Below are 71,428 nucleotides of genomic sequence, written 5' to 3' on the forward strand. Positions count from 1 at the left end.
GGTGCACAGCAGCACAGACCATTTGAGGTCTGGTCGCTACAAAGTTGGTATCAGAGCACACGCTGACTGTAGGACACGACCACTAAGCTTAAGCCCTAGAAAGCTTCTCTCTTCTCATTTCTGACCCCTCTCCACTTTCTACTCTTTTAGGAATGGCGGATGCAAGGAGCAAGTTCATGCAACCAGATGAAGGCACGCCTTTTGGTCGACACTTGAAGGAAGTCACCAAGTACTTGAACATAGGAATACCAAGCATCACCGGAACCTACAACGCCACATTACCCGAAGAGGAGAGCTGGAAGATTCAAGTTCACATTCCAGGAAGGACGTTTGTGCCAGTTACTGAACCCATAAGATTGGTTTTTGAAGCACCAACCTGGAGTTTAGGGAAGAGCATGGCCGCACACATCGCCATGGGACGCATTGGAGAAGTCTACCACCAGGAGCTTAAGGATACAATTTATCAAATTTGTGGACGCCGAGACGCGCAATGGGAGATGATCAGAACCAAGAAGGATGGATCAATTGCAGCTTTCATCCAGGAGCAGAACCAACATATTCGTCGCCAGGAGAACCAGATGTGCACGGACAAGGAAGAACTGAAGAAGGCATTAACCAAGATCAAGGAGCTCAAAGAAGAACTCAAGGCTACACGCGAGGATTATTTGGAGGAAATCAACGCACTAGTAGGGAAGAATGACGACCTGGAGAAGAAGATTGGAGTACTCATGGGAAATCCAGTGCCAAAAGCAGAAGTCGACGAATGCACTTGCCCGGATAACTACATCATCATCGACGACACCGACTCGGAACCAAGTGAAGATGACTAGGTTGACGAAGCTGGAGCAGACATCATGGAGTCTTCAACGGATCAGAATTTCTAGTAGACCACCATATCAGTAGTAGTTTTCCCCCATTTAATAGTATAGTTCAAGCACTTTGTAACGCTAGTTAGATCGATTGTTTTGCCTTGTTTGAATTGATTGAGTGATATTGATTGTATTTGTCTCATGAGCATATGGGTAGTGTTTTCTCTCTAGAACTCATTCTATTCTTAACTCTCATCTTTTCTAAACCAATCAGATGCCTCCGAGACGCGACACCGGATTTGTTTTCCCACCAGAGATCACCCAGTTGATTCAGCAACAGAATGCCCTGATGCAAGTGTTAGTGCAGAACCAAGGCAACAACAACAACAACCCACCGCCACCACCACCTGTTGATCACTTAGCCCGTTTCTTAAGGCTAAACCCGCCGGTGTTTTCCAGTAGCACCGAGCCGATTGTTGCAGATGATTGGCTCCGCAAAGTTGGAAGGGAGTTGACCACTGCAGGATGCACAGATGCGGAAAGAGTGCGTTTTGCCGCACATCAGCTTGATGGACCCACAGCATCATGGTGGGAGAATTATACAGCCACGCACCCTATTGACACTGTCACATGGGACCAGTTTCAGCAAGCTTTCCGTACAGCTCATGTTTCAGCAGGAGCTATGGCTATGAAGAAGCGTGAGTTTCGTAACCTACGCCAAGGAGGACGCACCGTAGGCCAGTATGTGGAGGATTTCAGTAAGTTAGCACGTTATGCACCAGATGACGTTGCTACAGATGCTGCCAAGCAGGAGAAATTTTTGGAAGGGCTGAATGATGAACTGAGTATGCAGTTGATGGTAGCAACCTTCAACAACTACCAGGAGCTGGTAGACAGAGCTCTCATGATTGAAGGGAAGCAACAGCAGATTGAAAACCGCAAGAGGAAGTATGGACAAGGGAAGTACAATTCTGGAGCTCAGCAGAAGCCACGATTTACCCCGAAGCCGGGAGGACATTTTCAGCATACCCATGGAGGAGGTAGTTCGCACAACCATAATAGCTCCAAGAATGGTAATGGGAATGGAGGAGGCAACGGACAGAACCGCACCAACCCATCTACCCCAACCAAGAGGGATCTAAGTCACATTACTTGTTTCAAGTGCCAGAAGACTGGACATTATGCAACTGATTGTCCTGAAGCCCAAAATGGAAATGGCAATGGAAGCTCTGGGAAGAAGCCGAACCTGTTCAACAAAGGACATGTGAACCACGTGAACGTGGAGGAGGTTGAAGCTCATCCTGATGCACTAATAGGTAAGTTTTTGGTTAAGTCATTTACTGCAACCGTTCTTTTCGATACTGGTGCATCGCATTCATACATATCAAGGGGATTCGTGAATAAGTTTAAGATGTCCACCCAAGTTCTCAAAACCCCTATGTTAGTAACCTCACCAGGAGCAGAGTATATGGCAACCCAAGGATGTTTTCAGATACCATTGGCCATTGGTAGGCATGTTTTCCCCTCAGACCTCATTATTTTGGAATCGCAAGGTTTGGATGTGATTTTGGGAATGGATTGGCTATCGTTGTATGGAGGAAACATCGATTGTGCCAGCAAGACGGTTTTTCTTACCACCTCGGAAGGAAAAAGGATCAAGTATGTATCCCGGCATATGCCGAAGAGGACTCAAGTAAATTCCTTATCAGGAGTTGTACAGGAGGAAGTACCAGTGGTGAAGGATTATCCGGATGTATTTCCAGAAGAGTTGCCAGGCATGCCACCAGATAGAGACATTGAGTTCTTGATTGAACTTTTGCCAGGCACAGGGCCAATATCTAAGAGACCGTACAGGATGACAGCAAAGGATTTGGAGGAAATTAAGAAGCAGATCAAGGAGTTATTGGATAAAGGCTATATTCGCCCAAGTTCGTCACCTTGGGGATCACCAGTACTTCTAGTGGAGAAGAAAGATGGATCGCTGAGGATGGTTGTTGATTACCGAGGATTGAATGAAGTGACCATCAAAAACAAGTATCCACTACCGATGATCAATGATTTCTTTGACCGCCTACAAGGAGCTAAAGTATTTTCCAAGATCGATCTACGATCAGGATACCATCAGTTAAAGATTCGAGAGCAGGATATACTTAAGACGGCATTTACCACCAGATATGGATTGTATGAGTATACCGTTATGTCATTTGGTCTGACTAACGCACCTGCCTATTTCATGAACCTGATGAACAAAGTGTTTATGGAGTTTTTGGATAAGTTCGTCGTGGTGTTCATTGATGATATTTTAATCTTTTCCAAGAACGAGGAAGAGCATGAGGAGCATTTGCGATTGGTACTTGAGAAGCTCAGAGAACATCAGTTATATGCCAAGTTCAGCAAGTGTGAATTTTGGCTGAAGGAAGTTGGATTCCTTGGACATGTTATTTCTGGAGAAGGAATAGCAGTAGACCCTGCCAAGGTTGATACAGTGACAAGTTGGGAATCACCCACGACAGTTGGAGAAACCCGGAGTTTTCTTGGACTTGCAGGATACTACCGGAGATTCATCGAGAATTTCTCGAAGATTGCTAAGCCCATGACTGAGTTATTGAAGAAGGACACCAAATTCAGTTGGACTGAGGAATGTGAAGCTAGTTTCCAGGAGTTGAAGAAACGATTGGTTACCTCACCAGTGTTGATTCTGCCAGATCAACGCAAGGACTATGAAGTTTATTGCGACGCTTCTCGTCGAGGACTTGGAGCAGTACTTATGCAGGAAGGAAGAGTTGTGTCATATGCTTCACGACAACTTAAACCTCATGAGAAGAATTATGCCACGCATGATTTGGAATTAGCAGCCGTGGTGCATGCATTGAAGACATGGAGACATTTTCTCATCGGAAACCATTGTGAGGTGTACACAGATCACAAGAGTTTGAAGTATATTTTCACGCAAAAGGAGTTAAATCTCAGACAGAGGAGATGGTTGGAGCTCATTAAAGATTATGATATGAGATTGCATTATCACCCTGGAAAGGCTAACATAGTAGCAGACGCGTTGAGCCGCAAGAGTCATGTCAACACCCTCATGACAGGAGAGTTACCTCAGGAGTTAGCCGAGGACCTTCGCGAACTATGTTTGGAGATACTCCCAAGAGGCTATTTAGCGACATTGGAGCTTCAGTCTACCTTGATGGAAAGGATCAGAGAAGCCCAGAAGACAGACAAGGAGATTGAAGAGATAAAGGAGAAGACGAGCAAAGGAAAAGCCAAGGGATTTCGTGAGGATGAGCACGATACCTTATGGTTTGAGGACCGCGTATATGTGCCAAATGATCCGGAGATCAGGAAGTTGATTTTGCAAGAAGCCCATGATTCACCATACTCGATACACCCAGGGAATACCAAGATGTATTTGGATCTGAAGAATACTTTCTGGTGGACCGGAATGAAGAAGGATATTGCGGAATATGTAGCAGTTTGTGATGTATGTCAGAGAGTGAAGGCAGAGCATCAGAAGCCAGCAGGATTGCTACAACCATTGCCGATACCCGAATGGAAGTGGGATAAAATAGGCATGGATTTTATCACAGGATTACCCAGGACTCGTTCAGGCTATGACTCAATATGGGTTGTAGTCGACCGTTTGACGAAAGTGGCTCATTTTATTCCAGTGAAGACCACTTACACCAGTGCTAAGTTGGCAAAGATCTACATGACCAGGATCGTATGTTTGCATGGAGTTCCGAGGACCATTGTATCAGACAGAGGAACCCAATTTACCTCGAAGTTTTGGAAGCAGTTACATGAAACATTGGGAACCAGGCTGGAATTCAGTACAGCTTTTCACCCGCAGACAGATGGACAGACCGAGAGAGTCAACCAGATTTTGGAGGACATGTTGAGAGCATGTGCACTAGATTATGGATCTAGTTGGGACGACAATTTGCCATATGCGGAGTTTTCTTATAACAACAGTTATCAAACCAGTTTGAAGATGGCCCCTTTCGAAGCCTTGTACGGAAGGAGGTGTAGAACACCGTTGTTATGGGACGAAGTTGGAGACCGTCAGTTGTTTGGACCAGATTTGATTAAGGAGTCTGAACAAAAAGTGAGGTTGATTCGCGATAGGCTCAAGGTAGCCCAGTCCAGGCAGAAGAGTTATGCTGATTCTAAACGAAAAGAGACAGTTCACGAAGTTGGAGACCGAGTCTATCTTCGAGTATCACCACTTCGAGGAGTAGAGCGCTTTGGAGTTAAGGGAAAGTTAGCACCCCGTTTTATCGGACCATACAGAGTTGTGGAACGTATGGGAGAGGTTGCCTACAAGCTGGAATTGCCCGAAGGATTGTCTGGAGTTCATGATGTATTTCACGTTTCCGAGTTGAAGAAGTGCCACGCAGAGATGGCTGAGATACCACTGAGAGATACCGTGCCACTGGAAGCGATTCAGCTGGAAAGTGATTTGACCTATGAGGAGAAACCAGTTAAGATTCTTGAGTATGCCAGCCGAGTTACCCGCAGCAAGGTTATCAAGTTTTGCAAAGTTCAGTGGAGTCACCACACGGAAGATGAAGCCACCTGCGAGCGAGAGGAAGATCTACGGAAGGACCACTCCCACCTATTTTCTAGCCAACCCGAATCTCGAGGGCGAGATTCATCTTAAGGGGGGTAGGTTTGTAACATCCCAAATTTTCAATTTGGTATGTTATACATAGATCATCATTGCATATCATGTTTTATTGCATTTTGGCAAATCCTCGATAAATCCTAAGCAACTCAAGGACCCTCGGAGAGAGTTGGGGATTTTCTCGAATTATCATATTTGATTTTCATCAAATAATAAGACGAGGATTTTGGTTTTAATTATTTTTCTCTCCGGAAAAGTATTTCATTTCAAAAATAAACGATAGGAGAAAATATGACTTCTCCAAAACAATTGAAATACTGGAGGAAAAATGTTGAAATCAATTATTGGAATTTATTCGGATTTTATTTGCAATTTTATTGCATTAAAAATATTGCACGTTTTCAAAATATTTATTTTGTGTTAACAAAATGTTCACCCTATTCTAGATTTTCTAACTAGACGGGGAAAATTTATTTTATATTTTTCCGACTTTTATTTATTTTTCTATGAACTATTTTCCGCGGAACGTATTTAAAAAAAACTCGCGCGCCCGCCGGGCCGAGCCCAGCCGCGCCAGGCCGCCGGCCCACCCCGCGTCCCTCTCCTTCGCCAGCACGCGCCGGCGCCGCCGTGTCCATGGCGGACACGGGAGTCCGTGCCGCCGCCGCCGTTCGCCGCAGCCGCCCGCCTTGCTCGCTCGCCGCCGCCGGAGCCCGAGATCGAGCCGCCGCCGAGCCGCCGCCGTTCGCCGCCGCCGAGCCGCCCCTCGCACCCCCCCCCCCCCCGAGCCCGTACCCCGCGGCCCTCGCCGCCCCGAGCCCTGAGCCGCCGGAGCCCCGCCGGAGCCCCCGCCCCGACGAGGTACCTCGCTGCCTGCCCCGTTCGTTTCGCTGGTTTTTGTTTAAAAAAAACCACTCATTTAAAAAAAACCCTAGATCAGTTTTTTTCGGTTTTATTATTTTGCGAGCGTTCACCGAACCGTTCGTTTTAACGAACGCGTTCGTCGGTTTTTCTCTGTTAATGAACGTCCGTTCTTTAACCGTTCGTCCGTTTTTTCTTTTTCGTCGGATTTTTCTGCGATATCTCAGATTCGATTTCTGATCGAATCTTCGTTTCTGTTTAACTTCTCGCTCGTTTATCGGAATCAGGCGATTCAAGCGCCTAGAGTTTCGTCTCGAAATTCTCTTTCTGTTTAACCTACTCAAACAAGTTTTTGCTCCAGTAAAATTTGACCTAGATCCAGATTAGTAAACGAAGCATCTTTCTTTCGCCGTTCGACTTTCGTTGCTTCTTTCGAGTTGATTCTTTTTGCAAACCGGAGTTCTTAAGTTGAACTTTCTGGTTGGATCTTTCATTCGAGTTTTACCTGTGCATTAGATGAGTACTGATTGTGTGCTTGTTTGTTTGCGATAGAGTACCCGGAGTGTGCCGCTTGTTACTTCGACTCGTTAGGTTTTGCGGATCATCAGTAAGGCAAGTAACACTTTGATCATACTTTTCATACCCAGTTTTATTGCATTAGATCTATTCCTCAAACAATTGCATGAGTAGGATCTGATTAAATTGTGGGAACTGGGAAGTAGTTGAGGTAGTACCTATTGCCTGTTTTCTATTCAAACCCTTGGGAGTTACTTCTACGTTGCTATTATTATTGCCATGCTATGCTCGTAGACGTGGATTGGGTTTGAGAGATATTCATGACAGATGTGAGATTGTTAATAATGGTTTACCTAAGGTGGCAACTAAAACTCACATCTGGGTGGATTGAGGCACCTGGAGAACCCAGTGCTGTCTGTTTGCATAAGGACCGCCACCCAGGCTCAAAGGGATCATAAGATTGTTCATGCTAGAAACTTCCGTGTGCAGCCACAAGCTATTATGGGCTCTAGCATAGTTGAGTAGGTTACATGATCTCTTGAAGAGGTGGGCTAGCAGATGTAGGGGAAAGTAGGTGTACCGGTCCATCCAGAGTAAAGAGTGATTGTTTCTGAAAGACTGTGTCTCGGTCATCCGTTTCTCAAACATCATGTAGTGCGAGAATCAAGCGGAGGCGATCGAGTCTTGTGGGGAAAAGTGCGCAAACCTCTGCAGAGTGTACAAACTAATCATGGTTAGCCGTGTCCCCGGTTATGGACAACTTGAGTATCTAGTACCTGGATTATCATTTGAATCTCATCACCATGTTACTTTTAATTAATTTTGTTGGGTTAATGATGACACTTAATTGGGATTGAGTTGGAGGTACCTTCTCAATGTTTAACAACCACCATGATAGTTAAATAAAATTTATTCCTTTGTAGTAGGGAAAAATTGGCTTTTCGCAAAATTGTAACCATAGAGCTTTCCACCAGCCATATATGCATGTAGTATAGCATTATTATTGTTCATTACTCTTTATGTGTTACCTTGCCAGCATATTCTATGTGCTGACCCGTTTTCGGGCTGCAACGTTTCATGTTGCAGACTTTTCAGACGACGAGTAAGGTGCCTTAGGTCGTGGTCTTATACTCAGTGATGCCGCTGGAGTTGATGGACTCACTTATCTTCCAAGTCTTCCGCTGTTATCGTTTTAGATGGCCTTAAGCCATATTTATCATACTTAATCTCTTTGGAGATATTCGATGTAATAAGTGTGTGATTGCTACTCTGTTATAAATCCTCCATTTGTACTGTGCGTGTCAGCATTACTGATCCAGGGATGACACTGGTGCACAGCAGCACAGACCATTTGAGGTCTGGTCGCTACACCAGCTCCTATTCTTCATCGCGTGACACCGACGAGCATGAAGACTTGGACGACACTGCGGCAGGCCCTACTACAACAACGACCCCAACAACGCTGACGCTCCTTCGTCAACTTGATATTCTTCAGGGGCGTTAGTCCTCATTTTTGAACCTTTTGGTCATTCGATGACAAAGGGGGAGAAATTTGAGTTAGTCTTCAAGCGGGTCTATCTTATATGGGCGTTTTTTTTCTAAGTTAAAACTCTCGTTCTTCTGATGACTTTGTTGGATCGAGTTGTAAACTTAAACTCTATGGTGGCCTGATACTTTTGCTGTTTCTTCTGCATGCTTATTCCTCGTTAATGTTATTGCACGCATGCTGAATTACATCAGTCACCATATTTCATCATGCATTTCAAATTCTTCATATATTTGGTCAAATGCATGTATGAATTACAAGATATAGGGGGAGATCTCCATGATTTTACTCTTCAAGTGTGCATTGCTTCAAAAGCAAATTCCTCACTATGCACATCTTCAGGGGGAGTTCTTCTATATCTTGCAATCAAATTCCTCAATATCAGTATTTACACTTCATATGTTTATCCCCGTTGAAAACTTAACCTATATTGTCATCAATCACCAAAAAGGGGGAGATTGTAAGTGCATCTAGTGCCCCTTAGTGATTTTGGTGTATTGAAGACTTATAGGTTAAGGGACTAATGTGTTTATGAGTGTACACAGGTCTATAAGTCTATGAGGAGTTTGATATTTACAGAGAAAGTCGACCCCTAAAAATGAAGTTCTTCGACTGAAGACTTTGGATTACTGAAGACTTTCTGAAGACTTTGAAAGTGAAGAAATTGGTGTGACCTTGAAGACTTCGTATTCATTTGAGGAACATGAAGCGTGAAGACTTTTGTTTTCGTAGTTTCATTTTCTCTTTCTTGAGTCATAGGAAACACCGTACTGTTAAAGGGGGTCGAGGAAATACTAAGGAAAAATTTCCATGTGATGCTCAACTCAAAATCCTACACCTACCAATCCCTTCGAGTGAAGCCATTGGAAATCTCATATAGTTCAGTCATATTCTTCAGTGACAGAGACGAAGCTCTTCTGGTCTCTGAGGACTTTGTTCTGATTGAGGAGTTAGGAATTCGCCAGTGCGGATTGCCTACACAGTGAGGAACATGATAGCCCTAAGGAATTTGATACTCAAATTTCCGACCGTTGTTGTGCTATGCGCCAGCTGTCCCAAAATATCTACCCACCTAACGGTCATATCATTGAAGGGCATTTATGTCTTATCATGGCGGGCTGCTCCCTAGGCTATAAATAGCCGCCCCCTACAACCACTAGCTAGTTGGCTACTCTGAGAGAAGCTGACACTTGTCATTTGAGAGCATCCCATCCTCCGAGGACTTTGAGCGAAAATCATCAAGTGAGGAAAACCCAAACCCAAACACCTACAAACCCAAAGTGATTGAGCATCACTGAAGAGATTGATCCTGCGTGGATCCGACGCTTTTTACCTTTGAAGACTGTGCTTCTTCCAGATGGTTAGGCGTCATGGTCTAGAGCATCCAAGAGGAAATTGTGGATCGCCGAGTGACCGAGTTTGTGAAGGTTCGGAAGTCACCTGAAGACTTACCACGAGTGATTGGGCGAGGTCTGTGTGACCTTAGCTCAAGGAGAATACGGTGAGGACTGTGTGTCCGGGACTGTGTGTCCTCAGGTTTAAATACCTAGCCGCTCCAACCAGATGTACAACCGGACAGCAGTTGGAACTGGTCTACCAAATCATTGTCTTCACCAAGCCTACTGGTTCTATTTCCTCAACTCTTTCATTTCCTCATTACTGTGTTGTGTGCTTGTCATATCTGTGTTTGAAGACTTTGACTGAAGACTTTCTCAATTTCCTCAGTTCATTTTCTTCAGTCTGTTTGTCTTCATCCTGTGTTATCCTGTGTTTACGCTTTCTGTACTCTGTGTTTGTCTTCATTTCATCATGATGACCATGCCTATGTTCTACTTTGCTTACTCTTGAGTACTTATTCCGCTGCAAGTAGTTCTTCGCTAAGGAATTTCCTCACTGGCAAATTCCTCAGTGAAGAATTCATAAAAATCGCCTATTCACCCCCCCTGTAGTCGATATAACGCACTTCATGCCTTCTCCTGAAACATTGAGTAAGAGTTAGCCGCTAAACATAAACGCATGGATCCATTGTTTTCCATCTAATGAGGTTTTCATATTTCATACACTATGATTAATTATGTAATGCATATATGTGTGGATAAATCATTGAAATTTAACTACCATATGTTCAATTGCAATTATTGCGAAATCTGTTGCATGTTCTTCCTGTGGACACTATTTGTTCAATTGAATATTGTGGCGAATTTGCTTTTTGCGTGCCAATTCAAAATGGGATATTTTTGTTTATTTGTTCAATTGAATATTGTGGCGAATTTGCTTTTTGCGTGCCGATTCAAAATGTGATATTTTTGTTTATTTGTTCAATTGGATATTGTGGCGAGTCTGCTTTTTGCATGCCGATTCAAAATGTGATATTTTTGTTTTAACCTGGCAATTGCTCCACCCATGGTTCAACTAAATGAGTGTGTGCGATCCACATCGGAAAGCATACGTCAATCGTAGCAGAACCATTGGTGATACACAGCAGATCGCAAACGATTTGCAGCGCTACTACGTGTGCGTAGGGTCTCCGGAACCGTTTGTGAGATCGCGTTATCACACACGAGAACTCGGAGTAAACCGTGCCCAATGTAAAATACAATCCCAGTCATAATTGTTTCAGGAAACGTGTGGGGTCCCAAACAAAAAGCACACATCACTCTTGCGGCAACTGTCGGTGATACCCAACAAATCACAAACGGTCTGCAGCACTTGTATGTGTGTGAAGGGGCTCCTGAACCGTTTGTGATAGAACATTATCGCAGACGGTAATTGTTGGGAAACGTGTGCGATGGAGTCTTGCATGGCAGACGGGTTACGCGGAAAACTCGTGTGCGATGGGGCACAAATCGCACACAGTTCATATGTTGGCCCGTGTGCCTTACATACTGTTTCCCAAATGGTTCATTACGACAGACCGTATGGTTTCACTCCGTCATTAGAAACGGTTAATCACTGATACCTCACGTGCGAAAGAATTTAGTGTATGCTGCATCGCACATGATTACATTTTGGAAGGCCTCTAGATCATTGCTCCATATCCCCGACGGTTGCTGGGTCGTGTGGGAAGGACACCCTATAGCCCACACTCACTTGGCGACGGTCCCAAATGCCATCGCGGAAAGGGGTTAAAAACCGTTTGTATAGCACCGACGTGTACCAGTGGTTGCTTGATGAGTGCGGCCAATAATCTTCAAAATTGGTTGTTTAGGGTACTTAAATCACCATAATATATTATTAGCGATGACGAAAGTGGTCGTTGATACTACAATTGTGATCGTTATTGCATCGGCATTGACGATGACGATGACAGATCATCCCATCCTTACAAAATAACGACCACAATATGTGGTCGTTATACTTTTAACGACAGAGCCTATCACGACAACATATTGTGGTCATTAATGACCTTTAACGACCGCAATCTGACTTTTAATGACCAAATATACCTTTGTTAAAAACTATTTTCCTAGTAGTGTATCATTGAGTTTCATGATGTCTCTTCACCAGAAAGATCCACACAGAATAGTTGCATGAGGTACCACACCATCATAATAGGTGGACCAGATTAAGGAGACCCATTGGATATCAGCCTTATTATAAAACTTTGACAAATGTTTTGTGAGGAGCCTTATTTTGTATAACAAGATTTATAATGCCCATTCCACCATTTTCTTTTGGTCTGCAAACTAGAGGCCAGACTGCCAAGACTGTTTGGGTGTATCTGAATTACCTCTCCACAAACATTGTCTCAAAATCCTCTTTAACCGTTTTATAATTCCAACAGGAAGACTCAGGCTGCATAGGAAATAGATTGGCATGGAAGACAGAGCAGAGAGAACAAGCTGGAGCCTTGATCCCTGAGACAACAAACATGATGTGGCTGTCAAACTCCATTCCATTCTGTCTACAAGTGGGATCAACTCTTGAATTCATGGTTTGGTTGTACCTATTGGGAGTCCAAGGTATGTGAAAGGTAAAGACCCTACCTGGCAGCCAAACAGAGCAGCTAATCTGGCAGTTTCCATAGAGTCAACATTTATAGGTAGGACACATGACTTGTGGAAATTGACCTTGAGCCCAGTTAAGGCTTGAAAGCATGGAGAATTTCCTTGAGGGCAAGTAATTGGGAATCCACATCACGTATGATTAATAGAGTGTCATCTGCATACTGTACTATAGGGAATTCAGAATCATTGGTCTTGATTGGCAGTGTTAGTCCACCTCTCCTGAGCATATCATTTGTGACAGTCTGCAAAAGATCAACAACAATAACAAAGAGCATAGGTGACAAGGGATCACCCAGTCTTACCCTTTTCTTACACAAACTGTTTTCTAGGAACACTATTTAGCAGGACAAAGGATGTACCAGAGGCCAACAACTCCTTTATCCAGAAAATCCATTTATTGTCAAAGCCTTTATTTCACAACATCTGTAGAATTAATTCATGCTCCACTGTATCAAAGGCTGCAAAATCCAGTTTCAAAATTAGAATTGGTTTCTTGGAGGCATGACATTTATGTATGTATTCTAGAGTCCAAGCAATACAATCCTGAATGGATCTGCATTTTTTTCGTCTTTACTTTTTTTGCAACATGGGTTGTTGCGGAAGAATGTTTTGCAACACGGACGATGTTGCACAAAAAAGGAGAATTTTTTGTGTTCATTTTTTCGCAACATGGATGTTGTGGAATAAAATTGGGAACACATATGGTGTTGCGGTAAAAATTTACAGATTTTTTTTGTCTTCACCTTTTTGCAACATGGGTGTTATTGTAGAAGGAAAATTTGCAACACAGATGATGTTGCAGAAAAAATGCAGAAGCAAGCATGCAAAGATACGCGTTGCACGGAGGGGACGGTGGATGCTCGTGTGCGATCCGCCGGCAGAATCGATGCGTTTCCCATCAGAAAACTACTCTTGAATTTGAAAAATGTTCATAAAATTTTATAAAATTTATAAATTTGACAAATGTTGGAAAATCTTAAATTAAACAAAAAAGTTCACAATAAATAAATAAAAGAAAAAAGTCCATTTTACTAACGTGAATAAAGTTGGTGGTTCACTTTAACCCCTGATCTATTTTTCTGCTCCTTTTAGCCCCCAAACAAAATCATACCGGACGAAATACCCCCCTGGCTGGTTTGTCTCCCCCTACTGCTGACGTGGCTCAAGTCAACGGTGGTTTTGACCTAGGTGGGGCCCACTTGTCAGGCACGGCTGAGATAGAGCTGCCGCTTCATTGGCCTCGCCGCTGCCCCCGCTCCGTCCCGACGCCGGCCGGCCGCCGGAGCGTCGCCGCCCGAGCCTAGGCCAGCCCTGCGCCGCCCTGCCCTTCTCCCTCCTCTTCCTCCCTGACTCTCCTGTCTCTCTCTAATTCCTCTCTCGCACAGGAGCTTCTTCCGTCGGTCATGGCGCCGCCGCCGTCGATTTGCTCTGTCCGGCGACCTCCGAGCGACGCCACTGCCCGGGTCCGAACCCCCATGTCCGGATCCATCCATTCCCGTTGTCCGCCGGCCTCCCCTGCCCGCCGACCGCAGTCGCCGTCGCCGTTAACAGCGCCATGGAGCCCTTCGCGCCGACGCTCGAACGCCAGGGCCGACCGCCTCGCAGCCACACGACGCCGGTCGTCCTTGCGGTGTCCTGCTACCTCCCCGCGTCCGGATCCGTGCCCCTGCGCCGCCCCTCGCCCGGATCCGGCGGGATCCGGCGAGTCCCGCCGCCGACGTCCCGCATCGCGCCCAGCCCCATCCAGCTCCAGCACATGGCCACCTAACGAGGGGGGCCCACCTCCAGGTCAAATACCACCTTTGACCGTGCCCACATTAGCTTCCGGTCTGGGCAAACCACTCAGGTGTTTTTTTGTCCGGTATGGAATTGTTTAGGGGGGTAAAGGAACAAAAAAAAGGTCAGGGGGTAAAGTGAACAACCAACTTTATTCAGGGTAGTAAAATGGACTTTTTTCTAAATAAAATAAAAAAAGAGAAGAAAAAGCAGAAAAGAAAAATAAACAGAAAATGATAAAAACAAAAGGAAACCGGAAAAAAACCCTAAGAGGAAATACAGTTAAAAGAAAGAAAAAACTATGCGGAACCTTCCCAAATCCGGGTGGAAGGTTCGAGATGTTTGAATAAATCAGCTTTTGTTCTTGTTCGGTAACTCCAATAAATGGGTCGGTCCAATACCCTAGCTCCGCTAGTGAGCACAGAGCGACACATAGCATTCATGGTGTTGGAAAACGCAGTAGAAAACCAAACATATCCGCCTAAAGAATCAAGTTCCCAGGAACATTACACAGATTAGATATAATCGTTACCAACTCACATTAGAAGAAGAGTTCATGAAGATCCATTGATGCAGATTCCCGTGGTTAGGATTTACAACCTCCAAACCACTGAGTATTTTGTCACTTGGATAATCCTTCGAACAAAGATCGAAAACACCATCTGTCTACGGGTTTTAGACATACGAGATCAGTGAGGAGGAGCACTTCGCCGTCTAGAACTAGACGCCACCGGAGAACTAGAAGGGGATAGAGCAGCCTTACTACATGGAGAAACCTTTCCGTTGGAGAGACTAAAGAGAGGGGGGCATAGCTCAAGGCACCAAAAATTTGTGTGCACTTTGGGGATACGATCCCTTCTATTTGTAATATGCCGGAGAGGAGGCTAGCTTGGAGGAGGGGCTTCTCCCTATGCGGTGTGCCCCATCTAGGATTGGCAGCCCCAAGGGGCGACACCCAAGAAACCCTAGCAGTCAAGGGGCTTGGCCCCACACCACCCCAAGCCCAAGAGGGGGGTTGCCCCACTTGGCCTAAGCCAAGTGGCTGCCCCATGTGGCGCCATATAAATCTAAGGGGCTTCGGGAGAGCCATCCTACATAAATGTTTCTCTTCCCGGACCTTTCCGCTCATCCGATTTTATCCGGTTTTCTGTGAACTTTCGGAACTCCGAAACACTTTCGGTTTTCTCTTGAATCTAGTTCCGCTGTCTCCAAAACTCTTCCGGCGACTTTCTCCCAAGATCCTCACCATCTAGTACTCAACAGATTGATAATCCTTAAGTGTGACCCTGAAGGTTCGGTGAAATATAGACATTACCTAAAAACTCCTTCCGATCAATGATCAATAACATGGGTGAATTCAACACAAGTGTTGACCCGCGAAGTTGCCAACATCATCATTTCATCGTTACACTTAAGTTATAACCATGATCAGAAAAATAGAACCATCATGCAGTACTTGAGTTAGTCGTAGATGCAAGACTAGGTATCTACATACTCGAGCTTATGTCGGGTTCATATAAGTGACGAAATGGCACATGGCGATAATAAACTATTTCTTTGGATATCCGAGGATGCACCACTGCTGCTAGCATACACACTGTCGGTGTCGTTGTTGGAGGTGCATGTTGGCTAGCGACAGGCTGGAATGATGCCAGAACTGGATACAAATCTTCTTTAGTACCTTTGTTCTTCTTGTGCGTTCCGTCTGCATGGTAAGTGTGTGTCGTTGTGTCATGCCGAAACCACTCCTTTGCGAGAGCCGAGCCATGTGCAAGAAACTAATTTTTTATCTATATCTCTTCACACCTCATAATTTTTGGAATATGCTCTCATGACCTTTTAAAGAGGGTTTCATTTGGTTACTTTGTGATTTTTACATCCCCGGCTTAATACAGGGCCTAAATATCTTCACAAACAAGATGATACCCCACGTGTTGCTGCGAGAATTGGTTGCACTATATTCTAATGAGATTTTGTTGTATGGTATATGAATATTTAAGTTAATAACATGAGAACCGAAATATAAAATGCATATGATTTAGAGCATTTGATTGTTGTATAGTTGTAAAATATTTGCTGCATGAATAGTTTGCAATATTTTAATAAAATTTTGTTGTATGGAATATGAATATTTGAGTTAACAAAATGAGAACAAAAACTAAAAGTACATATATGATTTATTGCATTCGATTATTGTATAATTTTAAATTATTTATTGAATATAAGTTGTATAATAAAGTGGAAAACACTTTTGCATGCATGGTTGTGGTAGACTATTTTTCATTCAAGGTTGCATGTTTAGGTGGGCCTTTTCCCATGCATATGCATGATTGTATGGTGAGGTGGCATGCTTGCATGCTGAGAAAAATAAGTTATTGGGGATCAACTATTTTGATATTATAGATTATAGATATGCTGCAGGGATATGGTCACTAGTAGAAAAAGGGCCTTTAGTCCCGGTTCTGGAACTGGGACTCAAGGGTCGTTACTAAAGCCTCCCCCTTTAGTCCCGGTTCTTACACAAACCGGGAATAAAGGCCCTTCACGTGGCCGCTGCCTGTAGGTCCACCTTTAGTCCCGATTGGTAATACCAACCGGTACTAAAGGAAATTTTATGATTTTTTTTGAATTATTTTAACCTCTGATCTCTAATCACCCCTCATCACTGCTCAATTTAACCTCTAATCTCTAATCACCCCTCATCATTCCAAATCATCTAACTTCCCGTACGGTCACCCATCCTCTCACTACTCCAGCCTGAGCACGCTTAACTTCCGGGTTCTATTCTTCCTCGTTTCCAAGTCTGCACTTGTTGTTTTCCTGATAATACTAAGATGTCAATCCTATTAACCCTCAGGAATTTAGCTTGAGCATGAAGTCACACATTTCACTGTTTGAGTTTGAAACTATTGTTCTAAAAAACAATAATTATTTAGTAACACTAATATTTCTTAAATAAGTAGTTTGACCACAGTTTGACCAGATTTGACCAAAATTCAAAAAAACTGAAATAATTATTTACTAACACTAATATTTCTTGAATAATTAGTTTGACCATTGTTTGACCACAGTTTGACCAGATTTGACCAAAATTCAAAAAAACTGAAATAATTATTTAGTAACACTAATATTCTTGAATAATTATTTAGTAACACTAATACTTCTTGAATAAGTAGTTTGACCATAGTTTGACCAGATTTAACAAAAATTCAAAAAAAAAACAGAAATTTGAGCATAACTTTTTTCCCTTTTAGAATTTGAGGATTCTAAAAATTTGCAAACAGGCCATAGGCAATCAAAATCGGATGCGGATTTTCGTGCTGAACATTTTGATATATTATACGTTTTTTTCTGACATCGTATGCAAAAGTTATAGCCGTTTTACATTTTCCCTACACTTTTTGCAAAACATGTCGAAATTTAACTTTTTAAATTTTCCTAACTAGTACATGTAGTAACATAACTATATCTGGAAGGATTATAATTTTTTAAGTTTTTATCATTTTCTTTTGCTTTTTACAAAACTGAAAAGGCGATCCACAGGGAGGGTAGAGTTTGAAAATGGGACCTTTAGTACCGGTTCGTGCCATGAACCGGTACTAGTGCCTCAAACTCCATTAGTACCGGTTGGTGGCTCGAATCGGGACTAAAGGTCTAACCTTTAGTACCGGTTGGTGCCACGAACTGGTACTAATGGGCATCGCACCCTTTAGTCTCGGTTGGTGGCACCAACCGGGACTAAAGGTCCCATTTGAACCGAGACTAATGCCTGTACGGTGCCCTAGCCGCTCGAACCGGGACTAATGCTCATATTAGTCCTGGTTTGTAATGCAACCGGGATTAATGCTTTTTTCTGGCCGAACCAAAGCCCTGTTTTCTACTAGTGGGTCTATATAATTATAAGCTCTTAGGATAATGAGTATCCTGCATGACTTGGTAGTTCCTACTCCATCCGTTTTTAAATATATGTCTTTTTAGAGATTCTAATATAAACTACATACGGATGTATATAGATGTATTTTAGAGTGTAGATTCACTCGTTTTGCTCTGTATACAGTTCATAGTGGAAAATCTAAAAAGACTTATATTTAGTAACAGAGGGAGTATAATAATTCTCTGTGTCCATGTAACAGCAAGATTCAACCGCCTGCATCTTCTCACTCCTCATGTCCTCGTTCTGTGCGTGAGCTTATTCTTTGCTTTGCTTTGCTTGATAATCCCTGCTCTCTGTAGACAGATGCAGTGACAATCTGTAATATGTGTCGTAGAGGCATTCTACCTTCTAATAAAAAAGATAGTGATATATCATCTACATCACTATATATACGTGCAAGTTTGGTGGTAATATGACATATAAAATAAATCATATGGCTAACGAAAACTGAAGCAGTTGGTTGTCTCTGTTCTTGTGTACACTAACAAATTATTTTAAAATCGATAATAATAATTTTCCTAGTATTTAATTAATGCACATTATTAGACCCCACAACACATAGGAGCACAAATTGACACGATTTCCACATGAACTGGCCCTTTTTTTAACACAGTTTAGACGCGAGCGCTTATATAAACGCGCATACACTAACCCCTATAAACGCACAGACCCACACCCTATCTCTATGAGCACCCCCGAGAGACTGAGCCCGTATATCATTTTAAGATTTTACGAAGGTAGCATCAGACATTTTAACAACATTTTACCCAAAAAAAATTGCTTGTACCAAGACTGAAAATTAGTGAACATTAAGGCAACAAAGCGATACTTTTGTTCCCTGCAATGTATGTTAGCCCTCAAGAGCAAAAAGGCATCAATAGCGTTGTTAGTCGAGCGTAATAGTAAGAGGAAGTTCAGCAGCTCGCCCAAACCCTCCCTCATCGTTAAGTCGAGCGTAGATGGTAAGAGGTAAAAGGCGTCAATAAGCTAGGATTCGAAATACTGAGGTCAACTTTTGATAAGGATGTAAACCAGGAACACCAGCACTATTTCTTCTCAGGGAAAAATAGCTATCATGTACCTCTATAGCACTAGCTATGCCCAGAAAAAGAGGATGGTGCATTCTATACGTGTGAAGAAAAACTTAAATGACACATGATGAGCGACTACTATGGTGAAAATGAAACAGATGCACCAGTTTCATACCTATTGCGAAACATCCTTGCCTTGAAGGTACAATATTGTGCAAAATAGTTCTTGTGGAGGCTTTGAAAGCGTTCCGCAAAATCGTGCTGAAGAGATTGACGTCCCGGTTGTGAACCTCCATGTCGTGGAGCATCCACCCGGGCTTGTTCTTCCTCTGCTACCATCACGAGTTCCTCATCTTCGGAGGAGGAATCTTCGCAAAATTGCCGGGCCAAGCTTCGATGGCGACTCATTTCGTTGTGGAGAGATGGCGAAAGAGAAGTAGAAGAGGAGGTAGGATCAGGATTGTGAGAGATATGAGGCTGATGTATTTATAGAGCTGAAAACTAGCCGTTGGTAGTTATGAAATATTCTTAAAATATAGAATAAAGGAGATGTTTAGGGGAACTGCTGGAGTTGAGCAACTTTTAGGGGAGTACCTTTATATGGGAGTTCCTTGTTTTGAGGTATAGGGGAGAAATTTTAGGGGAGCTGCTGGAGTTGCTCTAAGAGCAGCAACATATAAGGGCTTGTGTTATTCATTGCTATATTTGTAGACAGAGTCGCTAGAGGAAGATGAGCAGCACCTACGGAATTTTGTGGATATAGAGACGAACTCGAATCAAGCGACATTCTTGATGGCTGTACAACATGAAAAAGCTAAATATACCAAGACTGAAAATTAGTCAAGTTTCAAGAAGCCACAAAGAGATATTTTAATTCCTGCAATGTTTCTTAGCACTCAAAAGTTAAAAGGCATCACTAACATTGTTAGTCCAGTCCAGATAGTAAGAGCAGCAACACACAGGATAGTAAGAGGCGGTATATACTTGAACTGAGCGACGTTCTTGACAACTAGGCTAATGACGAACTAAACATGTAGATAATATCTATATATTGAAGCAAAATATATTTACATGAGGTTTCAGAACCATGTACACATTCTCGTCCTCTAAGACCACATACAATCCTTCCCACGACGGATTTCCTGGCGCCGCCAACAAACTTCATCAGGATCCAAATCTGGCGAAGAAACCACAGGACCAGCAAATAGCAAGAACAAACAATTAAAAAAAGACGACTACAAAAAGAATAAAAACACATCAACCAGAATTTAAATCAAGGAAAACCAAAACGCTTGTGCCTAAAGAAGCGGAATCGGCAGATGAAGAACCAATCACAGAGCGACGACCAGCCGACACGAACGAAGCATGACGGCCATCTGGGACCGGGAGACAGTGAGGAGATAGACCAAAAGACCCGCGAGACGGCGACACAGAGGCCAGGACGCCGAGCACCACGCAGAGCATCTGAGCATGGCCCGCCACAAAGACATGAAACAAAGAGCAAATCCAACCCGCCCCTCCCGTTGCCGCCTCTACTCCCACCGCCACGGAATCCACCAGGTCCACCGCCTTAGCCCATGCCTCCACCGTAACCTCCGCAACCCTGGCCAAAGTGCGAGAAGTCGCCGCCGACAGGGGCGGTCATGGGCGTGTACGGGGCTGCGTTGGGGTTGCAACGGTGACCATGGGGGGGGGGCTAAATTTGGTGTTTTGATCCTTTGGACAAAATTTAGCCGGCTCTGACCCTTATCCAAAAATATTTCGAGATCTGACCCTTTTTCCTACCGCCGTAGTCGTTGGCGGTAGGGTTACACAACATACCGCCAAGATCTGTGGCGGTAGGACTTAACTCTGTCGTTATAGCCATTTAACGTGAAAAATAGCCTACCGCTATAGTCTTTGGCGGTAGGTTGTATAACCCTACTGCCAATGGCTACGACGGTAGGATATTCGCAGTACAAAATGCATGTGACCGCATGGCACCGGTTTGTGTGAGTGCATGCCAACATCCGGTATCCATCTTTTCTCCCACATACATCATTAGTAGTACCAAATCCTACTCCCTTCGTCCCATAATATAAGAACTTTTTTAACATTAATATAGTGTTAAAAACGTTTTTATATTTTAAGACAAAGGAAGTAGCTCATACTACCACAAAATTAAACAATGGATGTACTGCACAGCTAGCGAGCTAGCTAGACAGGCAGCAGGCTAGCCGCTAGCTAGTTTCACAAAGCTAGGCAGGCAGCAGGCAACCACATAATGGCAAAACGCCAGTGCCCAGCCGGCATGCACTACGACCACATTTTAAATGGAAGATAGTGGCAGACTTTACCGCCAAAGACCCTGGTGATAGGACATAGGTCTACCGTGAAGGATTTTGACGATAGAATATTTTCATGTTAGAACGATATTATAACGCAGTTAAATTTTCTATCGCCGAAGACCATGGCGGTAGGCAATGTTACCCTACCGCCAGAACTACGACGATAGGAAAAGTATCAGATCCCAAAATATTTTGGGATAAGGATCAGATCCGGCTGAACTTTGTTAAAAGGGTCAAAACACCAAATTTGCCCCATGGAGGCTAACGTCGTGAGTATATTAGCCGTGCCTAAGTTGTTGCATGGAACCGCGCCGCATCGTGGCCTCAACACGCAAATCCCATGGCTCCTGCGTGTGCCCCGATTTGGTTTTTTTTTTCTTGAGTCCACCCCGATTTGGTTGTGGGGAGAGGAGATAGAGAAGGTGCCGGGAAGGAGATGGGTCGCCCGTGGTGGTCCACAGCAAGGCAGTGGCCGACATGAAGTTGGGTGTGGGCGCTGCTGGAATTGAGAGCAGGAGACGCTGGTGCGAGAGGCCGGGGGAAGGAAGCGAACCCATTTATAGCTGCATACGGCGGCGAAGCGGTGGGCTGTGGGAGGGAAGCCTTGCAGAGAAAACCGGACACGCGGAGAAGAAACGAGAAGATAGGAACAAACCGTATTGAGTATATAGCAAAAAAAAAATTTAACATTACAGGCTATGTCTATAAAAAACTACCCATTTTTTTAACCTTTCAAAAAGCTACCACAAATTTGGTTTGCTGTTACAAAAAACCCAAATTATCATGTGGTTTAGAATTAATTCAAAGTATGGCAGGTCAACCCCGCTCCAAAGCAAACCATTTGTTGACTGTCTGTTTGACTGTTATCTTACAAGTGAGGCCCACATGTAAGCCATCTCTTCTTCCTCTCCTCTCCTCTCTTCTCCTCTTTCTCTCCTTACCTTCTTCTTTCTCTCCCGAGCCAGTCGGCGCCGCCACGGCCGAGCAGAACCAAGACCGGAGCAGCCATGCCCGGCACCACCTCCCCCGAGGGGAACTTCTCCACCGCGCTGCGAGCCACCGCGTGGCCGCCACCTTCCGCCACTGACGCCGATGAGGCCGCGTGCGGCCGGTGGTGCACCGGCTGCCGCCACTGCATGAAACTCTGTGACGCCGAGCTAGATGAAAACGGCCCGTCGCCGTTGCTGCCATTAGCATTACCCCCGTGCAACACCTGCTTCTGACGATGCCGTTGCATCGGCAACGGCGGCAGCGCTGGCAAAGCGGACGCGTCGTCGCAGGGTGTGGTTGACCCACCACCGCCTCCCTTCACTCCACCATTCCCCGCCGTGCCATTGTCACCTGCTGTGGTCAGCCATGAACAATGGAAGAGCGGGAGGAGCGGGAGCCACCGCATGTAGCAGCAGGAGCAGCGGCTCCGCCGTGTGCAGCAGCCGGAACACCCTCGAGCTCCGCCTCCAGAGAGCAAGGCCGGACGACGTGCACAGGGTACCTTCGTCGGCTCCGGCGATGAGCTCGCCAGCGGGGACCCGATTGCTCTTTATACTTTTTTGTAGGGACCCGATTGCTTTTTTAATAAAATTACAGGTGTTGGGAAACATATGCAATTTCAAAAAAATTCTACGCTCGCGCAAGATCTATCTAGGAGATGCTTAGCAACGAGAGGGGGAAAGTGTGTCCACGTACCCTCGTAGACCGAAAGCGGAAGCCTTTGACAACGCGGTTGATGTAGTCAAACTTCTTCTCGTTCCGACCGATCAAGCACCGAACGTACGACACCTTCGAGTTCTGCACACGTTCAGCTCGATGACGTCCCTCGAACTCTTGATCCAGCAAAGTGTCGAGGGAGAGTTCCGTCAGCATGACGGCGTGATGACGGTGATGGTGAAGTGATCTACGCAGGGCTTCGCCTAAGCACTACGTGAATATGACCGGAGGCGTAAACCGTGGGGGGTGCCGCACATGGCTAGGAATCTATGTTGTGTGTTCTAGCGGTGCCCCCCACATATATATAGGTGGGAGAGGGAGAGGGGCAGCAAGCCCCCCCCCCCCAAGTAGGAGTAATCCTACTTGGGCGCTTCCCACAAGTCGGCCTCCTCCCCTTCCATAAGTGTCAGAGAGGGAAGGAAAGAGAGGGGGGGAGAGAAGGAAAGCGGGAGGCCGAATCCTCCCCTTTCCTTTCTCCCTTCCCCTCCTTCCTTCTCCTATTCGGCCTATATGGGGGCGCACCAGCCCACTAGGGGCTGGTCCGTCCCGCCCTTGGCCCAATAAGGCCCATATCTTTGCCGGTTGGGGGGGGGGTGCCCGGAACACTTCTGGTGTCCGAAGACTATTGCACTATATATGAGTATTTACCTCTTGACCATTTAGAGACTCGTCGTCATGTCCGTGATCTCATCCGAGACTCCAAACAAAATTCGGTCAACAAATCACATAACTCATATAATACAAAATCGCTATCGAACGTTAAGCGTGCGGACCCTACGGGTTCGAGAACTATGTAGACATGACCGAGACACTTCTCCGGTCAATAACCAACAACGGAACCTGGATGCTGATATTGGTTCCCACATATTCTATGAAGATCTTTATCGGTCGTACCGTAATGGGAACATACAGTATTTCCTTTGTCATCGGTATGTTACTTGCCCGAGATTCGATCGTCGGTATCTTCATACCTAGTTCAATTTCGTTATCGGCAAGTCTCTTTAATCGTTCCGTAATGCATCATCCCGCAACTAACTCATTAGTCATATTGCTTGCAAGGCTTATTATGATGTGCATTACCGAGAGGGCCCAGAGATACCTCTTCGATACTCGGAGTGACAAAATCCTAATCTCGATCTATGCCAACCCAACAAACACCTTCGGAGATACCTGTAGAGCATCTTTATAATCACCCAGTTACGTTGTGGCGTTTGATAGCACATAAGGCATTCCTCCGGTATCCGGGAGTTGCATAATCTCATAGTCAAAGGAATATGTATATGACATGAAGAAAGCTATAGCAATAAAACTGAACGATCATTATGCTAAGCTAACGGATGGGTCTTGTCCATCACATCATTCTCCTAATGATGTGATCCCGTTCATCAAATGACAACACATGTCTATGGTTAGGAAACTTAACATCTTTGATTAACGAGCTAGTCTAGTAGAGGCTTACTAGGGACACGGAGTTTTGTCTATGTATCCACACATGTATCAAGTTTCCGGTTAATACAATTCTAGCATGAATAATAAACATTTATCATGATATAAGGAAATATAAAATAACAACTTTATTATTGCCTCTAGGGCATATTTCCTTCAACAGGGACCTGATTGCTTTTATTTTTTCTATAGGGACCTGAATGCACTTCAAAAATATGTGGGGCCCACCTGTCATAACCTATTAATGGTCAACCTAATGGTCAAGGATAACAGTCAACCTGACGAGTGGACCCGAGCTGTCATAATTTCACTTAAAACTTAATGGTTCAATCACTTGGGTTTTTTGGAACAGCCGACCAAATTTGTGGTAGTTTTCTGAAAAATAACAAAATGGTAGTTTTCTGTAGACATAGCCTGTAATGCGGTAGTTTTTTGTTATATACTCAACCGTATTGCCACATAAATTGCAATGTCCACCCAAGCATCGTACACTCTCTGCTCCTCAGAATTACACGCGTCAAAACCTTGTAAATCGTCAGGCACCTGGGGAAACATGAAAAAAAGGAGAAAACTTGATTCCTACCTGGTCTTAGAGCATCTTTAGCAGACCCCGTAAAAGGGCCGAACCCGTATAATTCCGACGAGTATACGGGTTCGGCCCATTTTTCTAACCAAAATAGAAACCGCATCCATGGCCCGGCCCGTAAATAATTTGCCGCGGCCCGCAAAAACTCTCACCGCACCGGTATATATGCGGTTTCACTGCATGGATACGGGTCAAACCCTATCCGCCTCCGCCGCGATTCCCCTCCTCCTCCGCCCGATTTCTCGCCGCCAGCGAGCCGCAAAAAGCCATGGATGGTTATGGTAGCTCCGGGGATGAGGCGGAGCGCCACCGTCGCGCCAGATCTGACGCTGCGCGCAAGCGGGGCACGCGGAGGTGGCTCAACCGCTGTAGCAAGCCCGTCGGCGTTCGACCGCCACCAGCTGGAGGAGTTGGAGCACGAGCAAGCCCGCCGCCACCACGCCTCCTCTGGCTCCTCTGCCGCGGGGTGCTCGTCCGTGGGCGCCTCGAGCTCGCGGCTCACTCTGGTGAAGAGAGAGCCGGAGGAGCTCGAGCCGCTCGCCGTCAAGTTCGAGGAGGACGCGCCACCGCCGCCGCGTCAAGGCGTGATCGGCCCCGAGGACTACCCCCCCCCCCCCCTCGGGGAAGGAGGAGCTCCTCGGGCGCGTCATCCTGGAACGGTCGGCGAGGGAGCAGGAGGAGGCTGAAGAGCGCCGCCGCCGCGAGCTCGAGTACGAGCACATGTTCCTCCAGACAGGCGTCGCAGACGCACGCGTCCAAGGAGGCTGACCTGCGGTTCATGAAGGCGGAGCAGGTGAATTTCTTCATCGACCTCGACTCCTCCGACTCCAATTGAGCGCCGCCGCTGGTCAGCTACCGCACAAGCTCCGATGAGCTCCATTTTGTCTAGTGCTGTGGTAGTGTAGGTCCGGCGTAGCTCCGGCGAGCTTTTATATAATATATCTATGTTGTGTACGAACGACCTGCCTCTATGTGAAGAAGAACGATCTATGCTCCGGTGATCTGTTGCTTAAATTTCTCGCGCAAAACATGTTTTTTAAATTTTATGGTTTTGGATACGATTTCTGATCTGCCACGGCAATTTTAAGCCTGTATAGACGTCCTCGCGCGAACTATAAACACAGTTTACAGTTTCGCAGAATAGGGGGTCTGCTAGAGATGCTCTTGTAAGGGATTGGTTAGGTGCAGTTTAGAAGAGAAAAACATTTTTTTTTTACAGTTCTAAAGCATTATATGGGTTCGGTTCGATGCTTTTAGGAATCAAAAGCAAGGCTTCGACTAACTGATATTCTAACGAGTTTCTCTGTAAAAGTGGACAGGATTTGTATCATAGATATGAAAACACAGACATGATACAGTAACAGCAAGCAAATTGCTGAGTTAGATCAGAGATAGGAAATACTGCTGCTGCAAGTCGACAATACTTTCATTGTTGCGGTTTGTACAAATCCTGATGCATGAATTCCACAAACTCTGTATCCTGATGTACATAAAATTATTACTCAACCTAAACCCGGACATCAACGCGCGCATAGACGACCGATCGGTTGCATCTTGCGCAATCTCTGGCGTTAGCTCTATTGCTGAAGCCCATCCTCGACGATGATGAGTTCCCACCGGACGGTGAAGCAATCGTCCTTGAGATGCTCAGACCTTTCGAAGGCCTCCCTCGCAATGTACCTGGGGCAGCCCATGCAGACTCTGCTAGGCACATGAGTTATCGGATTTGTACGAACAACTCTAGGATCATGATATGCAACCTGGTCGACGAAAGTGAACAGGGCGTGCACTTTCAGAGGGCGCGTGACATCCTGGATGAGAGTGAAAGAGAGAGCCATGAAATCGGCGTCCTCCGGGACTCTACCATTGGGGAAGATCTCGATAACCCAACGATAACCGCCCAGCATGAATGGGGAAGACTCTATTGCCATGCCAGTTGGTAAATCTTTGGCGCGGGAGTAGCCGACGACCTCGAACAGGTGGAACTCGCTGGGCGCTTCGGCTCCGGCAGCGGCTGTTGCCCATGCCGGCGACGGCATGGCGATCTACTTTGTGCCTGACGGATATATACGGTGACTAATGGATGTTTGCTAGAGTTTCTTTTCTCTCTCATCCAACTGATTCTATATAGAGTAGCAGCGTCAACCCTGATTTGCGGATTGGTTTGTTTTGCCTTTTATTTAGCTGATTTGTTAAGATACGGTCCTCATAAACTTAGAACAGACATCTCTCGCAAAAAAAAGAAAAAAAAACTTAAAACAGTCGCCCACCTCCCCGTCGAGGGCGCCATGCGACCATTCCAAGACTGAGCCAGTAAGTTCTTCCACTCAAGGGCTCAAGCACGGCCCATACCCGAACGAGAATGGTATGAGATTTCTTCTACTCCCTCTGTCCACTTTTGTAAGTCGCTTAATACTAGGTGATGTCTTAAATATTTTGTGTTAATGTTTTTTGAGAATGATATCTTAAATATTTAAAACGTCTTACAAAAGTAAACGGAAGGAGTACTTTTTTTATTTTTTGAGGAAGTTCTATAATCTGCACTCAACCCTAATAGAACGACACGATAGCGTGGGACCAAATAGAACAATATGATAACAACGCCTTTGGTTAGCATCTCTAGAATATCCGGCAATATGCCCGGGCCGCTATAATAACCACCGTTTTTAGGTATCGGGGCGAAAAATGTCGCGTGCAGGTCTTAAAAAATAGCCCGTCCCAAAAAAACAGGAGTAGTGGTATATTTTGGCCCGAGCGCCGCATGTCTAGTTTTTGGCCCCTCTTTAGCCGTTTCCAAATAGCTAGAAAAATTTTGCGGGGTGAAAGTTTCAGCTCACGCCCTCCATTTCGTTGCCGCGTCTTGCCTTCGGTTCCTCCTCCCCCGACCACCCTGCAACGTCGAGTAGCTCCCCCGTTGTCCGACACATCTTTTCCATCAATTCGGGACCACACGGGTGGCCATTCCATCCCCACGCGCATGGCCGCCGCGGCCATGGACCAGTTGTGGGCTCCACGCGAGGTACCGTTGTAGCTGGAAGAGGGTGCTCCAGGCATGCTGACCACGGATTTGTGCTCGCTGCCGCCGGACCCGTCGGCGCCGCGGGTTTGGTGCCGCGCATCCGTGGGGAAGTAAGGGTTTTTAAGACCTAGTTTATAAAATTTGATTCTACAATGCAAAGACTCATATATTGAACATATAAAGCCTCCTAGAGTACCCGCTTAACCAGCGCCATTGCGGTTTGAAATTGATCCTGCACGTTCGATTGGCCTCGCTGGCTGCGGTAACAGTAGTTCTCGTCGGGCTGGTAAAGATCCCGCCGCCCGTTTTCCTGTACGTCCGGTGATAGGCCCAGGAGCAGCTGACGAGTGGGCGACCCTTGCGCGTGGGGCATCGTTGCAGCGACACGCTCGGTGCGTGTTTCGGTCGATGAAAAGCAGGGGTGGGTCGGTGGTGGGTTGTGCCCGGTGGATCGTGGGCTGTCAGGATTTTTTTTACCGTCAACCTACGCACCCGCCAGCGGCGTCTCCGCTTTAGCCGCGCCTGGCCCCATATGCCGGTCTCTTGTGTGCACCCTGCTCTGGTCATTGTTGTTCCTGTGGGTGGCTCCGCTCGGCCCGCTAGGTAAAGGAGGGTTTTCAGCTGCTGCGTGCTGCTACGCGGGCTTGCCTGCCCTTCTCTCACTGGAGGTGGTCCCTTCTTATCCTTGGTCCCACACGTCGGGAGGTTTGGGTTTCTTCTTAGGTATATGTAAAAGTAACAGCGCGTGGGAGAAGCATTCTTGACCGGGTTCGTGGTTTCCTTCTGCTCTCCCTGCCTCTCTGCCTCCTGTCTCGTCCCACTTCCCCCCGCCTGCGCCTCTTCGCCTTACTCTCGTCCGCCATCCAGCCACCATTGTCGCTCGTTCTCGTTGTTCATCGGTCATCAACGGCTCGCTCGTTGTCTGCTTACCCCGTCGTCGGCTTGTTTCGGCATGGCTCCTCGCGCTGCTGCTGTTGTGTTTGGTTAGGGTGGGTTTCTTGTTCAATTTGGTCGATTTCTGCTGCTCTCATCGTAGATTAATGTGTTCTGACTTGTTCTTGTGTGTTCCTTCCCTGTTCTTTTATTTACAGGGATGCTGCATCTGCTTGTGCGTGTTCCTCTTCATTCTTTCCGAGGTGAGGTTCTCCCCTGCTTTACAAGTGTTTGATGAAATGCGTGGCTGGGTTTTCCCCGGTTTGAGATCAATCTTTTGTTTTCCGAGCCATGGATGAGTGTTTGTCAGGTTAGATCTGTTCTGTGATGCATCGGTTGTTTTGTTTCCTAGCCCTAGGGATTGGCTCTGTTAATTTACATGGATGAGTGCCTGCCATGTTTGATCTGACGTGTGATGCTTTCGTTGTTGCCGTTCCTAGACCAACGGATTAGCCCTATTAGTTTAGGTATGTTTTGGTTGCGCTCTTGTCTTCGTCTCCGTTATGGTTATGTCTAGGTTGGCATGGGGTCTATTGCAGGTGATTTCTAATTTTGTTTCTTCCTCGGTTGTCTAGGCTTTAATTCTCCTGACCGTCTGGCCTGTGCATGTGGTTTAATGCTTGTGCCTTTCTGAATGGAGCTTGTTTCTGTTCATTAATTATTTGTCTGCTGCTGGTAGGCATGTGTGTGCTCAGGTTGCCATTGTTCTTTGTCTGCTGCTGGTAGGCATGTGCGTGCTCAGGTTGCCATTGTTCTTTGTCTTTCTTCTTCCATCCTATTTAGTCTAGACCCTACTTTGTTTGCTGGAGAGTAAAGATATTGCAAAGGGCTGCTCGGTGGGAGGCGAGCCCATGGCCTTGTGCGCATTCGCTTATGTTCGTTCCTTTTTTTGGTGTGCTGCAGGTCTTCCTCTGTGACGTTTGGCTGCTTGGTCGCCTGGTTTTCACGCCCCCGGTTCGCCAGATTTGTGCTGTGGGTCAGCTCACATGACGCCTCTCGCTCCGTCTTCCGGCTTGGCAAGGTTTTGCCTCCTTCCCTGGCTTTTGCTTTACTGCATTCCTTTAGAATTTAGTCTTTTAATTGATTCTAATCATGTGTGTTACGTGCGTTGTGCTGTTCTGTGCTTCTATTTACTATTGTTTATTGTTCATTGTTCCTTGTGGCTCTCTTCCTTGTTTGCTCTCGGGTGCTGTTTCTTGCTTATAATTCGGTCATTCTTTTTCATGTCCAGGATGCCTGCTATGGTATCCTTTGTTTTGCCGATCCTAGAAACTGTCATGGCTCATTATGAACTTCCTCCTCCTAGCTATCTGTGTGAGGTCGATGGGAATGCCGATGTCCTTGCTGGGGTAGAGGTTGAGGTTCCTGGGGATGGTGTGTTCGAGATGCCACAGAGAGTTTTCTTTTGGAGTCCTGCGTGTCTGGGTTCTGCAGAGGCGTATGAACGGGCTGCTCTTCAGGCAATTAGTTTTTTGCAGGGACTGTATGGATTTGTAGTTAGAGATTACAACTATGACTGTGTTGTTGTCTATAGGAATTATGGAAAGGACGCGGTCGCTGTTGCTGCATCAGCTGTTCGCTATGCAGCTTATTTGGAGAGGATTCTTGCTTGCACGCGCTCGTCCGCCGCAGACCCATCTAGAAGAGTGTTCCATGCCCCGGCCCGGCCACCTGCAAATCTAGTGTTGCTGTACTCAAGCCTCCTAGCATATGTTTCCTTTATTTAGTCAGTCTGGGATGTTGTTATTGTTCCATTGTCTTGTTTAATTGATGGTAATATTGTCCTCACCGTCCTTGGGTTTGGTTCATAAATTTGAATTCTGTTGCCATGTCGATATCGCTGCCTTTTATGTTTTATAAACTGGGCTTGTCTTGTTTAATTTCCATCAACCCAACTTCAAGATTTTCTGGGTGTTTGTTTTCTTTTTTGTTGCAGCACTATGTTGTGTATTTTCTCGTGCTCTTAGTCCCTTTGCTCGTGGTATGGCTCTGCGTCGGGCTGTGTCCTCACGTTCTGCTGCTCCTTTGGGGAGGCCTCCTGCTTCGGGGCGTGTGGTTGCCCCGCGCAGGGCTACTCGTGCTGCTGCTGCATTGCCTGCTGTCCCGGCCAGCTCTGCCATTCCCCTTGTTCGGAAGAGGAAGCGTATGTTCTGTTCCGCTTGTCCACCTCTGAATTCAATTGCATGAGTTTTAGTAGCCAGCATTTGGTTCCTTAGCATTCTCTCTCTTTTCTATATCCATAGGAGATGGCTTCTTTCCTTTCCTATCTTCTATTGAGAGTGCACGGAATCGTAAGAGGTGCAAGTTCTTGTTGAAAATACTACGCGCTCATAACAAGGGTGGTCAGTTCGTATTTCCTTTAGTTGTTCATAGGTTTCTTCTTTTTTGTTATCTGGCATGTTAGTGTCTTCTTATGGTTTGCACAGAGCATACCCTTGCGTCGCCTCTGCATCCTGATTGGGTTGGGTTTTCTCCTGACGAAGTGGGAATACTTAAAGGTATGCCTGTGTGCTGTTATCAGCCATATTGCTTTCTGCCTTCCCGGTGTCATTTGTCCTTACTAGATACGGTTCTCCTACAGCTTTTTATCCAAAAAGGTCGTACTATGGAGGTCCAGACTACCGATGCAACCGCTGCCAGGCTAGCTTTTGGTGGCGCGGGAGGGTTAAGTCACAGTCTGCTATCACCAAAAGACGAGTGGCCTACAACAACTGTTGTAAGGCTGGGAAGGTCTTCGTTAAACCCTTTGAAAAACCACCTCCGTTCTTAGCAGATCTGCTTGATTATAAAGGCCCATCCCGCAGCTTAAAGTTTATTAAGCAAATACGCCAGTACAATTGCCTGTTTGCTTTTACATCTATGGGGGCAAAAATTGACCGATCTGTAAACGATGGTGGAGGTCCAAAGATTTTTAAAATTAATGGTCAGGTCTGTCATCGTATAGGCTCGCTGCTTCCAAATGAGGGTGATTCTCCCAAATATGTAGAGTTATACATACATGACAGAGAAAATGAGGTTAGCAATAGGATCGAGGCCTTAAGTCAGCAGAATGAAACTGGCGCTGGGTTAGATAAGGAGATTGTGAAGGGTCTTATGCAGATGCCTGATGCAAATAATTCTTTGGTCAAAAAATTCCGTATGGCCAGCGAGATATTGAAAAATAATAAACATGAGGTGATTTCAATAAGGCTTATAGCTCTTGGAGAAAATGATAGCGCACAGTTTAATTTGCCTGCAACTGATGAGCTAGCAGCTTTGGTTTATGGTGAGTTTACGTTGGAGGCGCCATGTAGAGACCAGATAATACGCACTAAAGCAGATCGTCTTCGTCGTATTTCCTCTTTAGATACTACTTACATGCCTTTGCAATATCCTTTGTTGTTCCCGTACGGTGAACGTGGCTTTCAGCTCGTTGTGCACTATATTGATTCTGATAGTGATGACCCGAACAAGAGGGTTAAAATGACCATGCAAGACTTCTATTGCTTCTGCTCGCATTATAAACCAGAACAACATAATCCATATCTATGCTGTGGCCTGTTTTCATCACAGGCTGCTGTTGATTTCTGAGCCTGCATCGATGAATGCCGGCTCAATTTTATTCTTAAGTGTAACAATGATATGCGGGCTGAGAATCTTCAGGGTGTTGTCGATGCGGTAGGACAGGGTATGGTTGGTGGGTCCGAGGTTGGGAAGAAGAATATTATGTCGTTGGCTTACACTGGTGGTCGCCGGTATATGTATGAAAATTTTCAAGATGCTATTGCTGTCTCACGGGTTCATGGGTCGCCGGATGTCTTCACAACTTTCACATGTAACCCAAAATGGGAAGAAATCCTTGACTCCGTTGAGCCTGGCCAAACAGCAACGGATAGGGCTGACATTGCTGTTAGGGTGTACCACATGAAACTTTTGCAGTACCTTCATCGAATTAAAAAAGGGAATGCCTTTGGTCCCGTAGTTGCTGGTACTGCCCCTTGCAATCCTCTTTCAATTCCCTTCTCCTCCTTTTATTTACTTACTGTTTCTTCCGCCTTTTCCTCCTATTTTCAGTCTTGCACACTATTGAGTTTCAGAAGAGGGGGTTGCCGCATGCACACATACTTGTTTGGCAAAAGAAGGACGACGATAGGGTCGTCACACCAGCCCTTATAAATTCTTATATCTCAGCTGAGATCCCTGATCCTGTACAGGATCCTTTGGGATATGCTCTTGTCGCTGAGTTCATGATGCACGGCCCCTGTGGCGTTGATGGTCCAAAATGCCCTTGCATGAAAAAGGGCTTTTGCTATAAAAAAATTCCAAAACCATTTCAGGATGAAACTTCCATTGATGAAAGTGGGTTCCCCTTATATAGGCGGCCTGACAATGGACGATTCGTAATGAAGAACAATGTCAGGCTTGATAATAGACATGTGGTCCCCTATAACATGCTTATATTAAAAAAATGGCAAGCACATATTAATGTTGAATAGTGTAACAAAACGTATGTTATCAAATATCTATATAAATATGTTACCGAAGGACCAGATAAGTCAAAAACCCTGTTTGAGAACCTTAGACGTGATGGGAACCAGGATGTTGATGAGATTAAAGAGTACAGAGAGTGTCGTTATATAGTTGATTATGATTCTTTTTGGAGGGTTTACAGCTATGATATACACGACAAAACACCATCTGTTGAGAGATTGCCTATCCATCTCCTGAACATGCACATCGTGCGCTTTCGCACACATGCTACTCTGAGTTCGGTGATTAGTGATGCCTGGCTCCAAAAAACAATGCTAACTGAATGGTTTGTGGCGAACAGGGTTCACCCTGCTGCTAGGTCCTTAACTTACTGTGATGTCCCAACTAGGTGGTCTTGGGTAGTTGAGGATAAGAGATGGAAAACTAGGACAAGGAGCGATAGAATTGGTAGAATATACTCTGTGCATCCAGCGACCGGAGAGCTTTTCTATTTTAGAATGCTCCTTATGATTGTCAAAGGTGCGACGTGCTATGAGGATGTTAGGACTTACAATGGCATCGTATACTCAACGTTCAAAGAAGCATGTGGAGCAAGAGGGTTGCTTGGCGATGACATGGAGTGGTATACTGCTTTGACGAAGCTATTAAATGGGGTATGGGAAACCAATTGCGTCAGCTGTTCGTTACTATGATCCTTCACTGTGATGTCAATGATGAAGCTGTTTTCTTTGAAAAATACGAGATTTACTTAGCTGATGATATTAGGTACAGAATTCAGAAGTCGAAGAATAATTTCACATATGTTGTTCCTCCTGTTGAGTTAAGAGACATTCTACTTGATGAATTAGCTGTTATATTTGCTGAGAATAGTGCATGCATCCTAGATCACAAACTACCCTTAAAATCTGCATACCATGATGCTTCTGTGCAAAATGATATGCTTTCTGATGCGCTAGATGTTGATGTTGTTAGTCTTTTAAAAAAGGCAGAGGTGATGTATAATAGAGACCAGTTGCATGCTTACTGTGCTCTAATTGATTGTGTCAAATCTAGAAAACCTGGTTTTTTCTTTGTCTCTAGATATGGTGGTACTGGAAAAACATTCCTTTGGAATGCACTTGATGCTTATCTTAGAGGTAGTAAGAGGGTGGTGCTGTCGGTTGCATCCTCAGGGGTTGCTGCCTTGCTTTTGCCTGCGGGCAGAACAGCGCATTCTAGGTTCAAAATCCCTATTGATTTGCCTGATTATGGCAATTGTGAAATTAAGAGGTCTTCCATGCTCTCCACTCTAATTGAAGCGTCTGATCTTATTATATGGGATGAGGCGTTGATGTCCCATCGGAAATGCTTTGAGGCCCTGGACCGGTCATTCCGTGATGTCCTGTCGGCTAACAATCCTGCCTTAGCTAAAGTTCCTTTCGGTGGCAAGATTGTTGTGTAAAGTGGAGACCTTAGGCAAATATTACCAGTCATTGAGGGTGGATCTCGAGCACAGATTCTTGATGCTGCAATCACTAACTCTCCTATTTGGAATATTGTTGAAGTTCTGCACCTAAACATTAACATGCGTTTGACTGCGCACACACATGATCCGGTGCTCCAGTCTGAAGTGGCTGACTTTGCTGAGTGGGTTCTCAGTTTAGGTGATGGCACAGCACCTGCTGTCGCCCGTGAGGGGGAATCAGATCCATCATGGATAACTATCCCTGATGAACTTCTAGTTCATGCCGATGGTGATAAAATTGATGCTATTGTTCAGGCCGTATACAAAGAAATTCCTACTAGGTACTCTAATGTTGATTATCTAAAAGAAAGAGCAATCCTAACACCAACGAACGAAACTGCTGAAAAAATCAATGAGCATGTTCTGTCTTTAGTGCCTACCAGTGAGAGAGAGTACCTGAGTTGTGATACTATAGGGAATTCATCTGATGCGGTTCGCAATCAAGATGCTTTCTACCCTGTCGAGTACTTGAATGGGATTAAGGTCAATAACTTTCCGTACCATAGGTTAGTACTAAAGGTAGGCGTTCCCATCATGCTCTTGAGAAATCTGAACCAATCAACAGGGTTATGTAATGGCACAAGGCTTATAATCACAAAGCGTGCTGATAAGGTTATTGAGGCGATTGTCATGACTGGTTCAAACATAGGCGACGTTGTCTTAATTCCAACGATAGGGTTGACCTCCAAAGATCCTAAATGGCCTTTCACTTTGCATCGTCGACAGTTCCCTGTTAGGGTGTCCTATGCAATGACTATTAACAAAAGTCAAGGGCAGACTCTTTCAAATGTTGGTTTGTACTTGGATACACCCGTGTTCATGCATGGGCAGCTCTATGTCGCGGTGTCTCGTGTTACTTCAAGAAATCACTAAAGATCTTGATCAAAGGAGAGGATGATGAGCCTGTTTCTCAGACAAGGAACATCGTGTTCCCTGAGATATTCGTTTCCATTCGCTAGGCGGGATTAGTAACACCCTGTAATATATAACCAATGAATTTGCTTAGGTATGTTTTTGTGGTTTCTATATTCTTCCTGCAATAGAACCGTGGTTTTTTTGCATATTTGCCGCTTCTTTTGCCCTATCTGCCATGTCCTCCAATTTCATGCATCAAAAAAACTTTTGCGCGCGTGTGTGATGCTTTCTTTACCTGCTTGCTCACATCGATTTGATTCCCCTCTACCTTCCAGCTGATCAAGTGAGTTCATGTGAATAGTATCTTTAAACTTGCTCTTTCTTTCTCTGTCTATGCTCGTTTTCTCACCTCTGCTTGTATATTGCAGATGTCGGGCCAGAGGATGAGCCTTCTCTCCCAGATCAATGACAGAGAGATGTTCTGGAATGCTAAGGTTCTGGTGTCCCGCATGTGGCACTACCGAGGTGGGACCGATGAAGGTGCCATTATGCATACTGACATTGTGGTGCTTGACAAAGAGGTTTGTTTGGTACTGCAAAATCTATGCTCATGTTGCTAATTCTAGCTTGTGCCCCTAAATTCTAATGTAAATGTGTAGGGAACCCACATGTATGGCCGGATCCCTACTGAGCCAGCTATCAGCCTGCAAGATGTCTTGCAGGAAGGCAGTGTTTATATAATGAAGAGATTCATGTGCAAACCATCAAAGCCCACTTACAGGGTTGTTGACAGCCCATTTATGATGCAGTTCACTCGCTTTACTACTGTTGATCCTGTGGTGGATGATGAAGAAGATTTCCCATACTGCACTTACAGCCTTATGTCCTTCTCGGATATCCCAATACCAGGCCCGCACACTCCTCACTTTATCGATTAGTCATTCGATGTTGTCCTCATGTATGCCCTGCTTACTCTTGCTCTTCCATTAAATTATCTTACATTTGCTTTGCTATTTACAGATGTGATTGGCCGGATTATTGCTGTCACAGACATTGTTGTTGTACACTCACAACATCAAGCTGGTCCTTCAGATACCAGGACTGTGGTTCTCCAGGATCAAATGTGAGCCCCTTGTTTGTTTTTTGTTTGTTTTGCTTTTCTTCTGCCCTTTCCTTCTATTTACTCGCTCCTGCTGGCTTGTAGCGGAAATGAAATCAGCCTTGTTCTCTGGGGTGCTCGAGCCCATGAGTTCGAGGTAGAAGAGGTCCGTGCTGCAAGTGAATCCACAGTTGTCATTGCTATCTTTGTAGGAACACTGCCAAAAGCATACCGAGGTGATTGTTTGATCTATAACTCACTTTGTCGTGTGGTTGGTGCGACACATGCCAAGGGATGGCTTATCATTGTGAGAGCCAATAAAACGTCGCCGGTGCCCAGAAACGGGATGAGGCGAAGACATGCACGCCGGCGGATCTTACCCAAGTTCGGGGCTCTCCGAGGAGATAACACCCCTAGTCCTGCTCTGCGGGGTCTCCGCATGATCACTAGATCGAGAAAGGGTAGCTACAATCGCTCCTAGAGCTGTTTGGGGTCAAGGGAGAAGAAGAACAAGGCTAGCTCTCATTTCCCTCTATCTATGGTGTGTGTGCTATGTTTGGAAGCCAACTATGCTCAGAGGCCAACCTTTTGCATGGGTGCTCCGAGGGGTTTATATAGGCCTACCCCCCGGGATACAATGGTAATCCGGATGGGCTCTGGTCCCAGCCGTCAGTGTCTACGCTCGCCGGCTTCTCCGCCGGCTGCTGGGTCCCGCCGGCTGGTAGATCCCGCCGGCTGCCGGCTACTTGGTCGACAGGCCGACCCCACTGCCTGGGGTCTTGTCGGCGGCTGCTTACTGTAGCCGCGCCTCTGATGACGAGGGCTTTGTCGAGGTAAGCGTGGCTACAGTGGGCCACCTCGGGGGCTCTCACTGTAGCCTTACCTCGTCTTGTCTCCTTAATGGGGCTCCTGCTTCGAGGAAGGGAGTAGCCGGCTTCTGGAGGCCGGCTACGCTCTTGGCCGACTGGGAAAGGCCGGGCCGCCTTCACGCCTCTCTCTGGCTGAAGGGGCCCGCCGCCCGCGGGCCGTACGGGAGTCGGTCGTGGGTGACGTCAGGGCCAGCAAGGCTAGAGTGCCGAGCCGCACGGGAGACGGCCGTCCCGTACGGCCTCCTGTAGCCATGCCCGCCTCGGGCTTTGGGGGTAGTGGGCCGCACTGTGGCCACACCCCGTCGTGTCGCCGTTATGTGGGAACAGCTTGGAGTGGTTGTGGTCTCGGCCGGCTCTTTGGAGTCGGCGTCCTTCTTGGCCGGCTTCTTGGAGTCGGCCACCCTGTAATCGTCCTGGGGAGGGGTTGCTGAGGTAGGGTCGCCTTCCGGGAGTCGGCTTGAGAGGTAGCCGGCCAGGGAAGGCGGCCCGAATGCCTGGAGTGCTTGAAGGCCCAAAGGCCTGATAATTTTTCTGAAGAACCAGGGGTAGTCGGTTGGGCTACCCGTGGCCATTTACTCCGACAGTAGTCCCCGAAGCTGATTGGGCTTCGAGGTGGAGTAGGGGTTGAGAAGCTCGATCAGCTTCCTATCTTTACAAGCCGGCAGTTAGGAGCCGGCCTTGGTCAGGCGTGCCGCCTGAGTCGAAATCTTCTGGAGTCAGAGGGTGGGAGCCCGCTAGCGCGCGCACCGGGCCGCGGGCCGGCCGCTGGCCGTCTGCGAACCACGGGGCCGGAAGGCCAGCCAGCCCACGCGCGTGACGGTACGTCGCCGCAGGGAGGGGGCTCGCCACGTCCGCGCCCCGGCCCAGGCGCGGATCCTTTGTACCCCGAAACCGCCCGCACGTTCCGTGCGGCAGTTTCGGCTCGCATTTATGCGCAATAATCGCGAGACATGGGGGGAGTGGGCGTAGTTAATCCCACGCCCCCCACGTCCGGCCTCTTTGGCCTCGTGAGGCTATAAGTAGGGGGAGGTGGAGGGCGGCAGGCCCTCGCACGCTCCTCCTACTTCCACCGTCTTCTTCCTCTTGCCAGTTCTTGCGACAGCGCCTCGCCGCCGCGCTCTTCCACCGCACGCTCCTCCGCCACCGTGCTAGCTTTCGCCATGCCTCCCACCGTAGAGCAGCTTGGCGGGGATTGGGACGGCTCCAACGTCCATGACGACCACGCCGACTTCCTCCGCGACACGCGGCGGCTGCCCAGCGCGGACAAAGTGGAGGTCCGCCTCGCGCCGGCGAAGGAAATCTCGCCGAGGCCGCAGGAGGGCGAGCGGGTGGTCTTCCGCTTGCACTTCTTGCGCGGCTTCGGCCTGCCAGTGAGCGCCTTATTCCGCTCCTGGCTCGACTTCTATCAGCTTCAGCCACACCATCTCACCCCCAACGCGGTGGTACTGCTGTCCGCCTTCGTCACCCTGTGCGAGGGCTATCTCGGCGTCCTCCCCACCCTTGAGCTCTGGGGGGAGTTCTTCCAGTCGAAGCTGGGCACGCGCATTAAGGGCGTGCCGGCTCATACTGGCGCCTTCATCGCGTCGCGGAGATCGGCTGCCGACAACCCCTTCCCCGTCATCACGCTGATCCAATCGGTGAAGAAGTGGCAGAAGTCATACTTCTACGTGCAGAACATCGCTCCACGGGGCGACTACATCAACCTGCCGGCTTACGTAGCCGGCCCACCGGCGGGCAGGCTGCCCCAGTGGTCCTTCCGGGCTATGACGCTGTCGCCGGCGGGAAACGCCGCCATCGCCCGACTGCGGGTGATGGTCCAGTCGGAGGGCCTGACGGGGCCCGATCTTCTGGCCGCGTTCGTCACGCGCCGGGTTCTTCCGCTCCAGAGCCGGCCTCATCTGATCTGTCAGATGAGCGGCCAGCTCGATCCGAGCCGAATGTGCACCAAGGAGATGCCGCGCGAGGAGGTCGCCTACATGGTGAACTACCTTGCGAACTGCAAACTCGCCGAAGCGTGGCAGTTCGGCAAGGAGCCGTATAGCCGAGCCAATCCGCCGCCTACGGTATGCTCTCCCTGTGTCTTTTTCTCTCTCTCTCAGCCTTGTTGCCGAGCATCTCTTGGCCGACTCTGACTAAGTCGGCTTGTTCTTCGACAGAGCCTTCTGCTTCGGCCGGCCGGCGGGTCAGACGCGGAGCGCCGCTTCGTGCCCGACCGGACCGAACATGACCTGGAGGACCCCGACCTGGGGGCGGTCCATATGGACGATGACGTCGAGCCGGGCGGAGGCCAAGCCGGCGGCGAAACAGGTGGCTCCGGGTTCACTGCCACCTTTGACGACTGGCCGGACGACGATGAAGTCGAAGCCGTCCCGCGCCGCCAGCCGGCATCGGGACGCGGCGCGGGCTCCTCCGCCGCGCAGCCTGCTCGGGGTGGAGGTCAGAAGCGTCGCGCCGCCCAGGGCTTGTTCGGCAGCCGAACGAAGAAACCCAGAGGCGGGGCCGCAGCCACCAGGCGGGAGGAGGCGGCCGCGAAGGCGGCTCGTTTCTGCAAGGTGGTGAAGCAACCGCAGACCGTGTCGGCGTAAGTCCGAATCTTTCTTTGTGTACTCTCTTTCTTTCTTTTCTTTGGTGGTTCTTGAACTCTCGTCTTTTTCTTCAACGATCAGAGCTCCGTTGTCACTTGAGCGGGCGGCTGCCGGCTCCGTCGTCGAGTCGCCAAGGGGCTCTGGGAGCACCACCCGCCGCGTGGACCCCCGCACCGACCTCCAGGAGGCGACGGAAAGGAACGCGCGGGAGGCGCGGGAGGAGCAGGAGGCACGGGAGGCGGAGGCACGGAAGGCGGCCGCCGCCCAGGCGGTACGGGAGGAGGAGGCGGCGAAGGCACTCCCCGAGGCTGCAGCCAGGGCCCAGGCAGAGGCTGAGGCCGCGGCGGCGGCGGGGGAGGTTTTGATGGTCACCCCGCTGCGCGTCATGGCGCCTGGGGACATGGAACCCTCGCCAGGGGGAGCCAGCAGCGACCAGCCGGGGCTGGGGGGGAAGCGGCGACGATGTCATCATCTTGGAGAAGGCGCCGGAGCCGACCCCACCAACTGGTGCGGCCCAAGGCGGCCAGCCTGATCCGCCGCCTGCACAGTCGGTGGAGGGTGAGCCGGCCGCGGGGGCTGAGGTGGCGGTCCGGATGCCGCCGAGCCGGCGCGTGGGGAAGGCCGCGTCGGAGCCACAGAAGGCCGCGTCGGAGCCACGGCCGGCCGTGGGCTTCAGCTCGTCGGCCCGAGACGCGGAGGCGGCCAGCGCTACCTCGGGGTGGACGCCAGGCGGAGGGACAGCCGTAGTGAACGTGGCTGCACAAGACGTCCGGACCCGGCTCCAAAGCCAAGCCGCGGCGCTGAGGCAGTTCACCGACGAGTTCCTCGCAACGCGGGCGGCCATCCGGGTTAGTACTCCCATCTTGTTTCTTCTTGATCTTGATTTCTTCCGTGGGGGCGCGTCAGCGCACCCACTGGGTGTAGTCCCCGAGTTCCGAGTCGGCTGCTGAGCAGGCGGCTTGGAACTTCTTGGTGGATTTGCCTTTGCTATTTTTATTCTCACTTTGGTCTTCTGTCCATCTTGCAGGACTACCACAACCTTCGAGCGGCCGCCTTCAACTTCCAGGCTCGGGAGCTGACTCAGAAGACCGCCGACCTTACTGAGAGCCGAGGTACGTGACTTGATCTTTATCTCATGTGGGGGCGCGTCAGCGCACCCACTGGGTGTAGTCCCCGAGATTCGGGCCGACTGCTGAGCAGTCGGGTCGGATCTTCCTTGACGATTTCTTACTATTCTTCTTCTTCTTCTTCTTCCGACTTTGCAGCGGCCAACGCCAGTCTGAGGGCACAGCTGTGGGAGTCCCAGACTGCTCTTCGTGCCAAGGATGCCGAGCTCGCCGCCTTGGTGCAGGAGCGCGACCGCCTGGTCAAGAAGCTGGCCGACCAGGAGGAAGGCCACAAGGCGGCGCTGAAGGCTGTGCAGGATCGTGAAGCCACTCTCCAGGCTGAGTTCGAGACGGAGGCGGCTGGCTGGGCTGAGGCCAGGCAGACTCTGGTCTCTGGCTACGGCCAGATCGAAGATCTGGTTGACGGTAAGCCGCCTACCTCTCCGTCCTTTCTTGCCATCTGCCACATTGGCTTGTTTTCTGATTTTGGTGTTCTTTTCTTCCTTTCTTCTTCTTCGCGCAGAGTATTTCCCTGGCTATTCGACTGCCGCCAACCAGGCCATCGAGGCCCGTCGCCAAGCGCGAAGGCAGGCCGGTTTTAAGATCTCGCCAACCGCCGGCCGCTCGCTGGAGGAACAGCTCCTGGCGATCCAGGCTTGCATCCAGCCGGCTCACCGGCTGCTCCGCCGGCTTCAGCGTGCCGGGGCGCAGGTCTTGGCCGCCCTCTGGCCCGGCCAAGTGGTCCCTCGCACCCCCAGTCGGACCGCCGACTGGCTGGAGGTGGCAGTCGGCCGCTTCGAGGCTTGGAAGGTGTCGGCGGCTCGCTCCGGTGCCAGGCGGGCGCTGGAGTTCGTCGAGGCCTGGTATCCCGGCCTGAGCCTGGACCAGCTGGCTACCTGGCGGCAGCAAGTCGACACGGAGCTGGAGCCAGCGCGTCCGGCCATCATTCGGCGGGCTTCGGCGATCGCCGACTACACCGACACCAGCGTCTTCGCCCCCGAGGTGGACAACAATGGAGTCGCCCAGCCGGAAGAGTGGTTCGGGCTGGACCCGGCGTACGGTGAGGACTCGGCGGAGGAGATCGACTCCAGCGACGAGGGCGAAGAGGAGGAGGAGGAGGGTGAAGACGCCGAGCCGGCTGGTGGAGTAGCCGGCCAGCCTCAGTCTGACCGCGCCTCCAGCACTACATCGCGCGCCTCCACGCCTCCCGCCGCAGGTGGTGGTCAAGCCGGGGCCCGTTAGTCGGCCACTCCTTCAGCCGGCGAGGCTGCCTTCACCGACCAGCTCGGCCTCCATGTCGCGCCCTAGTCTGCCGTCTTTTGCTTTTCCTGTCTTGTTACTCTTTAGAACAATGTTTGGTTAAATTCGCACAATTCCACCCACTGGGTGTATTCGAACTTATGTCTGTTGCCGGCCTGTTGACGGCTTTATGTATATATATGACTTATGCATTTGGCCTTTCCTTGTACTTTTTGCTTTTTGTCCTTCTGCTTTTTCCTTTGCCGCCCTCCCTTGGTTGCCGCCTCCCCAGTCAAACAGTTGCTCTGCAATCTGTAGCCGGGGGAGTGCCTGGCCGATTGGGGAGGGGGAAGTACTTTAGCTCTGCTGGACTAAAGCTAAGTTTTTTAGGAAGCCGGCCAGCCGGCTGCTCTGGTAGCCAGCAGGCATGTTTGGAGGTTGTCTCTTTGCTATATAGGTTCGTTGTTCCTTAGCCGTTTTTTGTGTGGGCGTCCTTTCTGTCTTTCCTCTTGCTAGTCGGACAGTCAGTTCTTTGAGCTGTGACTTTCAACAAGAGAGGACTCGGGAGCCGGCGCACTACTTTTTTGACTTTAGGAAAAACTTTCGATATAGCTCAAGGCGGCCAGTCCCCGGGCCGACTAGTCGAACCCGGTGCCGGACAAAAAATCAAAATGTAATAATACATTCATGGATATGACACTCGTCATTCATAGATAAATAAAAGGCAGTCCCCGAGTACTGTTCGGGGGGCCTGTTGGTTTTTACTTAATGTAAAAGGGGAGCGTGATACATACTGCTTTTCAGCTGTAAAATCGTCTTAGGAGGTTTGCGTTCCATGGTCGCTCCGACTCCTTGCCGGAGTCATCTCTCTTGCGTGCTCTTGGTTTTTGCGCGTCGATCAAGTAGTAGGAGTCGTTGCCGAGTGCCTTGCTGACGACGAAGGGGCCTTCCCAAGGGGCCGAGAGCTTGTGCTGGCCGGCTGTTCGCTAGATCAGCCGGAGCACAAGGTCGCCCTCTTGGAAGGATCTTGGCTTGACCTTGCGGTTGTAGTAGCGGCGCAACCCTTGCTGGTAGATGGCGGACCGGCTGAGGGCTAACAGCCGGCCTTCTTCCAGTAGGTCGACGCCGTCTTCTCTTGCTTCTTTGGCTTCCTCCTCCGTGTACATGGTGATCCGAGGCGAGTCGAACTCGATGTCTGTTGGGATGACAGCCTCGGCACCGTACACGAGGAAGAATGGAATGAAGCCGGTTGACTTATTGGGTGTAGTGCGCAGACTCCAGAGGACAGCCGGCAGCTCTTCGAGCCAGCAGCCGGCCGATCGCTCCAGTGGTACAACCAGTTGGGGCTTGATGCCGGAGAGGATGAGTCTATTTGCTCGCTCGACCTGGCCGTTTGACTGCGGGTGGGCAACGGACGCTAAGTCCAGTCGGATGCCCTGCGTCGCGCAGAAACGTGCCAGTGCTCCTTTGGCGAAGTTCGTGCCGTTGTCGGTGATGATGCTGTGCGGCACGCCGTACCGAGTAGTGATGTCGGTGATGAATGTCACGACAGTCGGCCCGTTCAGTTTCTTAGTCGGTTTAGCTTCGATCCACTTTGTGAACTTGTCCACGGCGACCAGTAGATGTGTCAGGCCGCCGCGGGCTGTCTTGAAAGGGCCCACCATGTCCAGTCCCCAGACGGCAAAAGGCCAAGTAAGGGGAATGGTCTTGAGGGCAGAAGCCGGCAGGTGTTGCTTGGAACTAAAAACTTGACATCCTCTGCAGCTCTTGACTATTTCTTTAGCATCCTCCAAGGCAGTCGGCCAGAAGAAACCATGGCGAAAAGCCTTGGCCACAAGGGATCTTGAGGCTGCGTGGTGGCCGCATTCGCCTTGGTGGATGTCTTTGAGGATTGCCACTCCTTTTTCTGGCTCGACACAACGCTGGAAGACTCCAGTGACGCTGCGCTTCACAAGCTCTCTGTTGATTATTGTGTATGCTGCGGCTCGTCGTTGCACTAGTCTTGCTGAGATCTCGTCAGCCGGCAGCTCTCTGCTGACTAGGAACTTGAGGATGGGCTGGGCCCATGAGGGAGCTGTGACTTCTTCTTCTGTTAATGTGGCCACCATGACTCGGGTGGGTGGGTTGGGTGTTGCATTGGAGTCGGCCACCGCTTCTTGTGCCGCTGCAGTCCCCAGGCCGACTGCTGCAGTCCCCGGGCCGGGTTTTGAAGTCCCCGGGCCGGGTGCGACTACGGTAGTCCCCGGGCCGGTTGTCGAAGTCCCCGTGCCGCCTGCGGGATTTCTCCAGTCGGATCCGACTATATCTGGCTCAGGCGGTACGAAAATGGAATCCGACTCTGGAGACGGCTTGATGGACGGCTTGAGGAGGCGCTGGAGGGAGACGCCAGTCGGTATGGCTTGTCGGGTGGAGCCGATCCGTGCTTGGGCATCTGCTTGGTCGTTGTCGGCCCTTGGCACGTGAAGGAACTCGCACCCTTCGAAGTATCCGCTTATCTGCTGGACGAGGAAACGATAGCTCACCATGTTCGCGTCCTTGGCGTCCCAGTCGCCAGATGATTGCTGGACCACCAAGTCTGAGTCGCCGTAGCACAGGATCCGGCGTATACCAAGCTCTTTGGCTAGCCGGAGCCCGTGTACGAGCGCCTCGTACTCAGCGACGTTGTTGGAGGCGGCGAAGTGGATCTGCAGCGTGTACTTGAGCTTGTCGCCTTTGGGAGAGGTGAGGACGATGCCGGCTCCCAAGCCGGTGCGCATCTTGGACCCGTCAAAGTGCATCCGCCAATGGGTAGAGTCGGGAGCCGGCGGTAAGTACTGGGTCTCGGCCCAGTCGACGAGTAAGTCGGCCAATGCTTGCGACTTGATGGCGGTGCGGGGTTGATAGAAGATCGTGTAGGGCACCAAGGCAATGGCCCATTTGGCCACCCGGCCGGATGCATCCCGGCTGCCTATGATCTCGGCGAGCGGGGCAGTGCACACGACCGTGTTGGGGTGCTCTTGGAAGTAGGGCTTCAATTTCTTGGCAGTGAAGTACACCCCATAGCACATCTTTTGGTAGTGCGAGTAGTTTTGCTTTGAGCTGGAAAGTACTTCGCTGAGATAGTACACCGGCCTCTGGACCAGCTGGGCTCGGCCTTCCTCCGGGCGCTGGACCACAACAACAGTGCTGACGACTCGGCTAGTCACGGCAATGTAGAGGAGCATGGGCTCCTTCTCAGACGGGGCTGCCAGGACAGGCGGAGTGGTCAACATTTTCTTCAACTCATGGAAGGCTTGGTCGGCTTGATCATTCTACTCAAAGTGAGTGGACTTCTTCATGAGTCGGTACAGGGGGAGAGCCTTTTCTCCTAGTCGGCTGATAAAACGATTCAGGGAGGCTAAGCAGCCAGTGAACTTCTGCACATCTCGCAGCTTGGTGGGAATCTCCATCCTCTCGATGGCCTTGATCTTGACGGGGTTGCACTCAATGCCGCGTTCGGAGACCAGGAAGCCTAGCAGCTGGCCGGCTGGCACTCCGAACACGCACTTCTCGGGGTTGAGCTTGATTTGGAATCGGCGCAAGTTGGCAAATGTTTCTCTCAGGTCTTCCAGCAAGGTACCGCGCTTCTCTGTCTTCACCACAATGTCGTCTACGTAGACGTGGGCATTTCTGCCGAGTTGTTTCAAGAGACATTTCTGCATGCAACGCTGAAAAGTGGCACCGGCATTTCTCAAGCCGAATGTCATTGTCAGGTAGCAGAAAGCTCCAAAGGGTGTGATGAAGGCAGTCTTCAGGCGGTCAGCTGGGTCCAACTTGATCTGATGATACCTTGAGTATGCATCCAAAAAACTTAACAGCTCGCATCCGGCTGTGGAGTCTATCACTTGGTCAATCCGTGGCAGGGCAAACGGATCCTTTGGGCAGGCCTTGTTCAGACTAGTGTAGTCTATACACATACGCCACTTGTTATTCTTCTTCAGAACCAGAACTGGGTTGGCAAGCCACTCTGGAAAGAACACTTCCATGATAAAGCCGGCTGCAAGGAGCCGGGCTATCTCTTCTCCCACAATTCTTCGCTTCTCTTCTGACAGTCGGCGGAGGGGCTGCTTGACCGGCTTCGCATCATCTCGGACATGTAATTTGTGCTCGGCGAAATCCTTCGGGACACCCGGCATGTCCTTTGGGGACCATGCAAAGATGTCTCGATTCTCACGGAGGAAGTCGACGAGCTCGCCTTCCTATTTACTGTCCAAGCTCGCCCCAATGACAGCGAACCTCTCCGGGTGCTCCGGGTCCAGAGGTATCTTCTTCGTCTCTTTTGCAGGCTGGAAGGAGCCCTGCGCATCACAATCCTTGGGGTTGGGGGACAAGGCCGGCTGCTTGCCGGCCATGGCCACAACCCGTTCCAACATCTTCTTCTCTTCTGCCACCACGAGGGACTCGGCCAGCCGGCTACTGCCCATGGCGCACTCAATGGACTTCTTGTAGTCGCCGGCTACCGTGATGATCCCATTCGAGCTCGGCATCTTCATCTTCAGGTAGGCGTAGTGGGGCACAACCATGAACTTGGCCAAAGCAGGTCGGCCAAGCAATGCATGATAGGGGCTCTCCAAATCCACTACCTCGAACCATATTGCTTCCCGGCGAAAATGATCTTTGTCTCCGAAGAGAACATCCATTTTGATCTTGCCGATTGGGGAGCAAGACAGGCCGGGTACGATACCATGGAAGACGGTGCGGCTCGGCATGAGCTGCTTCGCTTTGATGTTCAGCTTCTCCATGGTATCGCGGTACAGTATGTTGATACTGCTTCCGCCGTCTATCAGGACGCGGGAAAATTTGGCAGCTCGCCTCTCCGTCGCGAGGGTGACGTCCAAGACCATTGCATAGGAGCCAGGCGAAGGCATCACCTCTGGGTGGTCGGCCTGGCTCCAGCTGATTGGCTTTTCTGACCAGTGCATGAACTCGGGGGCGCTGGTGGCGACTGCATTCACTTCTTGGTGCTGTCGGCGTCGGCTGCGCTTGTCGTCGGCTTGACTAGTGAAGACGACGTAGGCGGCGTGCTCTTCGGGGAATTCGTCTTGGATGGCGCCGACTGCTGGCCGAGCTGCCGGCTGCTGGGGGGGCTGGAGGCGGCGGGCCGGGAGGCGGAGGCGGCAGCATTCCCTCGCCCTTGGTGATGCGGGTGAGCCAGTGGCATTTCCGGGTTGTGTGGTTGGACGGCTTCGCGCAGCTATGGAACTTGCAGGGGGCGTCTAGAGCTTGTTCGTAGGAGAAAGACGGCTGCCAAGGCGGCCGGCCACCCTTCTTCTTGGGAGCGGGCCGATCCTCGGGCTGCTCGTCTTCAACTGTGGCCACCTGCCTACTGGAGGAAGTCGGCATGGGGCCCTTGCGCTTGTGGTCGTTCTGGTAGGGGCGCCGATTAGGGTCGCCAGCCGGCGTCTTGGGAGCCGGAGCAATTACTTTCCCCGAGGCGTCCACTCGGAGCTCGGTCTTCATTGAGGAGTCGGCTGTGGCGTACTTGTCGGCGATGACTAGTAACTCGTTGAGGGTAGCCGGCTCGTCGCAGAGGAGTCGGTGCTTGAGGAGGGTGCCCTCTCGGCACCCGGCGGTGAAGTACTTGATGGCCTGGACCTCGTGCACTCCCTCGCAGGAGTTGCGGAGCTCGGCCCATCGCGTGAGGTAGTCGCGGGTCGACTCGTTGGGCCCTTGGACGCAGAGGGAGAGCTGGCGAGGCTTGGGAGGCCGCTTGTAGGTGCTGGTGAAGTTGCGGATGAAGACTTCGGTGAAGTCCAGCCAACTGTTGATGCTGTAGGGCTTGAGGCTGTTGAGCCATGTGCGCGCCGTGCCTTGCAGCATGAGGGGGACGTACTTCACGGCGACGCGCCGATTGCCGTTGGCTATGCTGACGGCCGTGGAGTAGTCGATGAGCCAATCTTCCGGCTTCACCGAGCCGTTGTACTTGGGCGTGTCTCTGGGGAGCGAGAACCCTTTGGGGAAGGGCTCGTCGCGGATGCGGGGGCCAAAGCATGGCGGGCCGACATCGTCTTCTTCTTCTAACGCCAAGGATCGAGCAAGGCGGTCGATCCTGTGGCGGGCGTCGTTCTCGCCGACTCCTTCTCGGCGGCCGAGTCGGTCGCCAAGAGTCGGGTGTGTGATATGCGGCGGAGTGAGGCGTCTTTCTCTTCAAGGCGGGGGAGAAGGCAGATTTCCTTGGTGCTCTACAGCTCGAGGGCGGCCATCCGCGTTGCGCTCGATGGTGATGCGAGTCCGGCTACGGCTGGCAGCCGGCTCCTTGTCTTTCTTCTGGCGCGCGCCGCTCGCAGTCGGCGAGCGGGACGTCGCGGCGTGCTCCCGGTGCGGGGGATGATTATCAGCACGGGCGCCGGCTTCGTGCCGTTCTGCAGCCGCGTCGAGCAGCTGTTGGATCCGTCTCGTCATGTAGGGGAGCTCATCGGCTCCCAGCCCATTGAGCTCTTCTGCAGCCGCCTGAGTGGCTCGCAGATTCTCGAGCGGGGTGGCGTAGACGGGGCGATCTGCGCCCAGCGCGCTGGCGACGGCTGCGCCGCGCTTCTGGACGAAGCCGACTCGGCTCGCGCCGCTAGGCGGCGGCGTGCCGAAGGCGGCGCGGTCGACTTCGCGCTGGTGGGCCTCGGTGAGGCGTCTCATCGAGGCTATCTTCTGGCCCTCCGCGATGAGGGCAAGGCGGCGTGCCTCCAGGGTCTCGGCGTCGGCGTCGGCCGGGATGGGGACGGAGAGGTCGTGCATCGCCGCTTGCTGAGTGTCGCGGGCATTCTCGCCCGAGTTGGAGACGTGGCTGATGACCAGCACTTCGGTGACAGCGCTGCTCCCGCTGTCAGCTCGAGGGAGGGGGTTGTCGAAGACCACCATGTCGGAGGGGTAGGCGTCAAGTGACGCGGTGTCGGAGTCGATGAGCATCGGGTCGGTGGAGCCGACCGACTCCATGTCCGTAGCAGGCTCGCTAGAGACGTGAAGTTGGTCGAGGAGGCAGATGAGGCGGCTCTCGGGGTAGCCGGTGCCTGCGTCGGACGCAGGCTCGTCGGAGATGCGAGTCTCGCCGAGCAGATCGGCGAGGCGGCGCGCTGCGCAGGCGTCGTCGACGCCTTGCAGCGCGTCGAGGCAACCGCCATCGGGCGCAGCAGGCTGGCTGCGCTCGCGGGGGAGGAAGAGGGTTCCCGTCCAGAACAGGTCTCTGGACGACGGTGCACCTGGCCCCAGGGTGGGCGCCAAATGTCGGGTGGTTGGTGCGACATATGCCAAGGGATGGCTTATCATTGTGGGAGCCAATAAAACGTCGCCGGTGCCCGGAAACGGGATGAGGCGAAGACATGCACGCCGGCGGATCTTATCCAGGTTCGGGGCTCTCCGAGGAGATAACACCCCTAGTCCTGCTCTGCGGGGTCTCCGCATGATCACTAGATCGAGAAAGGGTAGCTACAATCGCTCCTAGAGCTGTTTGGGGTCAAGGGAGAAGAAGAACAAGGCTAGCTCTCACTTCCCTCTATCTATGGTGTGTGTGCTATGTTTGGAAGCCAACTATGCTTAGAGGCCAACCCTTTGCATGGGTGCTCCGAGGGGTTTATATAGGCCTACCCCCGGGGGTACAATGGTAATCCGGCTGGGCTCTGGTCCCAGCCGTCAGTGTCTACACTCGCCGGCTTCTCCGCCGGCTGCAGGGTCCCGCCGGCTGCCGGCTACTTGGTCGACAGGCCGGCCCCACCGCCTGGGGTCTTGTAGGCGGCTGCTTACTGTAGCCGCGCCTCTGATGACGAGGGCTTTGTCGAGGTAAGCGTGGCTACAGTGGGCCGCCTCGGGGGTTCTCACTGTAGCCTTACCTCGTCTTGTCTCCTTAATGGGGCTCCTGCTTCTAGGAAGGGAGTAGCCGGCTTCTAGAGGCTGGCTACGCTCTTGGCCGACCGGGAAAGGCCGGGCCGCCTTCACGCCTCTCTCTGGCTGAAGGGGCCCGCCGCCCGCGGGCCGTACGGGAGTCGGTCGTGGGTGACGTCGGGGCCAGCATGGCTACAGTGCCGAGCCGCACGGGAGACGGCTGTCCCATACGGCCTCCTGTAGCCATGCCTGCCTCGGGCTTTGGGGGTAGTGGGCCGCACTGTGGCCACACCCCGTCGTGTCGCCGTTATGTGGGAACAGCTTGGAGTGGTTGTGGTCTCGGCCGGCTCTTTGGAGTCGGCATCCTTCTTGGCCGGCTTCTTGGAGTCGGCCACCCTGTAATCGTCCTTGGGAGGGGTTGCTGAGGCAGGGTCGCCTTCCGGGAGTCGGCTTCAGAGGTAGCCGGCCGGGGAAGGCGGCCCGAATGCCTGGAGTGCTTGAAGGCCCAAAGGCCTGATAATTTTTCTGAAGAACCAGGGGTAGTCGGTTGGGCTACCCGTGGCCATTTACTCCGACACACTTAGCCCGTTGTTCAATCTGGCGGTTTGATGCACATTTTCCCTTGTCTGTGTGTCTCGATAGGTATTAAAGGCCTGAGTGGTAGCTCTGCATGCCGCTGGTACATTGATGAGGACCCGCCAGAGATGAATGCCTTTCGTGCTAGGTATTTCCTCTTTCTATGTGGTTGTCGGTCGTCGAGATTTATAGAGCTATTCTGACTCGGTTACAATTAACCATTTTTAATCCAGCCTTGCAGAAGGGCTTCCTGCCGTCACTGCTCACATCCCAGGAGAACAAGCGATTGTTCCAGCACCTGTTCACGAACCTCCTGTTGAATTGACTGTTCAGGAGTTGCTTGCCCTTGACCCATTTGACAACTTGGTACCTCCTCTCCTTACTTCTTCTATACCTTTCCCTTTTCTTTTTAGCATCCTCTCACTATACTTGTGTTCATCATTAAATGCAGAAGAAACAGTTTATTGTCAAGGTTACTATCACAGGCTTGGGCTCTGACAACCGCTGGTGGTTCCTCTCGTGCCGGAAATGCCATAAAACAGCCTACACCTCCGGATGGCAGTACCGTTGCTCAGACTATGACTGTTCTTCTATCATAGCAGATCCTTCGTGAGTGCCTTTCCCTCATAGTCTATTTTGGTTTGTCTACTGGGTTGATTCTGAGTGCATTTGCCTTGCAATGTCTAGATACTACGTGTGTACTTTCGAAAGCGATGGCGCAAATGAAGCAGAATTTATGTTCTTTGATAGGGCTGCAAAACAAGTTGTTGGCAAGCCACTCATGACTTTGATTCACTGCAAGTACCCAGGTTTTACAAGTGCGCTTGATCTTGCTCAGATAGGAGGTTCTGATGTAGGTTTGCCTGTTGAAATTTCCCGCCTTGTTACCCAGAAGTATAGGCTGGTCGTTTCTATCTCCAACAAGAATTTTCAGCCTGCAAGCACCCAGCTGTCCTTCCAAGTTGGTAGAATTGATGAAACCTTTAAGCCTGACCTTGTACCCTTTGCATCTGCTAGTGCATCATCTTCCTCTGGAGCATCGTCTTCTGCTAAGGGCTCAGACATGACAGTGCCCATTCCCACCTCTTTCTCTACAGGATCGTCTACACTCGTTGTGCTACCTCTCGATGAGGTATATATGTTGCTGGTTTCCTCTCTCAAGTTCTCTTTCACCCGTTTAATGCCTGTGTTGTTTCTTTGCCAGATGAACACTCCTATATCTGCATTCAAAGGTAAAGGACAGGCTATTGTGCCTAAAACACCCAGGTATCAATCCTCCATTTCTCCTAGCATACATTCTGAAAATACTTCTTCTTTGCCCATGACTGATGTTTTTTCTTTTTTGCAGCCGGTCCCCATGCCCAAAAAGTGCTCGCCGCAAGCTTCTTATTGGCCCCCCTAAGTCTAAGGGCACTGAACTACCTGCCTCTGTTAGCAACGTTACTGTCCAGGCTGGAAAGGTTGTCGCAGTTACCCAAACTGAAGAGGTTGCCGCCACTGGAAATGTTGTTCAGCCTACACCCATGCCAACCGTTAGTGCATGTACTTAATATGCAAACATCATTCTTATTCTGCACAAATTATGCTTGATGTGCAATAATCTTTGTTCGCACCAATCTGTACAGGTTCGACATGAGACTGAAACCACAACTGCTGAGGATCCAAAGATCATCATTCCTGACCCCTCTAAGGCCAAGAGGTAAAGGCTCATGAACTGTTACATTCAGCTACTTCTGCGCCTATGACAAAGGCATTGACTTTACTCTTGTCTTGCTCTGCCTTTTATGAAACAAACTAGGTTGTGATATTAGATTATGGAATATCTCCTGGTTTAGTATGTGCACATGGTCTGTGCTCTTTCTAATATAGTTCTATGGTCCAGTGACCATTGTATTTGCTGCTTTGTCATATCTCTTAAGAAACTGGTACATACTATTTTGTTGCCAGGTTTGCTCCCTTTTCTATGGCTCATTGGTATATGCAGATTAGTTATCTGGCCACAACAAATATTATCAACTTTTCTCTGTTTCGTTGTTCATTGATGCACTGTAAGCTAGACGCCTATACAGTTATACTAGGTCGTGATTTAGTAATCCAGTGGGTCTTTTGTTCTTTTAGATGAAAACCACCTCTCTACATGCATCTTGACTATATTTCCTTCTTCGCTGATGCATGCGATGCCATTTGATCAGGCATTTCTTTGTACGCCTGCTATTTCCACATTCATGAGAGGCTCAATAAAACATCCTTTTAGCTTCAGCATTTTTATATACGTTCTCAGTTATTTTTCCTTGCACGTCCATGCAAGATAATTAGCCATAAAGCTGGTTTTCTGCTTATTTATGTTGTTCTCCAATTCACGTGTCTAATCTTTAAATCCATGTTGTTTCTACGACATTCTATGGGTCTAGACTTTCTTGCGAAGACAAGATTATAAAAATTTCTTTTATTTTTGCCAATTGATCAAATTCAGGACAAACAACCCTAGCAAGGGTGCTGGCATCCCAAAGAAACTAAAGCAGTAGTTCTTTCATGGAGTGGTCGTTCCATGTAGTAATCTAAATATGTACATACGGTAAGACTAATACCTCTTCAATTCCATCTATTCTACATCCATGATGCATGGTATGTCGCAATATGATAATAACTGTGATTCCTCTTCTTTCTCAGGGTTTCTTCTATGTTCTGCTTGCTTATCAAGTAAAGTCTACGATGGACGGATGTCGTGCTGAACAGGCCTTCTCAACTGTACTGCATCACAGCAGCGGTTTGGCCATCGGGCTGGGTTTGAAGATCGTCGACTCAGTGCGCTTTTGGGCATGCACTGGATTTACTTTTGTGCGGCTTTATAAGATAGGGCTTTGACGCCTGCAGAATTGTGTTAAACCGCTGTCATGACAACTCCTTTATTTACGTCCTCGAACAAAGCATCATGTGTTGTAAATATCGCCGTTAGCTCTTCCTGTCTGAACTCCTTGTGACAACTATCCACTGTAAATACCGCTGGATCATGCTGCTTGCTCTAAGTCCTCTTGTTGTTCTTATGCTGTGTGCTTCTTCTTATGTCTTATATTTACTGCTACCCTTGCTAACATAATAATGGCCCTTGTCCTTCGCTGATTTATCTGCCGAGCTAAACATCATGTTCCTTCCTGTTGGTTAACTGTTCCAGATGACCATTCAAGATGTTCTTTGTGTATGTTTGAATATCAATAAGAACTCGCCACCTAATCAGGATTACGAATCACTGGTTAAACTTATTGTTTCAATATCATTCATTCTTTGGCTTTCTCCTGATGCTGTATGGTTGCTTTCTGCAAAGGGATCCTACGAATTTAGTTTCCTATCATCCTAAGCCTTTAGTTGTGTCTGCGAGTCTATGAGTCATCTGTGACCCACCTTTCGCTGCTGTGTGATTTATATCTGGGATATTTGCTGCTAGACAAAGCATATTACGTGCTTTCTGTTTTCATTTTTATTTTTTACTGGTTTTTCAGTATTTGCATACGGGTGAACTAATAATTCATTCACCAGCTCTAGACTTTTCCCATATATGAAACATTGGGAAAGAAGGTTCTATACCAACTCGCTAATTTCTGCGGCTCTTTGCTTCCCATTATATCATCTGCTCAGTGGTCTTACGACAAAATAAATCTTAGATTTATAATCAAGGCCCTGGTTTACAATCAAAGTCGAATTATGCCCTTCAAATAGCAACAGCTGCCAAAATATTATATGTACTTTATTTTAAATTCCAAATTGCCATTGTGCGTTCCAATTTGTTTACGCATAAAAAAGCTATTTTAAATTGGCGGCTGCTAGGCGTCAACCGGCTGATGCCAGGAAGATTTAAGCCGCCTTGCTGGCCGTTTGATCAGTCCCGCCACACCGTTGGATCTCTCCTCTCAGCTGGTTTGAATGGTCAACGCCAACACAATCTCTTCCTCACATCGCACAACCGCAGCACTGCATCGGAGCCCAGGTAGCCGCCGGCGACGCTTCACTGTGGCGATAACATCGGTGCGGCGGCGCTCCATCGCAGCACCGGACGCCGCCGGAGATGCTCCATTGAAACACAGCCGCTCCGGTGATGCTTCAGTGCAACTCCAGCGGCCACCGGCGAAGCTCCATTGCAGCAGTGGTGGCCCCCGGCGAAGCTCATTGTAGCACTGGACGGCTCTCGACGGAGCTTCATTGCAGCACCGCCACTGGAATGGTGGTGCTCTACCGCAGCACCCCGACGACCGCCGCAGCGCTTCACTGCAGCTTCCACGTCTTCATTGCAACCTCGCCGGAGCTCCGACGACCGCCGCGGCGCTTCACTGCAGCTTCGACGGTGCTTCGTTGCAACCTCGCCGGAGCTCCGACGACCGCCGCGGCGCTTCACTGCAGCTTCGACGACGCTTCATTACAACCTCGCCGCACCCGATGGGAGCCGGCGAAGCTTCACTGCAGCACAACGCGACGGAGGCGAGGTGCTGCGACGAATCAGGCGGTGGCGACGAAGATGTTGCGACGCAGCACGCGGTGCCGCCGGAGCCCGATGTTGCCCTGCTCCTCTCCTCAGCTTCCCGATTGTAGCATGTGCGACGAGTGGCAACCCATCTCCAACACCGTCGTCATCTGCAGCTCCGGTGGCCACTACCACGCAGCCCCGCGGGATTCCGCGCCGCCGCCCCACACCATGCGCACCATCGTCCTCTTTGTTTTCAACATTGACTGGGTTGGGCGGAGGATGCAGCAAGCTAGCCGCCGGCGGCAGCCCCTGCTGTTTTTCTAGCTGCTTTGGTGGTGCTCGCCATGGGTACTCTCCTCTGGCTGTGGGGATGAATGGGATTGAAAAGGGGAAGAAAAGAAACATGTGGAGGAGGCAGCTTCCCGTTAGAGATAAGGTTGAGGGAAGCGGTGGGCTGCCTAACGAGGGCCACGTGGCGCACACAGGAGGGGGTTTACGAGAAGAAGAAATCAGTCGGTGGATCTAGAGACTTTTCCTTTTAAATTTGGCCGCAGGTTGAAAAATTATTAGCAGCGTGAAAACTTTTTCATTATTCTCAAAAGTACTCTCTTTGCGAAAGGTCAACAGTTAAAAGTTTTCCCTGTTCCAAAATTGTTCGTAAATTAAGAAATTTTGCTTCTTCTTACAAGTGTTCAAAATTCAACAGTTGTTCATTGCTGTGAAGAGTTGCCCGTAATATTTAAAAAATGCTCCTGCTTTCCCATCGTTTGTTCGCAAATTCAACAAATGTTCGTGCTTTCCTATTTTCTAAATTTTCTTCCTTTGTACCATAAAATGATCATCGTTTCAGAAAAATGTTTTTGTTTTTCAATGGTTGTCCAAATCTTCAAAATGCGTGCTATTTTACAAATTCAGAAAATTTCTAGCATTTTTTTAAAACCCGTGTCTTCTGTACCGAAAGCAATCGTGCTTTCTAAAAGAAATTGTTCACATCTTACAAGAAAAGATCCACAAAAGAAAAATTAATCCAATCTGCCGGGGTGACTAGGTCCAAAGTATTAACATTGCCATTGCACCAACAAATTGCATCAGGCCTGGTGGAATAGGAATAATGCAGAGCTTCAGCTAGGAATTCTGCTGTTCCACAGGAGCATGAGCAGTTCGCTGAGTCGAAAAAACAAGTATTCTGTTCTATTCAGGCCTAATGAACATGTAGCTATGTGCGGCCCAGATACAGCCTGCCTACAGCCCAGTCGCAGAGAGTGGAGGTGACACTAGGACCAATTATCCCCTCCGGTAAATCTTTCACGCAACAGGACACACACCTGTCCTGTGGCTACTCATTGAAACCTCGGTCACTCTCTGTTCATCGACGGTGCATGCGGTGAATCTCACCGCCGAGGCCCACAGCGGGCGAGGCGCTCTTATCCTCTCCTTCTCTGCATCTTATCCATTCCTCTCCTCCCCATTCTCTCTGGTAGCACTCTCAGATCCAACCCTCAGCGACAACCATTAGAAGCTTGCCATGGAAGCTATGAAGACCGCCGCCGACTGACTCTTCCCCACGGTATTCCCTTCGCCGACATTGTATTTTACTACTCTACTATGTTCCCTTCTCTTACTGCAAATTGGATGCTCAAATCCGGTTTCTCATGCTTCTTTTAGATCCACGATTTTTCTGCCGACCCGCCTAGCAGTTCTTCTACCACCAGTCACCATCGTCTTCCTCAGGTATATATCTATTCCGTTCTGGTCTAATTTACTGTTAAGCTGGCTTTGAGGCACCCGTACATAATGTGGCTGAAACCCCTTGTGCCAGTGCTTTTGATTTTTTTTATCCTTAGTATTGTGTCTGACTACCTAAGACGTGGTGGTGTTTTAGTGTGGTCAGGCTTAATATCCTTTCTGTCCAAGGTAAACAAAATAGATGAGAGCGATGGATCTACCTAATAATTTACTTCAATTCCACAACCTTCCTATAAGCTGTGAATTATATATTTCAGGAAAATGATAGTAGACATCCTGATCCACCTGCAGTTAGTCTTCTCATCACAAAATCCAAACTGTAGAACCCACTTGTCACCTATCATGTTTTCTTCCCCTTCCAACCCATACAGACTTGAGGCTGATACTATACTTCAAGCCAGCTCTTTGTGATAGTGACATTCTCTCTCGCTTGCGGCAGGTCCGGACAATGGCTTCTGTTCCAATTTCATCTATGATCCTGCTTGATGCTATGTTAGAGAAGGTTCGCCTGCCAGGGGCCACCTACTCAGCAAGCCCAAAAGATGGTGCCCGTCTGCAAGTCACTGTTACCTTCTATCCAATCAAGATCAGGCTCAAGCGTTCACCTGTCAAGGTTTCCCTTTCTACCTCGGAGCACCAAGATCTTTAGGAAGCTCAAGATTATGTAGCTGATGCAGCAATTGAGTACATGGATGCTTATGAGGGCGTGGTTCCAAAAGACTATAGTTATGATCAACTGAAGGCTGTGGAAAAAACAAATGCACTATTGTATCAGCAGCTTAAGGCAATGAAGAGGGACAACGCATGTCTGAGACAGAAGCTAAAAGAGAGCATTGGCAAAAACAAACTCCTGAGCAAAGGATGGGATGGATCCCTGGACACAGAACAAAGCGTCACCAACAATCTTAAGCATTTGGTTAGTAGGAGGATGAGCCCAGGATCTGCTTCAGATGACCTGGAGCTTAACAATGTTCTTCTCAATGTAGAGGCCAAAGGCGAACATCTTCAGCAGTGCACTGATGACACAATGGTTAACCTTCAGGAGACTGGCGTTTATCCATACGGTCAGGAACAGCCAATAGATGAAGATGAAGGTCTGTCAACCCAAGGCGATGGAAATCCACCGTCACACCCGGAACTAAGAACCTCATTTTATGATGAGGAGATCATTGACAACAAAGGGTGCTGCTCTGATGACTTCCGTGCCCTCCCTGAAGATCGCTTCTAATCTCATAAGGACCATCAGATCGCCATCATCATCATTAGAGCCAGTCGCTGTTCCCTACTAATATAGTTATCTATAACCATGTGTCGTGTGTTTCTTATCGAACCATGGTACAATCAGTGCGTCCGAATCTATCTATTTGGTTGTGATGGTCTGTATGTAAGTGTGCACCTGATAATGTAATCTACCGTATCGAACCATATCCTATCGAACCATGGTACTCTCGGTTATGCAGCATATGCTACCAAAGCTTGGTGCTTTGTCTATTTGTTTCGCTGCACGCTATTGTATTTGAATCGTGTGTTGAATTGCATTTCTATGCTTGCAAATTTACTTGAGCATTCTGCCTTTACTATCATACTTCTGTTACTTTGCTTACATAGGTCCCTGTGATTGCCTTTAAATAGTTTTAACTTGTGCTTTATTCCCATGCCACTCAAATTTTATATAGCCCCGTCCTGCGGACATTGCCAGCTCAATGGACGATGATGATTTCATAGTCAAGGGGCTTCCACAGGTTGTGATTAGGCCATGCATATGCTTCAACATTCTTCATGTTGGCGTATCCAGTTGACTTGATAAATTCTTTCGTCTTTCTATTGAATGTAGCTCTCTGCCATCTCTGTTACCATTAGCAGAAGGTATATGCTTGAACAGGCTATCAAGCGGATCCGCGTTACAATGCATGCATTCGAGCTTACTGATGATGATGACGCCACGGTGATGGCATCAGTGAAAATCGATCTACAACCTCACAGCAAAAGCATATTGCCAACCCAACAGGTGTTCTTTGGAGAATCAACTCAATTTGCCAGCGACGCTGTTGAATCAACATGTTCTGCTGCTTTGTCCTATCTGTTGACGACGGGCATAATTACGATAGATGACTACAACTCAGCAGATCTCAATAATTGCCAGAGACAACTCAAAGCTGAGCAGTTCTGGTCATCAGAGCTATATGATCGTGTGGAGTCATTTCAAAAACAGCTCAGCTCCTTGACTACAACAAAGAAGAGGCCTCGTTCAGAGAGTAATGATGATAGCACGCCAACAGCTAAATGTGTGAATAAATTAGAGGTAATCATTGCTTTTTTGTGCTCTCCACTTGCGTTCCTCCAATACCACATACCATTTTACATACAATTGCTCATTGACTTGTAGGATGGCCTCAACGACACTCCCGGTTCGCCGCCGCCAAACAAAGAAACATCAACCAAGTAACATGCCCTCCCTCCTGCTCTTTAGACTCATGCAATTATATACATTACTCATGTCTATTGCTTTCCCAGTGAAACAGATCACAGCTCCAACAAAGAAATAAAATCTCAGCCTGTTGCCCGCAGAGCTTTACTCTTTAAAGACTAAATGCACGGATCACATGTAAGACAGCTTGTAGGATCATTTCCTGTGTAGCATTCTCAAATGCACTGCCTAGACCTTGCTCGCCTTACATACAGTTCTGTGCTTATCCTTATAAGTTGGTGTACAAATCCCGGTCCTGCACTATTAACATATGCACTTTCTTTTAGAATTGAGCATACCCTGCTTGTCATTAGCACTCTCTTTACAACATCTACATCTCTCTGTACAGAAGATTATCTGTTTCTTACTTTCCAATAGTGATCATCCTCATCCACCCATACATCGTCTAGAAAATTATTAGGGCATTCCTTGGACAACGTAAAGCATCGCCAAAAAACATAAAAATGTAGCGTACTAACTTGGCATTTGTTCCCTTATCTACTGTTCCATACATATATAACCAATGTCTTTGAGTCAGCTTTTTTATCTGATATTGCATACTTCGATATCGCCTGTTGATGTGTCTTTGAATGTAAACGTCTAACTGCTTTATCATCCCCAACATCCAGGGTGCGTAGACAGGACTGATGTTGCTCAAATGTGAGCATACGTGCCCGTGTTGAAGGAGTTTTGCCCTCTGTCTATGCCTCAAGTGTCAATGATGGCTCTCCGTATTATCGCTACCATGTCTTATTTGTTTTGTTTGCTCAGCAAATGTTTTGTTGTACAAGAATTAGACGATACTGGACCTGTATAATTATGTCCTACTCATGCAGTTTATTATGTAAGTTTCGAATGATGTTATCTGTTTCTATTAATATCATATCATGTATTGGAAACTATTCTCTAAAGTAGTCCTGCTCTATGTGAACTTTTAAATGTTTGCAGAGTTTTTGTGTTAATCCTTGAAATGTTACAGTGGTTGTATAAATATGCTATATGTAGGTGCACCCAGCACTTCCCGCCTGCTAAAGTTATCTTTTACTAATTTTTTTGATTCTTGCTTCATTTCTTAGTGTTGTGTAGTCAGCTGTATTCCATAGAGAATTATTTCATATTCTGACAGTACTCCTATTCAAATTCCAGCGTTTGCCCATTTGACCATTTTTATAATGACTTTCTAACAATTTAAATGTATTAATATTGTACTCACAAATTATTTGTATCTGGCCCAACAAAAACACATATTCCCTGTCCACAAAAAATAGTAAACGCATCTGCTTTTGGATAATGGCACCTGTCGTGGAATTGTCACGGCAGATGTCCTCGTGCAAGGACTTAGTCATGGAGCCATCGCCGCTAGGAAGCTTAAAGGGGTTAAACGGGACAAGGAACACGAGTGTTATACTGGTTCGGCCCCTTACGGTGAAGGTAAAAGCCTACGTCAAGTTGAGGTGGTATTGCTTAGGGTTTCGATGACCAGGGAGCTTAATCGCTATTCCCGGCTCTCGATCTGTTGTCTCTCGTCCTGAACCGCCGCCGGGTCGTCCCTTTATATAGAGAGGTTGACGCCCCGCGGCTCTCAGAGTCCCGGCCGGCTTATAACAGTATCCGGCTCGGACTCTTAACTACTCTTGCCTTACATTACAAGTCTTGCCATAACGGCGGGTTATCACTACGGGCCTTAAGCCGCCTCCGGGTCTTAAGCCCATTATTGATCCGCCATCCTCAAGCTTGGTATTGGGCTTCACGTGATGATCATTATGACGTAACCCGGCCCCTCCTGGGCGGGTAACTCTAATGGTTATATCCTCAACATTAGGCCCCAGATTGATTTGAACCGGTTCATGTCAATCTTCAATCCCTTTGAAAGAAAATCTTCCGGCTTCTGCTTGTGCGAAAGTTATAACCCGCCGTGACGTCATCTTCTGGATTCTTGGTAACCCGCTGTGACGTCATCTTCCATTAAATTCATTTTTTATTCTATCATATCGCAATGGATCTTATCTTTAATGACCATCCCGAAAATCGAGGCATTTTTGTGGCGAGATAATCACGTCTTGGCCTCCTCGTTTCTGGCGCCCATTTAACAGTCACCCTTATAAATAGGCCCGGCCCATAAGCCTTCATTCACTCCTTTCTTCCATCGTCTTCCTCCTCTAACACCCGAGAGCTCGAGCTCCGCCGCCGACGCCGCGCCCCTTGTCTTCCTCAACCTTGGCCGCTGCATCACCCTGAACTGATCCAGAGGAAACGGCGGCGACCTCCGCATCTCATCAGCGCCAGTAAATCCTTGCACCTCCCTACAGTAGATTCGCATTAGGGCTATGTAGTTCTTCCTCTGTTCTTCGTAGTTCATCCCGAGTTCTTCACAGTTCTTCCACCGCGACCCCTTTTGATCTGGAAACAGGGTAGAACTCCTGCGGTAGTGGTTTCGCACTCATTTTTATGCTAGTAGATCCCTTCTGTCCGCAAAAAGACCTCGTTCTGAGCTCATGAACTTCTCTGTATCAGCTTTCTAGGTCTAGAAATTTTTCCTTTCTGGACGATCGTTTGATCCAAAATAATTACTGCGATCTGTGAAACTTTTTTGTGCCACACTTAGTCAAAAATTGCATCTGTTAGCTATGGCGGCTCATGTCTCCGGCTTAAAAGAGGCCATGCGCTGTGAAATTTCTGGCTCATTTATGATAGAGTTTTAAACAACTTGAATGACACATGAAGCCCACAGCGGCTTAGATAACCCGACACAATTAGCCATATGTCATTAGGCCCCTTCATAAGCCGCCATCTTGAATACTGAACTGTAATCTTCCTCCGGCTTATATTTGAACCGGACATTTCCCTTTGTCATAGGCTTTCGTCTTTCACAATGCCGCCCAAGGCTCCCAAGGCACCCATTACGTGCAACTGGATGAGATCCAATGTTACTGATGATACTTTAGCTGATTTCGTGAAGACGGGTTACCTGCCTAAGAAGGAGGTCATGTCTTATCGTGCCCCTGACCCGTCCGAAGAAAGACCTCAACCAAGAGATGGAGAGGTTGTGATATTTGCTGATCACATGAGCCGGGGCTTTGCTCCTCCCGGCTCAAAATTCTTCAGAGACGTTCTGAACTTTTTCGATCCGCGACCTCAAGACATTGGACCCAATTCCGTGTCGAACATTTGTAGCTTTCAAGTGTTTTGTGAGGTATACCTTGGAGAGGAACCCAGCCTGCTACTCTTTAGGGAGTTATTTTACTTGAACCGCCAGAATGAGTGCGCCAACGGGCCTAGCTTGGAACTTGGCGGAATCTCCATTCAACGACGGAGAGATTGCCTCTTTCCTTATGCTGAGCCGCCAAGCCACCCAAAGGACTGGTACCAGACATGGTTCTACTACCAAGATACTTCTCCGGCTGATCAGAACCCTTTGCCCGGCTTTCGTGCCCTGCGTCTGGAGCCAAATCACCCCCTGCCAGACAAACTATCTCAAGCTGAGCGTCAACCACTGATCCCCACCATCAACAAGATTAAGGCTCTTCTGGGAAATGGCCTTAACGGCGTCGATCTGGTCCGGGTCTGGATCTCTTGGCGGGTGATTCCCTTGAGCCGCCGCCCCGGCTTAATGTGTGATTACACGGGCCGGAAAGATGACCCTCTGCGGCACAGCCCCAACGACCTACCTGAGGACGTCGTTGACGACATGACCAAGTCCCTCTTGAACGAGAGCTTAGCAGACTACGGGAGGACCGGCTTAAGCCCCTTCTGCCAAGCTAACCCGGCTCCGGCGGTAAGCTACCAATCTGAGCACTTTACCTTCCATTTTAACAATTTTTGTTTTATCTTCAAGGAAACCTTTGTTTCTTTTTTTTTCAGGCTAATTACAAGTTCTGGAAGGTCAAGTATGACCATGAGGCTGCTAAAAAAGCCAGGAAGGCTAAGAAAGCCGCCAGGAGAGCTGCTCCCCGCAAGAAGGGGAGTAAGCCTAGTGCCTCAGAGCTGCTTCAGTTGGATGATAGCTCCGAGTCAGAGGTAGCCCTTGATTCTTTAGGCTCTTCTTTTGTTTTTCGTCTGTTTTTAACCACCTTATTGACACTGATTATTAGCAGGATGATACCGGAGCGAGTAACCCGGTGATTGAAGAGGTAACTATACTTTCCTCCGACTCGGAGCCCTTGCCAAGGCTGAAAGTCCGAAGAGTAACCCGGAAAGTAAGATTTTCACATCCTTTAGCTTATCAAGATCCTCAATTTCTTTTGAAGCAACAGATTCATGAGAGCCGGAGGCAAACCTGGGCCAGTAAGGATGCGGACCTCTCCTCCGGCTTACCCGAAGCATCAAGAAAGCGCTGGATTGAGGTTATCTCCAACTTATACCCTTTTCATCCTTTAGCGGGCGTCACTCATCAACCACTCAATTCGTCTGATTCAAACTATCAGGAAACTTCACCTTCCTCCGGTGACTCCATGCAATCTAACCTGCCGGCTTTCAAGACCGCACCCGGGTAATGATAATCACCTCATTTTGTGCTTATCTCATTTATGTTTTTTGTACTAACCTTTTGACTTTCAGTGCCCAAGCCAAGCTCAGCAAGAGGGCAAAGAAAAATAAACCGGTCGAAGAGCCGGACTTAACTGAACCCAATGCCGCTGCCTCTGAGCCGCCATCTGCACCAGCTCCGGAAACCGCCGCTTCAACTGAAGAACAAACCATGGCGGGTTCTGACAACCCGGAGATTCCGAGCTCAGCTCAACCGGCCGCTGACCCGGATGTGGTGATTACCCGGACTGAATATGTTGAGCCGGGAAGACCCACTGTGCTGGCCAGATACTCTGCCAAAGAAGAACTGCTTGAGCGCCGTAGGGCTAGACTGGAGATCATTGACTATGCTAACTTGAGCATTGGAGACATTGTTTCTGGTTACATTGGTCAACTGCACAACAGCCGGGACCTGGAGATTGATATGGTGAAGCAGATACAGCCAAAATCTGAGGTACAACTCTCTTGCTTACTCCATAGTCATCCTTACCATGCTAGCCCCCAATTCTATTACTTATGATAGAATATGTTGTAGACTTAACTTCCGGCTTACCTTCATGAACCGGCAATTATAAATAGAATCTTTCAGCATACATTAGCCCCCAAGTGCCAAGTGTCTTTGCTTGCTAAGTGCTTGGGACTTTAATGTTGCATAATAATCACTCACACTGTAACCCGGAATTTGTACAGGCTGCCTGCAAGAAATTTGAATCTGAAATCTCTGAGCTGAAGAACCGCCTGAAGACTCAGGAAACTGAGACCCGGAAGGCCAACGCCAAATTTGAGTTCAGTGTTGCTGCACAAGAAAAGCTGAAGAAGAAATTTGAAACAGAAAGAAAGACTTGGGCCGAGGAGAAAACTGCTTTGCTCAGCCGGGCCGAACAAGCAGAGGCTGCTCTGACTGAGAGAACCGCCGAACTCTCCGGCTTAAAGCGCCATGTGTCACAGATGGTCTCTGCAATCTTCGGTAAGTCATTCTGCAAGCTTTTAACAAGCTTATATTCTTTATGTCTTATAAGTCCCACAATTGCCATCAGCTCACCTGACTTTGTTATGCAGCTCCCAGAAGCTCCAACCTTAATCAAAATGTTCTGACCAAGCTGAAGGCTGTTTACACCTTGGTGGAGCAACTCTACACCGGGTCACAGCGTGCTTTAGCCGTTGTGGCTCTGTCCAATGAGGTTCCGACTCACCTGGCGGACGTACCCAGGCGGCTTGCCGTTCTTCCTCAACGCTTCCAAGAGCTGAGACGGGCTTCTCCAAGAGCCGGAGCTATAGCTGCTCTGAGCCGGGCCAAGGCTTTTCTCCCGGAGCTAGACCCGGCCGACATCGCTCTTGGATACCCCAGCCTGAAGGAAGACGGCACCCCCTTTGACCAGAAAGACTTCGCTGCCTGTGTGAAGAGCGTGCGCCCTATGGCCACCCTGATTGGGAATGACACCGACCTTACCAAGTATCAGCTGGGCTATGACGCGGAGAATCAGAGGATCCCCACTCCACGCTATGAAGCAATCAGCTTGATCCCTCCGACTCGTAAGCATACCTTCGCCCCAGAAGTTGACCCGGCTGGGTTAATTGATGACGAGGCTCAATTTGAAGCTTTGAGCGGCATTGACTGGAAATCATCAACCTTCCAGGTCCTGGAATCAGCCGGAGGAGCGGAGAGGGATGAGCCGGAAGCTTCGACCCAACAAGCACCTTGATTTTTAGGCGGCTCATGGTTACACCTTAAAAACAATGCCTCACCTTTTGGACTCGGGGAGTCTTGTAATAGAGTAGGACAAACACTTAATTTTGTGGTGCCATCGTGCACGTGCTGAATGCTTAACTCCATTGAAGCTGCTTCTATATATTCCTCCGGGTTATAATTGATCAGTTATTTTCCTTAAGCTTGAAGAACTGTCTTTAATTACATAGAAAAATAAATCACAAGTCTCTAGGCGGCTTACCGCATGGAGAGTCATATACTTAACCCGGAGCATAACCAAGGTCGTAAAAGACCGGCTCTCAACCGTATCTTCAGGATAACCACAATAGCCTACCTGCAAACCTTGCAAGTATATGTCCGGTTTATGTAACCCAAATAATGAGGTTGAGAACTCAACTCCGGTTCACCAGCATCGATAATGCTTATTGTGTGCTAGCAACATTGTTAATCAAAGTTAAGCCGGCGGAGTAAGAACCGCCCTTGCACAGTGTTGATATGGCCAGAAGAACTTGTTGCAAATCAGAAGATCAAAACTTAGGGGCTTCCGGTTCGAATACGACCAGAGAACCGTCCCAAAGGGGTTAAGCTAAGATTCGAATGCGATCATATAGCCCCCAGTGGCTTTGGCGTTGCCGATCAAGAGGGTACCGACAGCTATGTTCTCTTTGGTTCGAATATGACCCATGTTTGAACAGGAAGCCCCCAAATGACCTTGAGAGTTGTTTAACGACGCTGACTCGAATACGATCCACGTCGGTTCCCAAAGGGGGTTGAGCTATGATTCAAATATGATCAAGAAAAAACTCCCCAATGAGCTCGACAATTTGCCAATCAAATGGGTATCGACTGCTATGTTCTCTTTGGTTCGAATACGACCTATGTTTGAACAAGAAGCCCCCAGGTGACTATATTGTTAACAGCTAGATTCGAATACGATCGTAAGCCGGATCCACCTCCAAGTGACCATGTGATGTTGTAATGGAAATAACACGTTTACCTTTGGAGGAGAAAAGGACAGAGGTCCTGCTTTATTATTTATCATAATATATACATGGCTATAAAAATATGTACATTATGAGAGCCGGTGGCTCAAGTGTAATAAGGCCGAAGCTGAGCTATGTTCCACGGCCGACGGGTTTCTTCCTCCGACTTGCGTGAATCTTTGTGCTCCCGAACATCGATAAGGTAGTATGACCCGTTGTGCAAGTTCTTGCTGACCACAAAGGGCCCTTCCCAAGGCGGGGATAACTTGTGTGCATCTGTTTGATCTTGGATGAGCCGGAGCACCAGATCACCTTCCTGGAAGACCCGGGACTTAACCCGGCGGCTGTGATAACGGCGCAGGTCTTGTTGGTAAATCGCCGAGCGAGCTGCTGCCACATCACGCTGTTCGTCCAACAAGTCAAGAGCATCTTGGCGCGCCCGCTCATTATCCGCCTCAACATAAGCGGCCACTCGAGGCGAGTCAAGACGGATGTCGCTAGGGAGGACCGCTTCCGCCCCATAAACCATGAAAAAAGGCGTGTAGCCCGTAGACCTGTTAGGAGTAGTATTGATGCTCCATAACACGGAGGGTAACTCCTCGACCCAACAACCCGGCGCCCGTTGCAAAGGGACCAAAAGCCGGGGCTTGATGCCCTTCAAAATCTCCTGATTAGCTCTCTCAGCTTGACCATTGGATTGAGGGTGAGCCACTGATGAAACATCAAGTCGAATATGCTCTCGTTGACAAAACTGCTCCATGGTGCCCTTAGACAGATTGGTACCATTGTCAGTTATAATGCTGTGTGGAAAACCAAAGCGAAATATCACCCTTTTCATGAACTGAACCGCTGTGGCCGCGTCACACTTGCTAACTGGCTCCGCCTCAACCCACTTTGTGAATTTGTCAACTGCCACCAAGAGGTGGGTCTTCTTATCCTTGGACCTTTTAAAAGGCCTAACCATATCAAGCCCCCAGACCGCAAATGGCCAAGTAATTGGAATCATCCTCAGCTCCTGAGCCGGCACATGAGCTCGTCGCGAGAACCTCTGACAACCGTCACATTTACTGACCAAGTCCTCCGCATCAGCATGAGCCGTCAGCCAATAAAAACCATGACGAAAAGCCTTGGCCACAAGGGATTTTGAGCCGGCAGGATGGCCACAATCCCCCTCATGAATCTCACGTAAAATTTCTTGACCTTCCTCAGGGGAAACACAACACTGGAAAGTTCCAGTAACACTGCGACGATGCAGCTCACCATTGATAATTATCATTGACTTAGACCGCCGGGTTATTTGTCTGGCCAAAGTTTCGTCCTCAGGCAATTCTCCCCGGGTCATGTAAGCCAAGTATGGTACTGTCCAGTCCGGGGTAATGTGGAGATCCACCACCAACTGTGCCTCCGGGTCAGGGACAGCCAAGTCTTCCTCTGTAGGCAACTTAACAGAAGGGTTATGCAAGATGTCCAAGAAAGTATTAGGCGGCACCGGCTTTCGCTGAGAGCCCAGCCGGCTTAAAGCATCAGCCGCCTCGTTCTTCCTGCGATCGATGTGCTCTACTTGGTAACCCTGAAAGTGTCCAGCGATGGCATCAACTTCGCGGCGATAAGCCGCCATGAGAGGGTCCTTGGAATCCCACTTGCCCGACACTTGTTGAGCCACTAAATCTGAGTCGCCAAAGCACCTTACCCGGCTCAAGCTCATCTCCTTAGCCATCCGAAGACCATGGAGCAAGGCCTCGTACTCAGCCGCATTGTTAGTACAGGGAAACATCAACCGTAGCACATAACGAAACTTGTCACCTCTAGGGGAAGTTAATACAACTCCAGCCCCCGAGCCCTCCAATTGCCTAGACCTGTCGAAGTGAATAGTCCAATATGTATTATCCGGTTTCTCTTCAGGCACCTGCAGCCCTGTCCAATCGTTGATGAAATCCACCAATGCTTGAGATTTGACAGCAGTGCGTGGCACGTATTTCAGACCATGAGGCCCAAGCTCTATAGCCCACTTAGCCACTCTTCCTGTGGCTTCTCTGTTTTGGATGATATCTCCTAGGGGAGCAGAACTAACCACAGTGATGGGGTGACCCTGGAAATAATGCTTAAGCTTCCGGCTTGCCATGAACACACCATAAACAAGCTTCTGCCAATGTGGATACCGCTGTTTGGACTCAATGAGCACTTCACTGACGTAGTAAACCGGCCGCTGAACCGGATACTCCTTACCCTCTTCCTTGCGCTCCACCACCACAGCCACACTGACGGCTCGTGTGTTAGCAGCTACATACAGTAATAAGGGCTCCTTCTCAACCGGAGCAGCAAGAACTGGGGACTCAGCCAGCTGTCTCTTCAAATCCTCAAAAGCAGCATTAGCAGCATCATTCCGGACAAAGTCATCTTTTTTCTTCATCAACTGGTACAGTGGCATGGCCTTTTCACCCAAACGGCTTATAAACCGGCTCAAAGCAGCGATGCGGCCTGCCAGACGCTGGACGTTGTTGATGCACGCCGGCTTAGCCAGAGAGGTGATGGCCTTGATCTTTTCCGGGTTAGCTTCAATGCCTCTGTTAGAAACCAGGAAACCCAAGAGCTTGCCTGCGGGAACACCAAAAACACACTTGGCCGGGTTAAGCATCATCTTGTAAACCCGGAGATTATCAAAGGTTTCTCTAAGATCATCTACCAGGGTCTCCTTCTCCCTGGACTTAACCACGATATCATCCACATAGGCATGAACATTGCGCCCAATCTGGTTATGAAGACAATTCTACACACAACGCTGATAAGTCGCCTGTGCACTCTTGAGTCCAAAAGGCATAGACACATAACAGAAGGCTCCAAAGGGAGTGATAAACGCCGTCTTCTCCTGGTCCTTAACTGCCATTTTAATCTGATGGTATCCAGAATAAGCATCCAAAAAACTTAAGCGCTCACAACCCGCCGTAGCATCAATGATTTGATCAATACGGGGGAGAGAAAAAGGATCAGCCGGACAAGCCTTGTTTAAGTCCGTGTAGTCCACACACATCCGCCAGGTGCCGTTCTTCTTGAGCACGAGTACCGGGTTAGCTAACCATTCTGGATGAAAAACTTCTACAATAAACCCGGCCGCCAAGAGCCGGGCCACCTCCTCACCAATGGCTTTCCGTCTCTCCTCATTAAACCGCCGAAGGAATTGCCTGACCGGCTTAAATTTCGGATCAATATTGAGAGTGTGCTCAGCGAGTTCTCTAGGTACACCTGGCATGTCAGAAGGTTTCCATGCAAAAATGTCCCTATTCTCACGGATGAACTCGATGAGCGCGCCTTCCTATTTCGGATCCAGATTGGCACTGATGCTGAACTGCTGAGATGAGTCACCTGGAACAAAGTCAACAAGTTTAGTCTCATCAGCTGACTTAAATTTCATTGCCGGCTCATGCTCCGTGGTCGGCTTTTTCAAAGACGTCATATCTGCCGGGTCAACATTGTCCTTGTAAAACTTCAACTCCTCTGTTGCACAAACAGATTCTGCATAAGCCGCGTCACCTTCCTCACACTCCAAGGCTATCTTTCGGCTGCCATGAACCGTAATGGTCCCATTGTGACCCGGCATCTTGAGCTGCAAATACACGTAACACGGCTGTGCCATGAACTTGGCGTAAGCCGGCCGCCCGAATATAGCATGATACAGACTTCTTATCTTAACCACCTCGAAGGTTAATTTTTCCGCCCTGTAGTTGTACTCATCTCCAAAAGCCACTTCCAGCTCGATCTTACCAACTGGATATGCCGACTTACCAGGCACCACACCATGGAAAACAGTTTTGGACTGGCTGAGGTTCTTATCAATCAACCCCATACGACGGAAGGTCTCATAATAGAGGATGTTGATGCTGCTGCCTCCGTCCATGAGCACCTTAGTGAATTTATATCCCCCCACCTGAGGAGCCACCACCAGGGCCAGGTGACCCGGATTATCAACCCGGGGAGGGTGATCTTCCCTACTCAACACAATAGGCTGCTCAGACCATCTTAAATAGCATGGAACCGCCGGCTCAACAGCATTCACAGCCCTTTTGTGAAGCTTCTGATCTCGCTTGCACAGACTGGTGGTAAACACATGATACTGTCCACCATTGAGCTGCTTTGGATTGGTCTGGTATCCCCCCTGCTGCTGCTGCTGATGACCCTGGCCGGACTGCTGATTAAAGCCCCCTTGAACATTCTGAGAATTGGAATTTGAGCCGCCGCCGGGCCATGAAAGCCGCCGGCGCCTGAGCCGCCGCCCGGGCCATGAAAGCCGCCGG

The 71,428-nt window shown here is 48.8% G+C and overlaps 2 protein-coding genes across 7 annotated transcripts; one reads left to right on the forward strand and one right to left on the reverse strand.

Moving 5' to 3' along the window:
- Positions 1-26,750: 26,750 nt before the first annotated feature.
- On the reverse strand, positions 26,751-27,212 carry LOC109749177 (BTB/POZ and MATH domain-containing protein 3-like). Its single transcript, XM_020308158.1, has one exon. The coding sequence runs from the start codon at positions 27,210-27,212 to the stop codon at positions 26,751-26,753; it is 462 nt and encodes a 153-aa protein (XP_020163747.1).
- Positions 27,213-28,829: 1,617 nt separating this feature from the next.
- On the forward strand, positions 28,830-54,297 carry LOC109749187 (replication factor A protein 1). 6 transcript variants are annotated; one of them, XM_040401745.3, is made up of 17 exons: positions 28,830-29,181; positions 29,284-29,328; positions 29,805-29,867; positions 30,029-30,146; positions 36,383-36,535; positions 36,614-36,863; positions 36,975-37,077; positions 37,159-37,289; positions 51,322-51,403; positions 51,489-51,621; positions 51,707-51,864; positions 51,943-52,387; positions 52,460-52,521; positions 52,604-52,797; positions 52,881-52,954; positions 53,729-53,830; positions 53,926-54,297. In XM_040401745.3, exons 3-15 carry the CDS (start codon positions 29,854-29,856, stop codon positions 52,889-52,891), a joined length of 1,854 nt encoding a protein of 617 aa, XP_040257679.1. In that variant the 5' UTR covers positions 28,830-29,181; positions 29,284-29,328; positions 29,805-29,853; the 3' UTR covers positions 52,892-52,954; positions 53,729-53,830; positions 53,926-54,297. The 6 variants fall into 6 exon arrangements, with proteins under 6 accessions (XP_040257679.1, XP_040257678.1, XP_045088624.1 ...); XM_040401744.3 differs by having other exon boundaries at positions 28,835-29,181; positions 52,604-52,787; XM_045232689.2 differs by having other exon boundaries at positions 28,836-29,181; positions 52,273-52,387; positions 52,604-52,787.
- Positions 54,298-71,428: the final 17,131 nt, after the last annotated feature.

This window comes from Aegilops tauschii, chromosome 2 (assembly GCF_002575655.3).
Source record: "Aegilops tauschii subsp. strangulata cultivar AL8/78 chromosome 2, Aet v6.0, whole genome shotgun sequence".
NCBI lineage: Eukaryota > Viridiplantae > Streptophyta > Magnoliopsida > Poales > Poaceae > Aegilops > Aegilops tauschii.

Coding starts and splice junctions, on each gene's coding strand:
- LOC109749187 (XM_040401744.3), top strand. Junction 30,147..36,382: donor CCGTCTTCCGGCTTGGCAAG/GTTTTGCCTCCT, acceptor TGTATATTGCAG/ATGTCGGGCCAGAGGATGAG. Junction 51,622..51,706: donor TTGACCCATTTGACAACTTG/GTACCTCCTCTC, acceptor CATTAAATGCAG/AAGAAACAGTTTATTGTCAA.
- LOC109749177 (XM_020308158.1), bottom strand. CDS start 27,212: ATGCCGTCGCCGGCATGGGCAACAGCCGCTGCCGGAGCCGAAGCGCCC.